This window comes from Anomaloglossus baeobatrachus, chromosome 1 (genome assembly GCF_048569485.1).
Source record: "Anomaloglossus baeobatrachus isolate aAnoBae1 chromosome 1, aAnoBae1.hap1, whole genome shotgun sequence".
Lineage (NCBI taxonomy): Eukaryota > Metazoa > Chordata > Amphibia > Anura > Aromobatidae > Anomaloglossus > Anomaloglossus baeobatrachus.
The window spans coordinates 40,817,806-40,889,894 of record NC_134353.1 but is presented as its reverse complement, the minus strand read 5'-3'; the positions used below and the strand labels follow the sequence as shown (position 1 = coordinate 40,889,894).

At 47.6% G+C, this 72,089-nt stretch overlaps 2 protein-coding genes across 4 annotated transcripts in view; both read right to left on the bottom strand.

Moving 5' to 3' along the window:
• LOC142304284 (pantothenate kinase 2, mitochondrial-like) overlaps window positions 1-4,059 on the bottom strand; it is an 11,860-nt gene extending 7,801 nt beyond the window's left edge. Inside the window, exons 1-2 of one of the 2 annotated variants that reach the window (XM_075346520.1) lie at window positions 3,838-4,059; window positions 849-1,201 (exon numbers count right to left, since the gene is read on the bottom strand). In XM_075346520.1, coding sequence (XP_075202635.1) covers window positions 849-1,201; window positions 3,838-4,009 — 525 coding nt within the window. In that variant the 5' untranslated portion in view covers window positions 4,010-4,059. The remainder of the gene's footprint in view (window positions 1-848; window positions 1,202-3,837) is intronic. The other variant, XM_075346529.1, reaches the window with a different exon arrangement.
• A 12,111-nt stretch (window positions 4,060-16,170) lies between these two features.
• LOC142304273 (uncharacterized) lies at window positions 16,171-70,933 on the bottom strand. Of its 2 annotated transcripts, XM_075346499.1 has the most exons (12): window positions 70,820-70,933; window positions 63,836-63,963; window positions 50,651-50,828; window positions 47,726-48,117; window positions 38,845-38,946; window positions 38,638-38,742; window positions 36,960-37,052; window positions 27,830-27,934; window positions 27,644-27,748; window positions 27,458-27,562; window positions 22,469-22,573; window positions 16,171-18,044 (listed from the first exon to the last, which is right to left on the bottom strand). In XM_075346499.1, the coding sequence occupies exons 2-12, from the start codon at window positions 63,953-63,955 to the stop codon at window positions 17,346-17,348; spliced, it is 2,109 nt and encodes a 702-aa protein (XP_075202614.1). In that variant the 5' UTR covers window positions 63,956-63,963; window positions 70,820-70,933; the 3' UTR covers window positions 16,171-17,345. The 2 variants fall into 2 exon arrangements, with proteins under 2 accessions (XP_075202614.1, XP_075202622.1); XM_075346507.1 differs by lacking the exon at window positions 27,458-27,562 and having other exon boundaries at window positions 70,820-70,932.
• Between the last annotated feature and the right edge of the window lie 1,156 nt (window positions 70,934-72,089).

Sequence of the window (72,089 nt, the reverse complement as noted above, 5' to 3'; positions counted from 1 at the left end):
ATTCTTGTACATAGGGGGCAGTAGTATAGTAGTTATTCTCTTGTACATAGGGGCAGTATTATAGTAGTTATATTCTTGTACATAGGGGCAGTATTATAGTAGTTATATTCTTGTACATAGGGGCAGTATTATAGTAGTTATATTCTTGTACATAGGAGCAGTATTATAGTAATTATATTCTTGTACATAGGGGCAGTATTATAGTAGTTATATTCTTGTACATAGGGGCAGTATTATAGTAGTTATATTCTTGTACATAGGGGGCAGTATTATAGTAGTTATATTCTTGTACATAGGGGGCAGTATTATAGTAGTTATATTCTTGTACATAGGGGGCAGTATTATAGTAGTTATATTCTTGTACATAGGGGGCAGTATTATAGTAGTTATATTCTTGTACATAGGGGGCAGTATTATAGTAGTTATATTCTTGTACATAGGGGGCAGTATTATAGTAGTTATATTCTTGTACATAGGGGGCAGTATTATAGCAGTTATTCTCTTGTACATAGGAGCAGTATTATAGCAGTTATATTCTTGTACATAGGGGGTAGTATTATAGCAGTTATTCTCTTGTACATAGGAGCAGTATTATAGTAGTTATATTCTTGTACATAGGGGGTAGTATTATAGCAGTTATTCTCTTGTACATAGGGGCAGTATTATAGTAGTTATATTCTTGTACATAGGGGGTAGTATTATAGTAGTTATATTCTTGTACATAGGAGCAGTATTATAGCAGTTATATTCTTGTACATAGGAGGTAGTTGTGTCCACTACAGCAGGTATTGTGTATGGTCAGGTAGTATACTTCACTTGACAGTCTTCCTTATCCGTGTATCACTTACGGTCAGGAACTCCTCTTCGAACTTGTACGCTCCTCCACCAGTGGCGCACAAGGACGTGTGCAGGCTGGAGAACTGCTTATCTCGCGCCATCAGGATGAAGACAGACATGTCATGGGTGGGAAATCGGATGAAATGTAGGTTTCCCTTCCGACCGCACAAGGTCAGATCTTTCAGCTCCAGGTGGACGTCCCGTAGGCCCGTTTGCCCATAAGCCACGTTGGACATGAGATACTTCCGGATGCTCTTGAGGTTTTCCACTTCTTCCTGCTCCTCTTCAGTTGTGATATCTCTGGGTTCAAAATAGACAAGTTTCACCAGCGTCCCACCAATATCCAAGCCAAACCAAGGGAAGGCTAGGACAAAAGACACACACGTTATATAGTCCCTGAGGGGACGAAGGACTGGAGCAGCCGATGTCATCCTCCAAATCACACCCCTCATGCATCTATGACCCCGCCCCCTCATACAACCCTCCCTGCATCTATGACCCCGCCCCCTCATACACCCCTCCCTGCATCTATGACCCCGCCCCCTCATACACCCCTCCCTGCATCTATGACCCTGCCCCCTCATACACCCCTGCCTGCATCTATGACCCCGCCCCCTCACTATACACCCCTCCCTGCATCTATGACCCCGCCCCCTCACTATACACCCCTGCCAGCATCTATGACCCCGCCCCCTCACTATACACCCCTCCCTGCATCTATGACCCCGCCCCCTCATACACCCCTCCCTGCATCTATGACCCCGCCCCCTCATACACCCCTCCCTGCATCTATGACCCCGCCCCCTCATACACCCCTGCCTGCATCTATGACCCCGCCCCCTCATACACCCTTGCCTGCATCTATGACCCCGCCCCCTCATACACCCCTGCCTGCATCTATGACCCCGCCCCCTCATACACCCCTGCCTGCATCTATGACCCCGCCCCCTCATACACCCCTGCCTGCATCTATGACCCCGCCCCCTCATACACCCCTGCCTGCATCTATGACCCCGCCCCCTCATACACCCCTCCCTGCATCTATGACCCCGCCCCCTCACTATACACACCTCCCTGAATCTATGACCCCGCCCCCTCATACACCCCTGCCTGCATCTATGACCCCGCCCCCTCATACACCCCTGCCTGCATCTATGACCCCGCCCCCTCATACACCCCTGCCTGCATCTATGACCCCGCCCCCTCATTATACACCACTGCCTGCATCTATGACCCCGCCCCCTCATTATACACCACTGCCTGCATCTATGACCCCGCCCCCTCATTATACACCACTGCCTGCATCTATGACCCCGCCCCCTCATTATACACCCCTGCCTGTATCTATGACCCCACCCCCTCATTATACACCCCTCCCTGCGTCTATGACCCCACCCCCTCATTATACACCCCTCCCTGCATCTATGACCCCGCCCTCTCATTATACACCCCTCCCTGCATCTATGACCCCGCCCCCTCATTATACACCCCTGCCAGCATCTATGACCCCGCCCCCTCATTATACACCCCTGCCAGCATCTATGACCCCGCCCCCTCATTATACACCCCTGCCAGCATCTATGACCCCGCCCCCTCATTATACACCCCTGCCAGCATCTATCACCCCGCCCCCTCATTATACACACCTGCCAGCATCTATGACCCCGCCCCCTCATTATACACACCTGCCTGCATCTATGACCCCGACCCCTCATACACCCCTCCCTGCATCTATGACCCCGCCCCCTCATTATACACCCCTCCCTGCATCTATGACCCCGCCCCCTCATTATACACACCTCCTTGCATCTATGACCCCACCCCCTCATACACACCTCCCTGAATCTATGACCCCGCCTCCTCATTATACACACCTCCCTGAATCTATGACCCCACCCCCTTATTATACAGCCCTCCCTGCATCTATGACCCCACCCCCTCATTATATACATTTCCCTGTATTTATGACCCCACCCCCTCATACACACCTCCCTGAATCTATGACCCCGCCCCCTCATACACCCCTCCATGCATCTATGACTCCACCCCCTTATTATTCACACCTTGTATTTATGACCCCACCCCTCATTTACCCCTTCCTCCATCTATGCCCCCGCCCCCTTATACACACTCCCTGCATCTATGACTTCACCCCTCATAATAAAAAGTGAACTTTTTACTATATACTACAAGGGAATCCATATCCCGCTTAACAGCACCCCTTGATACGTCTGGTTGTGTGCACACTATTTATTATTATCCACCCCTCATTATACACTCCTCTCTGCATCTATGACCCCACCCCCTCATACACTCCGCCTTGTATATGACCCCACCTACTCATTATACACCCCTCCTTGTATTTTTGATCCCGCCTCATTATACACACCACTCTTTTACTGACCCCACCCCCTCATTATACACCCCTCCCAGTATCTGACCCCACCCCCTCATTATACACACCTTCCTGTCTATGACCCCACCCCCTCATTATACACCCCTCCCAGTATCTCTGACCCCACCCCCTCATTATACACCCCTCCCAGTATCTCTGACCCAACCCCCTCATTATACACCCCTCCCAGTATCTCTGACCCCCCTATCATTATGCACGCCTCTCATTATCTATGACCCCACCCCCTCATATACGCCTCTATATGACCCCGCCCCCTCATACACACCTCCCTATATCTGGCTCAGGCTCTTTTCATGATATCCACCCAATCCACAGTAAACATGCCCGCATCTCAAAATTACCACGCCCCTTTCCCGGCAGTAAGGCCACGCCTCGTTGCACAGTCAGGTCTTCTGGTTTCAGGAGTATCTCAGCCACGCCCTTTTCATATAACCACGCCCCGTTGTTATAGTCACGCCCCTTCGTAAATAACCCCTTCCTGTCTGGCCGCTCCCTCCCGTACATGGCGGACTCGCTGGCCTCCTGATATTCCTGATGCCGCCGGTGTCCCTCCCGAACCTTTCCTTCCTCCAGCCGTCACTTACGCGGCCTGTTTTTCCGCATGGAGTCGAGGCGCGGGCGAGGCCGGGGCATCGAATTCAGCCTTTCCCGGGAAGCTCCGGCGGACGCTGAGGGAGCCTCGGCTGAGCTGATTCTACGTCGGAAAACCGAGTCTTGTCCTCCCGACTGATCGTCCTCGGGACCGTTCTGCGCCATCACTGCCCGCCGCCGCCGGCTCCCAGCAGCAGCCCGTCACTGACAGAAGGCGCATGCGTACCGAGTTCTGCCAGGCGTGTTAGCCAATCAGCGCTGAGAGGACGAATTACGGACATACAGCGCAGCCAATCGTCGTGCACAGTGCTCTGGTGGTGGGCGGGGCTTTTGGTTGAGTGACAGCTGGACGGTCTCCATGGTAACGGCAGAGGATGTCAGTCAGGAGCCTCTGGAGGGGCTATTTTTGGAAGCAGAAGAAGCTGAGAATTCACTGTACATCCTCATTGTTACTGGGGAGAAGCGAATATCCCCCGTCATGTCTGCGGCCGGCCCTGCTCGTGTACTGGACCGTGCACAGCCCACGACAGGCGACCGCAGCGATAATCAGGGCAAACATGGGCAAATAACGCCTCAGAAATGATAGAATGATGGCGTCCGGGGAGAAACATGGAGGGGAAAATGGGCGGATGGGAGAGACGTATGTAGAGGACAGAGTACAGGTCAGAGGCGTATGAAGGGGACAGAGTACAGGTCACAAGTGTACGGAGGGGACAGAGTACAGGTCAGAGGTATACAGAGAGGACAGAGTACAGGTCAGAGGTATACGGAGAGGACAGAGTACAGGTCACAAGTGTACGGAGAGGACAGAGTACAGGTCAGAGGTATACGGAGAGGACAGAGTACAGGTCAGAGGTATACGGAGAGGACAGAGTACAGGTCAGAGGTATACGGAGAGGACAGAGTACAGGTCAGAGGCGTATGAAGGGGACAGAGTACAGGTCAGAGGTATACAGAGAGGACAGAGTACAGGTCAGAGGTATACGGAGAGGACAGAGTACAGGTCAGAGGTATACGGAGAGGACAGAGTACAGGTCAGAGGTATACGGAGAGGACAGAGTACAGGTCACAAGTGTACGGAGGGGACAGAGTACAGGTCAGAGGTATACGGAGAGGACAGAGTACAGGTCAGAGGTATACGGAGAGGACAGAGTACAGCTCAGAGGTATACGGAGAGGACAGAGTACAGGTCAGAGGTATACGGAGAGGACAGAGTACAGGTCAGAGGTATACGGAGAGGACAGAGTACAGGTCACAAGTGTACGGAGGGGACAGAGTACAGGTCAGAGGTATACGGAGAGGACAGAGTACAGGTCAGAGGTATACGGAGAGGACAGAGTACAGGTCAGAGGTATACGGAGAGGACAGAGTACAGGTCAGAGGTATACGGAGAGGACAGAGTACAGGTCAGAGACATACGGAGGGGACAGAGTACAGGTCAGAGGTATACGGAGAGGACAGAGTATAGGTCAGGGGTATACTGAGAGGACAGAGTACAGGTCAGAGGTATACGGAAAGGACAGAGTACAGGTCAGAGACATACGGAGGGGACAGAGTACAGGTCAGAGGTATACGGAGAGGACAGAGTACAGGTCAGAGGTATACGGAGAGGACAGAGTACAGGTCAGAGGTATACGGAGAGGACAGAGTAAAGGTCAGAGGCGTATGAAGGGGACAGAGTACAGGTCACAAGTGTACGGAGGGGACAGAGTACAGGTCAGAGGTATACAGAGAGGACAGAGTACAGGTCAGAGGTATACAGAGAGGACAGAGTACAGGTCAGAGGTATACAGAGAGGACAGAGTACAGGTCAGAGGTATACGGAGAGGACAGAGTACAGGTCAGAGGTATACGGAGAGGACAGAGTACAGGTCAGAGGTATACGGAGAGGACAGAGTACAGGTCAGAGGTATACGGAGAGGACAGAGTACAGGTCAGAGGTATACGGAGAGGACAGAGTACAGGTCAGAGGTATACGGAGAGGACAGAGTACAGGTCAGAGGTATACGGAGAGGACAGAGTACAGGTCAGAGGCGTATGAAGGGGACAGAGTACAGGTCAGAGGTATACAGAGAGGACAGAGTACAGGTCAGAGGTATACGGAGAGGACAGAGTACAGGTCAGAGGTATACGGAGAGGACAGAGTACAGGTCAGAGGTATACGGAGAGGACAGAGTACAGGTCAGAGGTATACGGAGGGGACAGAGTACAGGTCAGAGGTATACAGAGAGGACAGAGTACAGGTCAGAGGTATACGGAGAGGACAGAGTACAGGTCAGAGGTATACAGAGAGGACAGAGTACAGGTCAGAGGTATACGGAGAGGACAGAGTACAGGTCAGAGGTATACGGAGAGGACAGAGTACAGGTCAGAGGTATACGGAGAGGACAGAGTACAGGTCAGAGGTATACGGAGAGGACAGAGTACAGGTCAGAGGTATACGGAGAGGACAGAGTACAGGTCAGAGGCGTATGAAGGGGACAGAGTACAGGTCAGAGGTATACAGAGAGGACAGAGTACAGGTCAGAGGTATACGGAGAGGACAGAGTACAGGTCAGAGGTATACGGAGAGGACAGAGTACAGGTCAGAGGTATACGGAGAGGACAGAGTACAGGTCAGAGGTATACGGAGAGGACAGAGTACAGGTCAGAGGTATACGGAGAGGACAGAGTACAGGTCAGAGGTATACGGAGAGGACAGTACAGGTCAGAGGTATACGGAGAGGACAGAGTACAGGTCAGAGGTATACGGAGAGGACAGAGTACAGGTCAGAGGTATACGGAGAGGACAGAGTACAGGTCAGAGACATACGGAGAGGACAGAGTACAGGTCAGAGGTATACGGAGAGGACAGAGTACAGGTCAGAGGTATACGGAGAGGACAGAGTATAGGTCAGAGGTATACGGAGAGGACAGAGTACAGGTCAGAGGTATACGGAAAGGACAGAGTACAGGTCAGAGACATACGGAGGGGACAGAGTACAGGTCAGAGGTATACGGAGAGGACAGAGTACAGGTCAGAGGTATACGGAGAGGACAGAGTACAGGTCAGAGGTATACGGAGAGGACAGAGTACAGATCAGAGGTATACGGAGAGGACAGAGTACAGGTCACAAGTGTACGGAGGGGACAGAGTACAGGTCAGAGGTATACGGAGAGGACAGAGTACAGGTCAGAGGCGTATGAAGGGGACAGAGTACAGGTCACAAGTGTACGGAGGGGACAGAGTACAGGTCAGAGGTATACAGAGAGGACAGAGTACAGGTCAGAGGTATACGGAGAGGACAGAGTACAGGTCAGAGGTATACAGAGAGGACAGAGTACAGGTCAGAGGTATACGGAGAGGACAGAGTACAGGTCAGAGGTATACGGAGAGGACAGAGTACAGGTCACAAGTGTACGGAGGGGACAGAGTACATGTCAGAGGTATACGGAGAGGACAGAGTACAGGTCAGAGGTATACGGAGAGGACAGAGTACAGGTCAGAGGCGTATGAAGGGGACAGAGTACAGGTCAGAGGTATACAGAGAGGACAGAGTACAGGTCAGAGGTATACGGAGAGGACAGAGTACAGGTCAGAGGTATACGGAGAGGACAGAGTACAGGTCAGAGGTATACGGAGAGGACAGAGTACAGGTCAGAGGTATACGGAGAGGACAGAGTACAGGTCAGAGGTATACGGAGAGGACAGAGTACAGGTCAGAGGTATACGGAGAGGACAGAGTACAGGTCAGAGGTATACGGAGAGGACAGAGTACAGGTCAGAGGTATACGGAGAGGACAGAGTATAGGTCAGAGGTATACGGAGAGGACAGAGTACAGGTCAGAGGTATACGGAAAGGACAGAGTACAGGTCAGAGACATACGGAGGGGACAGAGTACAGGTCAGAGGTATACGGAGAGGACAGAGTACAGGTCAGAGGTATACGGAGAGGACAGAGTACAGGTCAGAGGTATACGGAGAGGACAGAGTACAGATCAGAGGTATACGGAGAGGACAGAGTACAGGTCAGAGGTATACGGAGAGGACAGAGTACAGGTCAGGGGTATATGGAGAGGACAGAGTACAGGTCAGAGGTATACGGAAAGGACAGAGTACAGGTCAGAGACATACGGAGGGGACAGAGTACAGGTCAGAGGTATACGGAGAGGACAGAGTACAGGTCAGAGACATACGGAGGGTACAGAGTATAGGTCAGAGGTATACGGAGAGGACAGAGTATAGGTCAGAGGTGTACGGAGAGGACAGAGTACAGGTCAGAGGTATACGGAGAGGACAGAGTACAGGTCAGAGGCGTATGAAGGGGACAGAGTACAGGTCACAAGTGTACGGAGGGGACAGAGTACAGGTCAGAGGTATACGGAGAGGACAGAGTATAGGTCAGAGGTATACGGAGAGGACAGAGTACAGGTCAGAGGTATACAGAGAGGACAGAGTATAGGTCAGAGGTATACAGAGAGGACAGAGTACAGGTCAGAGGTATACGGAGAGGACAGAGTACGGGTCAGAGGCGTACGGAAGGACAGAGTACGGGTCAGAGGCGTACGAAGGGACAGAGTACGGGTCAGAGGGGACAGAGTACAAGTCAGAGGCGTACGGAGGGGACAGAGTACAGGTCAGAGGCGTACGGAAGGACAGAGTACGGGTCAGAGGCGTACGAAGGGACAGAGTACGGGTCAGAGGCGTACGGAGGGGACACAGTACAGGTCAGAGACATATGGAGGGGACAGAGTACAGGTCAGAGACGTACGGAGGGGCAGAGTACAGGTCAGAGACGTACGGAGGGGACAAAGTACAGGTCAGAGATGTACTGAGGGGACAAAGTGCGGGTCAGAGATGTATGGAGGGGACAGAGTACAGGTCAGAGATGTACTGAGGGCACAAAGTGCAGGTCAGAGACATACGGAGGGGAGAGAGTACGGGTCAGAAACGCAGAGTATGGGTCAGAGACATTCAGAAGGGACAGTACAGGTCAGAGACATACTGAGGGGACAAAGTGCGGGTCAGAGACATACGGAGGAGACAGAGTACAGATCAGAGACGTACAGAGAGGACAGAGATGTACAGAGCGGACAGAGTACAAGGCAGAGGCATAAGGAAGGGACAAAGAATGGGTCAGATACATACAGAAGCGACAGAGTACATGTCAGACATACAGAGGGTTAGAGATATACGGAGGGGGCAGTACGGGTCAGAGGTGTACGGAGGGGACAGAGTACAAGGCAGAGGCATAAGGAAGGGACAAAGAATGGGTCAGATACATACAGAAGCGACAGAGTACATGTCAGACATACAGAGGGTTAGAGATATACGGAGGGGGCAGTACGGGTCAGAGGTGTACGGAGGGGACAGAGTACAGGTGAGAGACGTATGGAGGGAACACAGTATGGGTCAAAGACATATGGAGGGGACAAAGTACGGGTCAGAGATGTACAGATGAGGGGACAGTACGGCACAGGCGAATGGAAGGACAGAGTACGGGTCAGAGGCGTATGGAGGGGACAGAGTGTGGATCAGAGGTGTATGGAGGGGACAGAGTATGGGTCAGAGACGTACGGAGGGGACAGAGTACGGGTCAGAGGCGTACGCAGGGGTCAGAGGCGTACGGAGGAAACAGAGTACGGGTCAGAGGCGTATGGAGGGGACAGAGTACAGGTCACAGACGTACGGAGGGGACAGAGTGCACGTTAAAGACATACGGAGGGGACAGAGTACGGGTCAGAGATGTACGGAAGGGACAGAGCAGAGGGTACAGTGTACAGGTCAGAGGCGTAAAGAGGGGACAAAGTACGGGTCAGAGACAACAGAGTACCAGTCAGAGGCATACGGAGGCGACACAGTATGGTTCAGAGGCGTACGGAGAGGATAGAGTACAGGTTAGAGGTGTACGGAGACGACATAGTACAGGTTAGAGACATACGGAGGGGACAGAGTATGATACAGAGACGTACAGAGGGGGCAGAGTACGGGTCAGAGGTGGCAAAGTATGGGTCAGAGATGTACGGAGGGGATAGAGTACAGGTTAGAGACGTACGGAGGTGACAGACATGTTGCAAACAACTCTTCAGGACAACTCAAGCAGATGTGCTGTCTGAGTAAGAAGAATCGCTCTCAGCTGCCTTGTGTGTTACAGGAGATCACCTTCACTTACCTGTTCACTTCACTAATCATTTCCTTAGCAAACTCATGTGTTATCCATCAACTCTACTGCTCCAAGCAATCTTTAATGGACTTCATCTCTGCTATCACTGGTTCTGTTCACATTTTTTGTCTCTGAAAGCAAAGTAACTGTGGCGCCCTGGACAAGCCAGGGGCCACAGAGCACAACACCCACACACCCCACACTCCCGGTCAGGCACACCAAAGTCAGACACAAAACCCTTGTTGCCTTCCTCCAGGGGCTGATGTCCACACCAGGGGGTGGAGCCAGGCGGTTGGCCCCGCCCACCGAGGAGTTCACAGTCCTGGAGGCGGGAAAACCAGGCAGATTAGTTGTGGAGTTTGAAGTAGAAGGAGGAAAGTGGCAGTTAAGCAGCCTGAAGTTGGTCCGGGTGTGTGGCCCGGGCGGTACAGCAAGGTTGGCAGACGGTGGTGACCGTCTGCAGGAGTGGCCTATCGGAGTCTACCGTAAGGACCGTGGACGGGCGGTGGCCCGGCGGTACCGGACCGGTACGCAAGGAGAAGCCAGCACCATCTGGCAGGGGCTTACGGACCCCGGCAAGGCTAGGAGTCGCCGTGAATTTGCCTAATTCGTTAGTGAAGGGAACCTCCTGGGTTTCCCAACAGCCAAGTCCCGACAGAAGGCAACAGTCCAACCAAGAGAGGGAGACACCGCCACCGCCAAGGCAACCGTTTCTCAGGGCCAGAGCCTGCGGGCAAAAGGGGTTCCTCCAGCCCATATCCAAGCTGGGGAGCGGGTTACCGGTGGGAACCCATTGGAACCATCTACCGTACATAGGTGCAGGGAAAGGCAGTCATCACCAACCTGCCGGGAGAAACAACACCGCAGCCGCCTGTGGGACACGTCCATCCAGCCGCTTGTTTTACCGAGAACTGTTTCCTCATCATTGGCTGAGTGAGTACCACCGTGCCGTGCGGCACAGCGCTGCCCCCGCGACCCTGCACCTCACCAGGCCCCGTAACCCGCCTGCCATCCATCCCTACCCCCATCACCGGGCCCCGGGACAACCAAGCCCCTACCCACGGAGGGGAGAACTAACAACAAAGCTGCTCCCTGTCACCGCTCCCGGGATCCCCGTCTAGAGCAGCGATGGTGTCACCAACTTCACCACAACTGTGGGTGGCGTCACGGACAATAATCAAAACCCCCACAATCAAAATCCCCTTTTCACTCACGGGCGAGGAGCGCCGCTCGAGTCCCCGGGATCCGGCCCACCGCTCAAGCCACCACCGAGCAGCAGCAGCAGCCGGACCCGAGCAGTGGGAGAGCGCAGCGTCCCCTCGTCCGCCCGCGACATAACTACTTACTAATCATGTGTCACCTCATCTCTGCGAGGAAGTTACCAGATTGCCTATAATTTCCTGTGTGGAATCATATCTCTGCAAGCAAGTTACCAGATTGCCTATACACAAAAAAATGTCCTGTGTGTAACCATATTTCTGCAAGCAAGTTACCAGATTGCCTATACACACAAAAAATCCTCTGTTTAACCATATCTCTGCAAGCAAGTTACCAGATTGCAAATAAATAAAAAAAAATGCCTGTGTGTAACCATATCTCTGCAAGCAAGTTACCAGATTGCCTATACACAAATAAAATGTCCTGTGTGTAACCATATCTCTGCAAGCAAGTTACCAGATTGCAAATAAAAAAAAATGCCTGTGTGTAACCATATCTCTGCAAGCAAGTTACCAGATTGCCTATACACAAAAAAATGTCCTGTGTGTAACCATATCTCTGCAAGCAAGTTACCAGATTGCAAATAAAAAAAATGCCTGTGTGTTACCATATCTCTGCAAGCAAGTTACCAGATTGCCTATACACAAAAAATGTCCTGTGTGTAACCATATCTCTGCAAGCAAGTTACTTCACTGCCCATACAAATGGAATTTCTGTGTGTAACTGCATCTCTGCAAGTTACAAGATTGTTTATATATCAACTGTTCATGTAAGCAACTGAATCTCTGGAAGAAATTTACAAGCCTGTACATCTACTTTTCCCATGTGTATCCACATACGTGGCTATGCTTTATCTGGTGCTTCTTGCTTCACTTGCCCGTATGCTGTCCTGCATGCTGTCCTGGTCCTCGATGAGCCGCCTGTCATCTGACAAGACCCACTCATCTGCAGCGTCTCCTCTTGCCTCATGCTGTTTACCCTGACCAACGGCATAGAGAATCCACCTCACCAGATGAGCCCATAACACCCATTTTCCAGCGTCCATTACCCACATCATTTGTAAGAACTGTGTGTTCACTTGCCGCCTAATATATCGCAACCATTTACAGGGGCCATTGTCATGAGATAATCCATGCTACTTGCTGTATTTGACAGTGATTTTAATTATATGGCTGATTCACAGGTCTTCACAATTAGAGAGAAACTTGAGCCAAGACTCCTGAAGACGTCTAGGCTGTTCTGTGTTGAAATCACTTATTGTCCACCATCAGAAAATGGGGAAGTCTTATAAAATTGAGGAACTGGAGGACACCAACATCACAACGAGATCATTGACCTGTGCTGTATATTAACCTATGCTCGATCAAGGCTCAATCATGTTGTGTATATAGCACTGAAGAGTCTTCGGCCCTTCACGACATTCTTCTACAGCTCATCCACCCCATGATCTTTCTTTAAATGCATCATCATTCGTATGATTCCATGAAAAGGCTAGTAGACCATGTTGCAACTTCGAGCGCCAGATGTGTGAACCCTCTACATGAAGACTGGGTTGATGCGTATATTATGGTCCTGATGTAAGAACTGAAAAACAACTATCAAGCCAACGATCTCTCAGAATTTGCTTTCCCCACTTCGCAGCGTGCATTACTCTGGCCTTGTCCATTGGATGCCTAAAGTCTGAACTGAAAGGCCAACTGTCTGTTGTGTCTGAATGCAGTTTGGCCTAGAGAATACCAGAAGAGGGACAAAGACCTGAAACCACTTATTGTAGTCAGCCGAAGATAAACCCACACTCCCTGTACAGAGATAAAAACCTGCCCACGCTTAATGTAGAGATAAAAACCTGTCCAAGCTACATAGAGAAAAAGACTCATCCCCCATTCCTGTAAAAAATAAGACCCATTCCCACTTTCTGTACAGAGTCAAAGTCCTGCCCCCACTTCCTGTAGAAATGACCCGCACCCACTTCCTGTAGGATAAAGACCTGCACCCACTTCTTGTAGAGATAAAAACCTGCACCCACTTCCTGTAGAGATAAAGACCCACACCCACTTCCTGTAGAAATGACCCGCACCCACTTCCTGTAGAAATGACCTGCACCCACTTCCTGTAGAAATGACCCGCGCCCACTTCCTGTAGGATAAAGACCTGCGCCCACTTCCTGTAGAGATAAGGATCTGCACCCACTTCCTGTAGAGATAAAGACCTGCACCCACTTCCTGTAGAAATGACCCGCGCCCACTTCCTGTAGGATAAAGACCTGCGACCACTTCCTGTAGAGATAAAGACCCACACCCACTTCCTGTAGAGATAAAGACCTGCATCCACTCCCTGTAGAAATGACCCACACCCACTTCCTGTAGGATAAAGACCTGCGCCCACTTCCTGTAGAGATAAGGATCTGCACCCACTTCCTGTAGAGATAAAGACCAGCACCCACTTCCTGTAGAGATAAAAACCTGCACCCACTTCCTGTAGAGATGAAGATCTGCCCCCACTTCCTGTAGAAATGACCCACACCCACTTCCTGTAGTATAAAGACCTGCGCCCCACTTCCTGTAGAGATAAACATCCGCACCCATTTCCTGTACAGATAAATACCCGCACCCACTTCCTGTAGAGATAAGGATCTGCACCTACTTCCTGTAGAGATAAGGATCCGCACCCACTTCCTATAGAGATAAAACCTGCACCCACTTCCTGTAGAGATGAAGACCTACATACACTTCCTGTAGAGAAATAAAGACATGCCGCCACTTCCTGTAGTGATGAAGACCCACATCCACATCCTGTAGAGATGAAGACCCACATCCACTTCCTGTAGAGATTAAGACCCGCATCCACTTCCTGTAGTGAGATATAGACCTGCCCCACTTCCTGTAGAGAAATAAAGACCTTCCGCCACTTTCTGTAGAGATGAAGACCCGCATCCACTTCCTGCAATGAGATAAAGATCTGAAACTCCCTTCCTATAGAAAGACAAAGAACCACCCCCTGTTACTGTAGAAAAACAAAGACCCACACTCACTTCCTCTATTAAAATAAAAATCTACTCATTTCCTGTAAAGAGAAAAAGCCGCCCCCAGTTCCTGTAAAGAGATAGCTACCCACCTCAACTTCTTGAACAGATAAAGGCCCATCTCTAATTACTACCTGCCCATTTTTCCTGTAGAGATAAATACCCACCATCCTCACTTCCTGTTACGAGATAATGTTTTGCCCAAACTTCCTATAGAGATAAAGACCCACCCCACTTATTCTTTTAGAGATAAAAAAACCACCCCTACTTCTTGTACAGGGACAAAGACCCAGACCCACTTTTATAGAGAGAAAAAGACCAGAGCCAACTTCCTGTTAAGACAGGAAAGCCCACACTCATGTCCTCTAGTGAAATAAAGACCTGCCTACATTTCCTGTAGAGAGATAAAGACCCGCCCGTATTTTCTGGGGAGAATCAAAGAACCACCCTCACTTCCTATAGAGAGATAAAGACACATCCTCACTTCCTGTAGGGAGATAACAACCCACTACACATCTTCTTGTACAGATAAAACCCAAGCTTACTTCTTGTAGAGAAATAAAGACCCTCCCCCACATCCTGTGAAGAGATGAAACCCACCCCCTCTTGTTGTACAGAGAAAAAGACCTGCTACACTTCCTGGAAGTGAAATGAAGACCCACCTCCACTTATGGTAAAGAGAAAGACCCACGTCCACTTCCTGTAGTGAGAAAAAGACCTGCACCCACTTCTTGTAGAGAGACATAGACCCATCGCCTGTTTCTGTTAAAAGACAAATACCCACCCTCACTTCCTATAGCGAGGCAAAGACACGCTCCCATATCCTATGGAAAAACCAAGCCCCCCCCTCACTTCCTATACAGAGACAAATACCCATTCCCACTTCCTGTAGAGACAGACACCCCCATTTCTTCTAGACAACGAGCCACTCTCACTTCCTGTAGAGAGACAAAAGACTTGCCCACACTCCCTGTAGAGAGATAAAGACTCACCCCACTTCCTGTAGAGAGACAAAGACCAACCCCACTTCCTGTAGAGACAAAGACCCACCCCACTTCCTGTAGAGCAACAAAGACCCACCCCACTTCCTGTAGAGAGACAAAGACCAACCCTACTTCCTGTAGAGAGACAAAGACCCAACCAACTTCCTGTAGAGAGACAAAGACCCACCCCACTTCCTGTAGAGAGATAAAGACTCACCCCACTTCCTGTAGAGAGACAAAGACCAACGCCACTTCCTGTAGAGACAAAGACCCACCCCACTTCCTGTAGAGAGACAAAGACCAACCCCACTTCCTGGAGAGAGACAAAGACCAACCCCACTTCCTGTAGAGACAACGACCCACCCCACTTCCTGTAGAGCAACAAAGACCCACCCCACTTCCTGTAGAGAGACAAAGACCAACCCCACTTCCTGTAGAGAGACAAAGACCGACCCCACTTCCTGTAGAGAGACAAAGACCCACCCCAACTTCCTATAGAGAGGCAAAGACCCACCCCCACTTCCTGTAGAGAGACAAGGACCCACCCCACATCCTGTAGAGAGACAAAGACCAATCCCACTTCCTGTAGAGAGACAAAGACCAACCCCACTTCCTGTAGACATCATACAAAGACCCTCCCCTACTTCCTATACAGAGGCAAAGACTTGCCCTCAAATCCTGTAGAGATAAAGACCCGCCCCCACTTCCTGTAATCCGTCTTCATGTCTCTTCTGCTAGAGACAGATTACTTATAACACTCAGTGGACTGCAACTTGAGCAGAAGGTAGACACCTAGTGGTCAGCATTTCTAGATGATTTTGATTTTTCACACTGAAAACATTATTTTGAGTAAATAAAGTACTCTTATTAGTCATTGCTGGGTCACCAGAGGGGAAAAGTGTAATCAAACTACAAAGGCATATTGATTTTGTTTTATTTAAAAATTATACAAAATCACAAAAATAAAAGTTTTAGAACATGGCTACATATTAAAGATTGAAAACTATCTAAAGAAGTAATATATCTAAAGTGCATGGCTAGGTGTGCTGCTGATTCTTAGATTTGCAAACCTAGGTGTGCTGCAGAGTCGTAGATTAGCAAGGCTAGGTGTGCTGCAGAGTCGTAGATTAGCAAGGCTAGGTGTGCTGCAGAAGTCGTAGATTAGCAATGCTAGGTGTGCTGCAGAGTTGTAGATTAGCCAGGCTTGGTGTGCTGCAGAGTCGTAGATTAGCGAGGCTAGGTGTGCTGCAGAGTCGTAGATTAGCGAGGCTAGGTGTGCTGCAGAGTCGTAGATTAGCGAGGCTAGGTGTGCTGCAGAGTCGTAGATTAGCGAAGCTAGGTGTGCTGCAGAGTCGTAGATTAGCGAGGCTAGGTGTGCTGCAGAGTCGTAGATTAGCGAGGCTAGGTGTGCTGCAGAGTCGTAGATTAGCGAGGCTAGGTGTGCTGCAGAGTCGTAGATTAGCGAGGCTAGGTGTGCTGCAGAGTCGTAGATTAGCGAGGCTAGGTGTGCTGCAGAGTCGTAGATTAGCAAGGCTAGGTGTGCTGCAGAGTCGTAGATTTGCGAAGCTAGGTGTGCTGCAGAGTCGTAGATTAGCGAGGCTAGGTGTGCTGCAGAGTCGTAGATTATCAAGGCTAGGTGTGCTGCAGAGTCATAGATTAGCAAGGCTAGGTATGCTGCAGAGTCGTAGATTAGCTTTTCTTGATCTGGGAAAATATTTAGTACATCTCTCTCGTCCGGTATTAAATACCCTGGCACAAGCAGCGTGGCTTGTTGGCAACCATCTTGACAAGTAGCACATGGTGTATAGTCTCCTCTTTAGTGCGGTGAGAAGCCTTTTGCGTATATCAGATATTAAGAATCTTTTCAGCAAATAAGTGCAGGTTGGGGAAGGATCAGGCATTTTGGATTTTAGCTGTTCTGGCTAAGGAGCCTTTTCTGGTTGGATTTTAGCAAACATATTCTTTTGAAATCACAGCAGAAAATCTAAAAACTTGCTTCTACCATTATAGTGGCTTTATCCCCTTTGATTCTAGAGCTGAGCATCTCCAGGAACATTTCCAGACATACATAAGTGCAAACGATGTTAGCAGTTCTTTGGTTCTTTAGGTTTAGTGGCTCTTTACGTGTAACAAATCTAGTTATGTCGACTTTTCCATAGAAGGTATACAGAAAGGCAAAGAGAGAGAACGGTGACGGTAATAAGGGCCGATCTTTCATAATCCATTCCTCGACTACAAGTTTCCTCTGTGATCCAATCATCCGTCTTGTTGGGATTTGGACTTTTTCTTCGTCGGTTCCTCAAGCCGTCGTCGTTGCTGTCCATGAGCTCTGCATCAGGACCCTCGTTGAATTCAAGCCTATAGTGACTCACACCTCTACTTCCAAAGCTATTCTCTTCCGGCTGCTTCGATGAAGATTGATCGAGTTGCTCGTTACCCCCAGGGCTGAACCTATAGGGTTTACTAGTGTTTGACCTGTCAAACGTGAAGTCGTTCTCCTCCGGACTTTTGGTTGCTACTGGCATAGGTCGGTTATTCGGAGCGCTCCCAGCAGGAACGTTCCTCGGGGTGGCAGACGTAGGAGAAGACCGATGGCGAACGTTCCTTGGGGTGGCGGACGTAGTAGAAGACCGATGGCTACTATTACACGATTCATTTCCCTCCGTACAGTCACTTATTTGTAATTTATAACCGGACGTTGCCGATAACGCTCCATCTTCATCTGTGTCATCTCCAAACCCTCGTGTAGAGTCTAGTACTCCAGGTTTGCTAAAATACACTTCTTCATCATCATCATTGTTTAGAAGTGGTCTACAAGATGAACTGGGACGAACCTAGAAAAAAAAAAACCACAAAACAATTCAAACCATTAAAAACAAAAAAGACAAAATGGAATTAAACATCTATCACCATTTGTAAATAAAGGAAAACGTCACTATGGAAGGACACAACAAAATCCGACACTTGGGGAAATTAAAAAGAAATAAAGAAAAAACAAAGAACATAAGAATGAGGCAAGTCCTTCAACTTATTCATTTAAAAACACGGTGTGTGGTCCCCCCCCCCCCCCAAATTTTGCTACCCAGCCATGATAAAGCACAACAGCTGGGCTCTGGTATTCTCAGGCTGGGAAGACCCATGCTTATTGGATCACCTCCCAGCCTAAAAATAGCAACCTGCAGCTGCCCGGAATTGTCGTATCCATTAGACGCAACAGTCCCAGAACTTTACCCAGCTCTTCCGATTGCCCTGGTGTGGTGGCAATCGGGGTAATATATGGGGTTAATAACAGCCCACAGCTGCCGTGACGGGATCCTTCTCCCATATCACACAATCAACAGAGCGAAAAATGTATGAACAATCCAAAGAGAAAGGAAATCAAATGGTCCATACCATAATTCACAAAACAGAAGGTAAAATTGTCCAGTAAAATGTCCCGGGGATCAGTCACAATTCTCCAGCAGTCCTTCTCCAGGCAAATAGGGTTTTCTTCACAGTCTCTCTGGCATGCTGGCCACAACCTTAGCTTTTTCCTCCCAGAAGATCAATCTTCTTCCTTCTCTCCTCAAGTTCTCAAACAGACTGCCTCACCCCCCCAGGTAAGCAATGAGGTTTGGTGGATTCCGAGCCCCCCTCCACCCAGACCTAAGGACGAACACTGCAGGGATGATTAGCCAGCAGACATTACAATGTACACTCAAGGAATACAAATAATGGACTGTGAACCAAGCCTAAAATACGACCCTACACAACATGATACACAGTACATCATATCCCACCATCACAACCTCTCCCTCCTTCTGAATAAATGAGTATGCCATGAGGTCTACACAGAACTCTGGCCATCTCACTTAAGTCCATGTTGATCAGCTGTGGATAGTCTATGGTTCTCCTTGCCGGGACAGTCCATCAGCATTCTGGTGTTGGCTTCCACGCTTGTATTGGATGGAGAAGCTGTAGATAGTCCCTTGTACAGCAGTAGGGTTGGAAGGGCAAGCTTCCCTTCATATCCTCCTTCACTCAAACTGTATTTTCTGCACCCACATATCGGCATTGTAGATCTCCCACATCATTTCCTTGGAGAATATCTGCAGGCAGGCTTCATCACCCCAACCACACATTGCTTGACCCCAAAGCCAAAGTCCATATCTACAGTCGCCTTGGGATATTCCTCCTTTGTTCTCCAGCCAATTCAATAACAATCCCTGGTCCATGATGTATCGCCTGTGGCCGAACCACCCGGGGATTAGCTATTGTGAGAAATGCCCCGGAGTCACAAAATTCAATGACTCTCTGTCCATCCAGCACAACCTCCTGTAAGTGCTTACTTTGATGGTAAGAGGAACTCGGGGCTGTGGCTCGCACCCCATAAACCCCTAGTGGCCGACCATGAGTGTCTGAATCATTCGGCAAGTCAACTTGAAGGAGTGAGTCTGCTTCCCCCATTGTGTTCAGCTGTAGAGAATGAACAGGTCAATTTGGTGTAAGGTCATTCCTCAACCGACCAGCAGGGCAAGTGTTTTGCAAATGCCCAGGCTGCCCACATCGATAACATCTCCTCTGCGTCGTACTCCTTCCAATGTGTATTCTGGAGAAGGCAGTAGGAGAACCTGGTGACAAAGGCCAGAGGCCATACACTCCAACAGGGGCATCTATGGTGCCGGGGTTAGTGGTACACTCCGGTGGAGGTGGTGGTAACTCTTCCTCAGGCGGGATGGATGCACAAAATGCACCGGACGAGATGCAGGTGCGTGGGGGTCCCTCCGAATCCTTGCAGGACAACTGGATTGCAGGTGCCAAGGTTGCCCGCACCCATAACATCTCCTCTCTGTGGTTCCCACAGGGTGTGGTGGGAGCTGTTGAGGCCCAGAATTGTGAGACGTGGATGTCATCAGCCTGCAGCTGGGTGGAGGGGCAGATATAACTGGAGAGGGCCGAGATGCAGGAGGATCAGGCTGTGGCTTATTGTCTAGAAGCCCCCTCCATTGTGGTCCGATAGTAAGGGCCTCATCAGCCAGGGCTGCAGCTCCATCCAAGGTGCGTGGCGTGCGCTCTCTGACCCACTCCCGTATTTCTGAGGGACACTTGTAAAGAAATTGTTCTATAAGAAATGCCTGTATAATGTCTTCCACAGTGAAGGCGTCTTCCGCTTCCAGCCATCTCCGACATGCCTGGGACATCTTATGGGCATACATCCTAAACGATCCCCCCGTGGTGCATGGGAGGTCTCGGAACTGTGCCCTATGTGTGTCTGGGGTGATAGCATGGTATTCCAGGATAGTCCGTTTTACAATGTTGTAATCCCGGTTCTGTTGTGAGTCAATGGTGCGATAAGCCTCAGCCAGGCTTCCGTACAGGAGTCCCACTAACAAACGCATCCAGCCAGAGTGGGGAACCTCCATCACCGCACACTGCTGCTCAAAGTCCTTGAAGAACCCTTCCACATCTCCGGAAGCCTCATCAAATGGCTTGAAGTCCGCCCGGGTGATCCGTACAGGCTCCTGGATCGCTGGGCTTACACTCCAACTCACATTACCCCCTCTGTCGGACTCCATTGCTTCTTGTCTCCTCTGGGCTCGACGAGCAGCCTCCTCCTTATAGTCCTGAGATACATCTGGGCCCAGAACCGCCATCTCTTCTTCAAACTACACCAACCACTGGCTTTTTGGGGCAGGGATCTCCATCCTCAGCGTTTGTCCATTAGACATCTGGGAGGAGTGGGTCTGGCTCGCACCCACCAGTAGATCAATAAAGTCTTCTTTACTCAGTCCCTAGAAGCTCAGGCCCAGATCTCTGGCTCTCTCCTGTAGACTGGATGCGGTCCAGATTCTGTACTCACTCTGTGGGTTGATCTCCATTGGGCTGCGGTCTGTTACAATCCCACCAGTTGTGACGGGGTCCTTCTCCCATATCACACAATCAACAGAGCGAGAGATGGATGAACAATCCAAAGAGCATTTATTCCAAGGAAATCAAATGGTCCATAACATAATCCAGAAAACAAAGGGTGAAATTGTCCAATAATGGCATAAATGTCCCGGGGATCATTCACAATCCTCCAGCAGTCCTTTTCCAGGTAAATGTTTTTTTCACAGTCTCTCTGTCATGCTGGCCACAACCTCAGCTTTTCCATCCCAGAGAATCAATCTTCTTCCTTCTCTCTTGAAGTTATCAAACAGACTGCCTCATCCCCCCTGGTAAGCAAAGAGGTTAGGTGGATTCCAGGTCCCCCCTCCCCACAGACCTAGGGACAAACACTACAGGGGGTGATTACCTACATACCATACAATGTACACACAAGCAATACAAATAATGGACAGTGAACCAAACCTAAAATACAACCCTATACAACATCATACACAGTACACCATATCCCACCATCACAGCTGCCACTAAGCTCTAGGGTCTATGAGACCCACCCATTACTAATCGGTAAGTGAAAGTAAATAAACACAAAGAAAAAAATCATTTATTTGAAATAAAATACAAAAAAAACACATTCTCTTTCACCAATTTATTAACCCCCAAAACACCCCTGCAGGTCCGACGTAATCCACACGAGGTCCCAAGAAAATTCCAGCTCTGCTACATATCTGAAATCACAGTGCACAATCATGGTACATGACCGAACGCTGAGAGGTTCAGGCAGAGAATGAATGAGCGGTGACGTCACTCAGGTTATTTGAAATCACAGCGGGAGGTTCCCATGGTCCTCCACCTGTGACCATAGGTAACCTGACCTCAGGTGACCTCAGTAAACTCAGGTTCACAGACTTGCATCTCCTATCAGAAAAATAAAAAAATTATTTTGGCAAGAGATGCAGATTTGGTGCTGAAATTTTTACACCATATTCCTGCACCATATCTACGCCTCCTGGCACAAAAAAACAAACAAAATAAATAATCGCATCACTACCGTATCATACTGCCTGCGGTTTTGATGTGTTTTTTTTTTTTTTTTTTTTGCCAGGAGGCGTAGATTGGGTACATAAATATGGTATAACAATTTCATCACCAAATTTGCATCTCTTGGTCCAAAAATGCAAAAAAAAAAACCCAAAAAAGTTTTTTTCTACTAAGAGGTGCACATTTGGTGCTGAAATGTCTGTATCAGATCTCAACACCAAATTTGCACCTCCTGACAGAAAAAAAACCATATTTTGCATCTATTACTATTATAATTAGATGTAGTTATATTATTATATTGTATTGACAAAAATAAAATAATAAAGTTCACATGTGCAGAAGACAAACTCACCGGCTGACGTGCGGACGGTGCATCGTGCCGTTCTCTGGAAGCCACCTCCTCCCTGACCGAGCGAGCGGGTGCAGGGGACAATGGCCGCTCTGGACGCTTTGCTGCCTGTGTGAAGGAAATATCACAATGTAACTCTCCAATAACATATAATATATGTCTGCAGATTCCTGTTTTCAAGGTATTGATGCCTGAAAGAAGATAGCCTCTCCCTAGACTGAAACAGCTGATAACAGAGAGCAATAAATTGCATTTAACTGCACAGCAAAAGCAGGCCGTAATAATGACACATACAGTCATAGACGAAAGTGTTTGCACCCTTGAAAGTTTTCTAGGAAATGACTGATTTCACATAAAATCCCCGATATGGTCCGGACAAAATTGCTGTCCCCCTCAGCTTAATATTTTGGTTGCACGCCCTTTACCCTTTGGAATAAATATCTGCAATCAAAGGCTTCCTATAACCGTCCACAAGCTTCTTCCTCCTCTCACCTGGAAATTTGGACTCTTCTTTATAAACGTCTCCAGGTCTCTCATATGTGAAGGCGTCTTCTCTTCTCTCCACAGGTGTCAATGGGATTTAGATCCAGACTCATTGCTGCCACTTCATAACTCTCCAGCGCTTTATTTCCATCTATTTCTGGGGGCTTCTTGAATTCTGTTTGGTGTCATTGTCCTGCTGGAAGACCCAGGACCTAGGATGCAAACTACACTAGGCACTACATTGCCAGCCAAAATCTTCATATTTCATGATTCCTTGCACACAATCAAGGTCCCAGTGCCACAGGCAGCAAAACAACCTCAAGACATCTCTAACCTCCACCATGTGTGACTGTAGGTGCTGTGTTCTTTTCTTTGTAGGACTCATCTGTTTTCGGTAAACAGTAGAATTATGCGCTTTACCAAAAAGCTCTATCTTGGTCTTATCTGTCCACCAGATGCTTTCCCAGAAGGATTTTGGTTACTCACGTACTTTTTGGCAAACTGCAGTCTAGCTTTTTATGTCTCAGTGTCAGCAGTGGGGTCCTCCTGGTTCTCCTCCATAGCATTTCATTTCATTCAGATGTGGACGGATAGCTCACGCTGACACTGATGATCCTTGAGTCTGCAGAACGGCTTGAATTTCTTTGGAACCTGATTGAAAAAGCTTGTCCACCATCCGGACTATCTTGCGTTGCGACCTTTCATCAATTTTTCTCTGCCATGAACGTCCAGGGAGAGTAACTACAGTGCCATGGGTTGTCAGCTTTGTGATCATGGTAAAAGGAACATCAAGATCTCTGGAGATGAACTTGTTACCTTTGTTTGTTGATATTTTACAACAATTTCGGTTCTCAAGTCCTCAGACAGTTCTCTTCTCCTCTTTCTGTTTTCCATGCTTAGTGTGGCACATACAGACACACAATGCAAACATTGAGCCAACTTCTCCCCTTTATATCTGGTTTTAGGTGTGATTTTCATATTGCCCACACCTGTTACTTACAACAGGAAAGTTTGAACGAGCATCGCATGTTTCAAATAAAGTTGTTTACTCACAATTTTGGAAAGATGCCAATAATTTTGTCCGGTCAATTCAATTTTTGAAGTTTTGTGTGAAATTATGTCCAATTTGCCTTTTTTCTTCTATATTTTTTGTGTTCTTCCAATACACACAAAAAAATAAACAGGTGTATGTATATAAAGGTATATAATTGCAATGTTTTTGGGCGGAGAAATACATTATTTCCTGGAGCAGTTACAAGGGTGCCAACACTTTTGGCCATGACTGTAGGTGTCAGTAAGTATAATGACAAAGAGGGATATGGTCCAAGTAGATATTCTCACATGTCCACATTCTCTACCTAAAGAACATAAGGATGTGTTCTCCCCTCCTTTTCACCCCATCGTAGCAGTGGTGGACTATTTATTAGAACGTTTGGCAGCATGGATGGAAAAAGTCATTAAACCCCTTGTTACAGTTACCCCTAGCCATATATATATGTGATACTGAACATCTTTTATGCCTTATGGATTCAGTAAATTGGACACCAGATTCTGGAATGTCCTATGTTTGTAAGTGCTCACCTGCCCTGTCTAATGTATATATGTCATGGAGGGAGGGGCTGTATTTGTAATTTGAGTTAAACCCTATCTGTCAATATATTAGGTGGTTGTCACAAAGGGCTAGTAAGACGTAGTACAGCGTATTCCCCACTAGGTGGCAGCAGAGTAGTGAAGGAGAGACAAAGTCACACTGTAACAGAAAGGCAGCTGAAGTACAGCAGAGTAACTTCAGCAGGCAGTTCACAGGCGAACCACCAGGGGGCAATAGAGTAGTCAAACAGTCAGGGTCTAGCCAGGAAAGTCAAGTCACTGCAAAGGAAGAATCAAAATCAAGTAAGAAAACAGAACAGAGTCAGAAGCCGGGAGATCAGGTATACAGAGGTGTAATGCTGCCACCAGGGGGAGCCAGAGGTCTGCAGCAGAAGACACTACACAGAGCAATGAGAACCAGGAAGTAAATCCACAGCGTTCTCATACACTACCTCACAGCACAGCTGAGAAGCAGAGCTGCGGGGCATACGAGGAATGGTCAGGCAGGCTGGGTCAAACACCGTACAGGCAGAAGCAGGACCGGAGGAACGAGCAGAAGCGGAGTCAAAGTCAGGCCAAGGTCAGTACCGGAGGAAGCAACCGAGTGGGGAAATAGGAGAGGGGACAGAGGACAGGAGGGACGACCAGGGGATGGAACACAGACAAGGGCACGGGGGCACAGGAACAGACAGATCAGGATATCACTCACAGGACCAGCAATCACAGGCAAAGCAGTGCTAAGCTTATAGCCGACGCTGGTTCACTAGAAGTGTCAGCTTTTAAGGCATCCAGGGTCCGGAAGTGAGGCCCGAGAGAAGGCTCCGCCCCCTAGCCATGTGGACGGGGAGGCGTACCATGACAAGAGGGATACACAAACAACAGACATGAGAGGGAACTCAGGGACTGGGACAGACAGGCAAATAGGGGAGAGTACAGGTCAGGGCACGACAACAAGGAGTCAGATAAACCAGGAAATCTCACCAGAGCCAGTCACAGACTGCAGAGCAAAACAATAACCAGCACAGGAATGCAGGTTCATAGACCAGATATAGTGTCTCCTGAAACCAGAATGAGGCTGATGGGAGTTAACCCCTGACATGACCATGCCGGGTCAGTGAAATTCTGGAGCGGAGATTACCGGTCCTGGATCATGCCAGTGGTATGGTCGGTATATAGACGATCTATTATTTATTATTCAACATCACTTTTTACTCTTCTTTTCTAAAAAAAATAATTACATGAATGTACATTTTATATCAGAAAGTAAGGGGACGTCCACCCCCTATGCCCCTATGCTGATATAGTCACGGTCATTAAGGAAACCTTTACCGATGCTGTATCAGGATGATGCATTTACTAAAATTCTGGAGGATGGGGTTTGTTACGTTGCCTAGAAATCTACATGCCTGTCTAACATACTCTCTCCTAGTTTATTTTCCAATGTGGATTTGGTTAAAAAGAATTGGATATGACTTAAAGGATGTTTTAGGTGAGTTACGCTACAGCATGGGCAGTATAAATATACAGTATATGCAAGACAAAAGATTTTACATCTTTTGTTACAACACCCATTAAAACATTTACCAGTTGCAATACTACACGTGTGGTTTACCTTGCTGCATGTAAATCTTGCAAAACTACAATATGTCAGATTTTACTGCTCGTAAAATGAAAGTTCACATTTCAAAACATGTTAATGGCGCCAAATGCTGCCATGGGTGTGACTTTCTATTGTTCCTGCTGTCAGTATTCAGTGTACTAGGTATCTCCTCTGCTGGGTTTTTATCCTTTTCCCTTTAGGACCCTGCAGACCTCATCTTCCCTTCAGCTGCTAGTCATCTATATTTCCCCTTTTGCTTAAATGCTCTCATTTTCCCTGGACTGGTGCTGGTGATATTATTCAGTTCATTAAAGCTCTGGATGCAAGCAGGTGGCTTGCACTCATCTGTGGTATTGTTGCTGAAACTTTGCTGAACTTTTAACAAAGTCATTTGTGGATAAGTAGTTCATGCATTTTCCCCCGTGTGTTCTCCTTTAGTGTTTAGTGGGCCCAGCATTAGGGATATCTAGGGTCAGGTATCCTGCCCGACGTATAAGTGCGCATCCTGTCTAGGCTGGTGAGGGACCCCAGGGACCAGCAGTAGCTTTGGTCAGGGGTCACCATCTCCCTCTTCTCTAGGTGCAGGGTTTCCCTTCCCTTTCGCCATTCACTTGGTACTGCCCAGTACCTAGTGTGACAAATGCTATCCAGATTTACAGAATAAAATTAGATTCTATCAGGGCTTTTGACATTTTCTGACTGTTTATAATGGTGATGTGTCTGATTTAGAGATATGTGGCATAGAAGGAGGACACCGGCTCGTGGGGAATATTAGATTTTGTATATGGGCAGGCACCATCGGATCTGAATGATAAAACTAATATACTTTACTATTATTGAGATTATCTATCTGATTACAGTATTAGGGCATTATGTTAATATAGTTATATTTATTATTATTTTGATAATATTGCTTCTTATTTACCTCTTTTTTTTGTATTACTTCTATCCCACCCTATTGATGTGTCACGCTGGTGACTAGAATGTGACTAGACAGGGACCCCTAAGCTGGCCCTTAGACTAGGTAGCATCCTGAGATGATCCTCACTCAGAGGTACACTTGATGGTAGTGAGGTCTGAGCCACCAGCGTGTCCCTATCTCCTGTCCATGGCCCTGATGTAACACCCTCCACACCCACCACTCAAGGGCCGGGCCGAGTAGGAAAAGTAGTCACATAGCCCTTCCGACAAACACCACAGATGTTTTCATAGTCTTTTTCCATTGCGGTTGCTGGATGTCTTTCTTTCTTCAGTGAGCATAGATGTATCTGCCAGTATACATCAGTATTGTTACCGACATGTGCAGAACATAAACTCACCGGCTGAGGTGCGGACCGTGTGTTGTGCTTTACTGTGGAAACCACCCCCTCCCTGACTGAGCTAGCGGGTGGAGGGGCTGCTGGCCGCTCTGGTCGGTTTGCCGTCTATTTGTAAAAAATAATTAACTGAATTTGTGTTAAAGATAAAAAAATACTGTAACCATCACCTGCAGAAGAGAAACTCACCGGCTGCGGTGCGGAACGTGCGTTGTGCTTTACTGTGGAAACCACCTCGTCCCTGACTGAGCTAGCGGGTGGAGGGGCTGCTGGCCGCTCTGGTCGGTTTGCCGCCTATTTATAAAAAATAATTAACTGAATTTGTGTTCAAGATAAAAAAATACTGTAACCATCACCTGCAGAAGACAAACTCACCGGCTGCGGTGCGGAACGTGCGTTGTGCTTTACTGTGGAAACCACCTCCTCCCTGACCGAGCGATCGGGTGGAGGGGCCGCTGGCCGCTCTGGTCGGTTTGCTACCTGTTTAAAAAGAATAATTAAAAACTTAGATACTTTCAACTCAGTAATTATTTTTTGAACTGCGCATTTATCAAGAAAAAATACCGCAACCATCATGTGCAGAAGACAAACTCACCGGCTGTGCGGAGTGTGCGGTTCTCTGGAACCATCTTTATGCAGATGACACACAGCTATACACCTCACCCCGCTGTACTACAGAGCACCAGTGACTGTCTGTCCGCAGTTTCCAACATTATGTCTGCTCTCTATCTGAAACTCAACCTTTCCAAAACTTCTTCTCCTGCCTCCGTCTCCTAACCTCCATATACCACACATCTCGCTCTCTGTGTGCGGCACCATGACAACGCCTAGGCCGCAGCCTCGCTGACTGTGGGTTATGCTTGTCACCGATCTCTCCTTCACCTCCTATATGCAATCTCTCACCTGAAGAACATCTCTAGAATCCAAACCTTTCTTACCATGGAAACTACAAAAACCCTCACCGTGGCCCTGATCCACTCCCGCCTTGACTACTGTAACTCTCTATAAATTGGTCTCCCCCTAACTAGAGACTCACCCTTACAGTCCAGGGTCTCCTATCTGGCTAACCGCTACTCGGATGCTTCCACGCTGTGCCAGTCATTGCACTGGCTGCCCATATATCACAGGATCCAATTCAAACTGCTTGTTCTCACCCACAAAGCTCTCCACAGTGCGGCCCCCCTACATCTCCACCCTCCTCTCTGTCTATCACCACAAAGTTCTCCACAGTGCGGCCCCCCTACATCTCCACCCTCCTCTCTGTCTATCACCACAAAGCTCTCCACAGTGCGGCCCCCCTACATCTCCACCCTCATCTCTGTCTATCACCACAAAGCTCTCCACAGTGCAGCACCCCCTACATCTCCACTCTCCTCTCTGTCTATCACCACAAAGCTCTCCACAGTGCGGCCCCCCCTACATCTCCACCCTCCTCTCTGTCTATCACCACAAAGCTCTCCACAGTGCGGCCCCCCTACATCTCCACCCTCCTCTCTATCACCACAAAGCTCTCCACAGTGTGGCCCCCCTACATCTCCACCCTCCTCTCTGTCTATCACCACAAAGCTCTCCACAGTGCGGCCCCCCTACATCTCCACCCTCCTCTCTATCACCACAAAGCTCTCCACAGTGCGGCACCTCCTACATCTCCACCCTCCTCTCTGCCTATCACCACAAAGCTCTCCACAGTGCAGCACCCCCTACATCTCCACTCTCCTCTCTGTCTATCACCACAAAGCTCTCCACAGTGCAGCATCCCCCTACATCTCCACCCTCCTCTCTGTCTATCACCACAAAGCTCTCCACAGTGCGGCCCCCCTACATCTCCACCCTCCTCTCTGTCTATCACCACAAAGCTCTCCACAGTGCAGCCCCCCCCACATCTCCATCCTCCTCTCTGTCTATCACCACAAAGCTCTCCACAGTGCGGCACCCCCCTACATCTCCACCCTCCTCTCTGTCTATCACCACAAAGCTCTCCACAGTGCGGCCCCCCCTACATCTCCACCCTCATCTCTATTACCACAAAGCTCTCCACAGTGCGGCACCCCCTACATCTCCACCCTCCTCTCTGTCTATCACCACAAAGCTCTCCACAGTGCAGCACCCCCCTACATCTCCACTTTCCTCTCTATCACCACAAAGCTCTCCACAGTGCGGCACCCCCTACATCTCCACCCTCCTCTCTGTCTATCACCACAAAGCTCTCCACAGTGCGGCACCCCCTACATCTCCACCCTCCTCTCTGTCTATCACCACAAAGCTCTCCACAGTGCGGCCCCCCCTACTTCTCCACCCTCCTCTCTGTCTATCACCACAAAGCTCTCCACAGTGCGGCCCCCCTACATCTCCACCCTCCTCTCTGTCTATCACCACAAATCTCTCCACAGTGCAGCACCCCCTACATCTCCACCCTCCTCTCTATCACCACAAAGCTCTCCACAGTGCGGCACCCCCCTACATCTCCACCCTCCTCTTTGTCTGTCACCACAAAGCTCTCCATAGTGCGGCACCCCCTACATCTCCACTCTCCTCTCTATCACCACAAAGCTCTCCACAGTGCGGCCCCCCTACATCTCCACCCTCCTCTCTGTCTATCACCACAAAGCTCTCCACAGTGCAGCACCCCCTACATCTCCACCCTCCTCTCTGTCTATCACCACAAAGCTCTCCACAGGGCGGCACCCCCCTACATCTCCACCCTCCTCTCTGTCTATCACCACAAAGCTCTCCACAGTGCAGCACCCCCTACATCTCCACTCTCCTCTCTGTCTATCACCACAAAGCTCTCCACAGTGCGGCCCCCCCTACATCTCCACCCTCATCTTTGTCTATCACCACAAAGCTCTCCACAGTGCGGCCCCCCCTACATCTCCACCCTCATCTCTGTCTATCACCACAAAGCTCTCCACAGTGCAGCACCCCCTACATCTCCACTCTCCTCTCTGTCTATCACCACAAAGCTCTCCACAGTGCGGCCCCCCCTACATCTCCACCCTCCTCTCTGTCTATCACCACAAAGCTCTCCACAGTGCGGCCCCCCCTACATCTCCACCCTCCTCTCTATCACCACAAAGCTCTCCACAGTGTGGCCCCCCTACATCTCCACCCTCCTCTCTGTCTATCACCACAAAGCTCTCCACAGTGCGGCCCCCCTACATCTCCACCCTCCTCTCTATCACCACAAAGCTCTCCACAGTGCGGCACCTCCTACATCTCCACCCTCCTCTTTGCCTATCACCACAAAGCTCTCCACAGTGCGGCCCCCCCTACATCTCCACCCTCATCTTTGTCTATCACCACAAAGCTCTCCACAGTGCAGCACCCCCTACATCTCCACCCTCCTCTCTATCACCACAAAGCTCTCCACAGTGCGGCACACCCCTACATCTCCACCCTCCTCTCTATCACCACAAAGCTCTCCACAGTGCGGCACCCCCTACATCTCCACCCTCCTCTCCATCACCACAAAGCTCTCCACAGTGCGGCCCCCCTACATCTCCACCCTCCTCTCTATCACCACAAAGCTCTCCACAGTGCGGCATCCCCCTACATCTCCACCCTCCTCTCTATCACCACAAAGCTCTCCACAGTGCGGCACCCCCCTACATCTCCACCCTCCTCTCTATCACCACAAAGCTCTCCACACTGCAGCACCCCCTACATCTCCACCCTCCTCTCTATCACCACAAAGCTCTCCACAGTGCAGCACCCCCTACATCTCCACCCTCCTCTCTATCACCACAAAGCTCTCCACAGTGCTGCACCCCCTACATCTCCACCCTCCTCTCTATCACCACAAAGCTCTCCACAGTGCTGCACCCCCTACATCTCCACCCTCCTCTCTATCACCGCAAAGCTCTCCACAGTGCGGCACCCCCTACATATCCACCCTCCTCTCTGTCTATCACCCCAAAGCTCTCCACAGTGCGGAACCCCCTACATCTCCACCCTCCTCTCTATCACCACAAAGCTCTCCACAGTGCGGCACCCCCCTACATCTCCACCCTCCTCTCTATCACCACAAAGCTCTCCACAGTGCGGCCCCCCTACATCTCCACCCTCATCTCTGTCTATCACCACAAAGCTCTCCACAGTGCAGCACCCCCTACATCTCCACTCTCCTCTCTGTCTATCACCACAAAGCTCTCCACAGTGCGGCCCCCCCTACATCTCCACCCTCCTCTCTGTCTATCACCACAAAGCTCTCCACAGTGCGGCCCCCCTACATCTCCACCCTCCTCTCTATCACCACAAAGCTCTCCACAGTGTGGCCCCCCTACATCTCCACCCTCCTCTCTGTCTATCACCACAAAGCTCTCCACAGTGCGGCCCCCCTACATCTCCACCCTCCTCTCTATCACCACAAAGCTCTCCACAGTGCAGCACCTCCTACATCTCCACCCTCCTCTCTGCCTATCACCACAAAGCTCTCCACAGTGCGGCCCCCCCTACATCTCCACCCTCATCTTTGTCTATCACCACAAAGCTCTCCACAGTGCGGCACCCCCCTACATCTCCACCCTCCTCTCTATCACCACAAAGCTCTCCACAGTGCGGCCCCCCCTACATCTCCACCCTCCTCTCTATCACCACAAAGCTCTCCACAGTGCAGCACCCCCTACATCTCCACCCTCCTCTCTATCACCACAAAGCTCTCCACAGTGTGGCCCCCCTACATCTCCACCCTCCTCTCTGTCTATCACCACAAAGCTCTCCACAGTGCAGCACCCCCATCTCCACCCTCCTCTCTATCACCACAAAGCTCTCCACAGTGCAGCACCCCCTACATCTCCACCCTCCTCTCTATCACCACAAAGCTCTCCACAGTGCTGCACCCCCTACATCTCCACCCTCCTCTCTATCACCACAAAGCTCTCCACAGTGTGGCCCCCCTACATCTCCACCCTCCTCTCTGTCTATCACCGCAAAGCTCTCCACAGTGCGGCACCCCCTACATATCCACCCTCCTCTCTGTCTATCACCCCAAAGCTCTCCACAGTGCGGAACCCCCTACATCTCCACCCTCCTCTCTGTCTATCACCACAAAGCTCTCCACAGTGCGGCCCCCCATACATCTCCACCCTCCTCTCTGTCTATCACCACAAAGCTCTCCACAGTGCGGCACCCCCCTACATCTCCACCCTCCTCTCTGTCTATCACCACAAAGCTCTCCACAGTGCAGCACCCCCTACATCTCCACCCTCCTCTCTATCACCACAAAGCTCTCCACGTTGCAGCACCCCCTACATCTCCACCCTCCTCTGTATATATCACCACAAAGCTCTCCACAGTGCGGCCCCCCCTACATCTCCACCCTCCTCTGAATATATCACCACAAAGCTCTCCACAGTGCAGCACCCCCTACATCTCCACCCTCCTCTGTATATATCACCACAAAGCTCTCCACAGTGCGGCACCCCCTACATCTCCTCCCTCCTCTCTGTCTATCACCACAAAGCTCTCCACAGTGCAGCACCCTCTACATCTCCACCCTCCTCTCTGTCTATCACCACAAAGCTCTCCACAGTGCGGCACCCCCCTACATCTCCACCCTCCTCTCCATCACCACAAAGCTCTCCACAGTGCAGCACCCTCTACATCTCCACCCTCCTCTCTGTCTATCACCACAAAGCTCTCCACAGTGCGGCACCCCCCTACATCTCCACCCTCCTCTCCATCACCACAAAGCTCTCCACAGTGCGGCCCCCCCTACATCGCCACCCTCCTCTCTATCACCACAAAGCTCTCCACAGTGCGGCCCCCCTACATCTCCACCCTCCTCTCTGTCTATCACCACAAAGCTCTCCACAGTGCGGCACCCCCTACATCTCCTCCCTCCTCTCTGTCTATCACCACAAAGCTCTCCACAGTGCGGCACCCCCTACATCTCCTCCCTCCTCTCTGTCTATCACCACAAAGCTCTCCACAGTGCGGCACCCTCTACATCTCCACCCTCCTCTCTGTCTATCACCACAAAGCTCTCCACAGTGCAGCACCCCCCTACATCTCCACCCTCCTCTCTGTCTATCACCACAAAGCTCTCCACAGTGCGGCACCCTCTACATCTCCACCCTCCTCTCTGTCTATGACCACAAAGCTCTCCACAGTGCGGCACCCCCTACATCTCCACCCTCCTCTCTATCTATCACCACAAAGCTCTCCACAGTGCAGCACCCCCTACATCTCCACTCTCCTCTCTGTCTATCACCACAAAGCTCTCCACAGTGCGGCACCCCCTACATCTCCACCCTCCTCTCTGTCTATCACCACAAAGCTCTCCACAGTGCGGCACCCCCCTACATCTCCACCCTCCTCTCTGTCTATCACCACAAAGCTCTCCACAGTGCGGCACCCCCCTACATCTCCACCCTCCTCTCTGTCTATCACCACAAAGCTCTCCACAGTGCGGCACCCCCTACATCTCCACCCTCCTCTCTGTCTATCACCACAAAGCTCTCCACAGTGCGGCCCCCCCCTACATCTCCACCCTCCTCTCTGTCTATCACCACAAAGCTCTCCACAGTGCGGCACCCCCCTACATCTCCACCCTCCTCTCTGTCTATCACCACAAAGCTCTCCACAGTGCGGCACCCCCTACATCTCCACCCTCATCTCTGTCTATCACCACAAAGCTCTCCACAGTGCAGCACCCCCTACATCTCCACCCTCCTCTCTGTCTATCACCACAAAGCTCTCCACAGTGCGGCACCCCCCTACATCTCCACCCTCCTCTCTGTCTATCACCACAAAGCTCTCCACAGTGCGGCACCCCCCTACATCTCCACCCTCCTCTCTGTCTATCACCACAACGCTCTCCACAGTGCGGCACCCCCCTACATCTCCACCCTCCTCTCTGTCTATCACCACAAAGCTCTCCACAGTGCGGCCCCCCTACATCCCCACCCTCCTCTCTATCACCACAAAGCTCTCCACAGTGCGGCACCCCCTACATCTCCACCCTCCTCTCTGTCTATCACCACAAAGCTCTCCACAGTGCGGCCCCCCTACATCTCCACCCTCCTCTCTATCACCACAAAGCTCTCCACAGTGCAGCACCCCCTACATCTCCACCCTCCTCTCTGTCTATCACCACAAAGCTCTCCACAGTGCAGCACCCCCTACATCTCCACCCTCCTCTCTGTCTATCACCACAAAGCTCTCCACAGTGCAGCACCCCCTACATCTCCACCCTCATCTCTGTCTATCACCCCACCCGTTCTCTACGCTCTGCAAATAACTTTCCACTAACATACACATTAATCCGAACCTCCCACTCCGGGATCTAAGACTTCTCCCGAGCTGCACCAAGCCTCTGGAATGCTCTACCCCAAGAAACTAGGACGATCCACAGCTTGACCTGCTTCAGACGCGCCCTGAAAACACATAGTTTTAGGGTGGCTTTTCACCGTCCCTAAATCGAAGTCAATTTATATATACTATCCCCTCCTTTATTTCTCAGAACATAATTCTCCCTTAAACTTCACCGCACCCAAATCATCGCAAAGATTGGCTGGTGACGGCTTATGCAGCTTTTTATCTATCCCCCATTTTTCGGAGATGGTTGGACCGTGGTTGTAAATAAGCACCTGTACCTTGTCACCGCCGCCTCACCCCATTGTAGATTGTAAGCTCTTACGAGCAGAGTGGTCTTCATTTTTGCATTTTCTATAACTGTTACTTATGAGTGTTTGTATATGAACCTCTGAATTGTAAAGCGCTACGGAATACGTTGGCGCTATAGACATACAGATTATTATTATTTATTATTGTTCTCCCTGACTGAGCGAGCGGGTGGAGAGGACGCTGGCCGCTCTGGTCGGTTTGCTGCCTATTTTAAAATAATAATTAAACTTAGATAATTACAGCTCAGTAATTACTTATTGAACTATGCATTTGTGGTCAAGAACAAAATACACTGTGTGCAGAATTATTAGGCAAATGAGTATTTTGGTCACATGATACTTTTCATACATGTCGTCCTACTCCAAGCTGTATAGGCTGAGAGCCAACTACCAATTAAGTAAATCCGGTGATGTGCCTCTCTGTAATGAGGAGGGGTGCGGTGTAATGACATCAACACCCTATATAAGGTGTGCTTAATTTTTAGGGAACTTCCTTTCCTTTGGCAAAATGGGTCAGAAGAGAGATTTGACGGGCTCTGAAAAGTCCAGAATTGTGAGATGTCTTGCAGAGGGACGCAGCAGTCTTGAAATTGCCAAACTTTTGAAGCGTGATCACCGGACAATCAAGTGTTTCATGGCAAATAGCCAACAGGGTCACAAGAAGCGTGTTGGGCAAAAAAGGCACAAAATAACTGCCCATGAATTGAGGAAAATCAAGCGTGAAGCTGCCAAGATGCCATTTGCCACCAGTTTGGCCATATTTCAGAGCTGCATCGTTACTAGAGTATCAAAAAGCACAAGGTGTGCCATACTCAGGGACATGGCCAAGGTAAGGAAGGCTGAAAAACCACCACCTCTGAACAAGAAACATAAGATAAAACGTCAAGACTGGGCCAAGAAATATCTTAAGACTGATTTTTCAAAGGTTTATGGACTGATGAAATGAGAGTGACTCTTGATGGGCAGATGGATGGGCCAGAGGCTGGATCAGTAAAGGGCAGAGAGCTCCACTCCGACTCAGACGCCAGCGAGGTGGAGGTGGGCACCGGTATGGGCTGGGATCATCAAAGAGGAACTTGTGGGACCTTTTCGGGTTGAGGATGGAGTGAAGCTCAACTCCCAGACCTACCGCCAGATTCTGGAAGACAACTTCTTCAAGCAGTGGTACAGGAAGAAGTCGCTATCGTTCAAGAAAAACATGATTTTCATGCAGGACAATGCTCCATCACATGCATCCAACTACTCCACAGTGTGGCTGGCCAGTAAAGGGCTAAAAGATGAAAAAATAATGACATGGCCCCCTTGTTCACCTGATCTGAACCCCATAGAGAACCTGTGGTGCCTCATAAAATGTGAGATCTACAGGGAGGGAAAACAGTCCACCTTTGGGAACAGTGTCTGGAGGCTGTGGTGGCTGCTGCACACAATGTTGATCGTAAACAGATCAAGTAATGACAGAATCTATGGATGGTCGGCTGCTGAGTGACATCGGAAAGAAAGGGGGCTATATTGGTCACTAATTCTTTTGGGTTTTGTTTTTGCATGTCAGAAATGTTTATTTCTAAATTTTGTGCAGTTATATTGGTTTACCTGGTGAAAATAAACAAGTGAGATGGGAATAGATTTGGTTTTTATTATGTTGCCTAATAATTCTGCACAGTAATAGTCACCTGCACAAACAGATATCCTCCTAAGAAGCCAAATCTAAAAAGAAAACCCACTCCAACTGCCAAAAATATTAAGCTTTGATATTTATGAGTCTTTTGGGTGATTGAGAACATAGTTGTTGATCAATAATAAAAAAATCCTCTAAAATACAACTTGCCTAATAATTCTGCACACGGTCTACTGTAACCATCATGTGCAGAAGACAAACTCACCGGCTGATGTGCGGATCGTGCATCCTGCTGTTCTCTCTCCCTGACCGGGCGAGCGGGAGGAGGGGACGCTGGCCGATCTGGTTGGTTTTCTGCCTAATAATAGTAGTATAAAACATAAAATGTACATCATTACACCTCTTCTATTACTTTCTTCGCTGTGCGTTTTAGCTCAGCTATAACCATTGACTCCAGCCTCGCTGCATTGGAACTAAGCAAAGAAACCTGTGGCACATTAAGCAGCAAGACAGGGTCAACCACAATGCAATGAAAGGTGTTGAACCCATACCACTCCAAGAATCATAGAAACAAAGGAGGACAAAGGAGTTTGAAAGGTGAAAAAGGTTAAAAGGTAATTTTTATTGAGGCAAATGTTAAAAAGATAGAATTTTACATTTCCATGTGACACAACAATAATACAATTATAAATAGGAAATAGATCCAGTAAAAAGAGGTAGTACAGTGGGTGAACAAGCAAAAGTGACCTGATGTACGCCCTATATCAGGTGACCTAGAAGTAATCGCCGGATAAACGGCTGACAATGAAGGTCAGGAGTAATACCTTGGGCGCCTGGTGCACAAAGCCTGCGGGTGGAAGCGATGGGTAGGCAAGCGGTGATAACCGGATATGCGTCCTGTACCTGGAGGCCTGGGAGTAATCGCCGGGTGAACAGCTAACAGAAGGTCAGCGGTAATACCTGGGACGCCGGTGCACAAAGCCTACAGATGTAAGCGCTCCGCGTGGAGGACCCGACGTACGTTTCGCAAAGGATTATGGTCGCTTATTCATGGGTAAGTAACCTCCAGGTACAGGACGCATATCCGGTTATCACCGCTTGCCTACCCATCGCTTCCACCCGCAGGCTTTGTGCACCAGGCACCCAAGGTATTACTCCTGACCTTCATTGTCAGCCATTTATCCGGCGATTACTTCTAGGTCACCTGATATAGGGCGTACATCAGGTCACTTTTGCTTGTTCACCCACTGTACTACCTCTTTTTACTGGATCTATTTCCTATTTATAATTATATTATTGTTGTGTCACATGGAAATGTAAAATTCTATCTTTTTAACATTTGCCTCAATAAAAATTACTTTTTAACCTTTTTCACCTTTAAAACTCCTTTGTCCTCCTTTGTTCCTCGCTGCATTGGAGTCTGGGGTGGTCTGAGGTTCACCTCCTTTCTCATCAAAGGTTCCTCTCTCCTTTCTCTCTCCTCCATGCTTTACACTGCATTGATTCTCCTTTACCGATTCCTTCCATAGCCCAATGTGGTAGACGGAATTTATTTTAAAAATGATAGAAAGAAGAAAATAACTAATATCGAGAAAGTGGAGATGGTCAATAATGGAGGAGAATGAATGGGGTCTTCAGAGATCGTTGAAGAGAAGGCACCATGGACAGTAGGAGGAAGAACGTCGATACTGACTGGTAATCAGAAATGTGGGTATGGATTGTGGCTACTACAGATGTGTCCCCACTTTTCGGACAAAGCTAACTCAATAAACTACAGTAGATTAGTAAAACCTTCAACTGGCCGCAATACTCCAAACAACCACTGGGTGGCCATGTATAGACACTTAGAGCATGAACACTTCCCGACATAATATAAAAAAAAAAATGTTTTTTTAAAGAAAAACACAAAAACATAAGGTTTGGAAAGTAAAGTTCAAACTCACCCCCAGATACGCCGACCGTGCATCGTGGTGTGCTCCGGAAACGGCCGTCTCTCTTATGGAGCGAGCGGGTGGAGGGGACACCGACTGCTCTTGATAATTTGCCGCCTATATAAAAAGGAACAAATTGAAGTATACAACTTACAGGAGGCAAATAAGGATTGTCCAATGTGAGGAAGCCATAAACCCACAAACAGGACAATGTCAGACCTGTGATGGAAATGCGTCTCCCTCATCCAGAGCAGGACGACCTCTCCCATCGTCAGCCCCATGGTCAGCGCTTGTCGGACTATCACTGACAGCCTCCGGGACCTGATCACAAAGAAAGAACCGAATATTAAATAGATACATCAGGAAGTATAAAACATAAACCAAAAGAGGTTACAGGGGTGGGGGTCCGCCTGTCAGTACTCTGACCATACGTTGCACACTGCAGAGGTTACAGGGGTGGGGGTCCGCCTGTCAGTACTCTGACCATACGTTGCACACTGCAGAGGTTACAGGGGTGGGGGTCCGCCTGTCAGTACTCTGACCATACGTTGCACACTGCAGAGGTTACAGGGGTGGAGGGTCCGCCTGTCAGTGCTCTGACCATACGTTGCACACTGCAGAGGTTACAGGGGTGGGGGTCCGCCTGTCAGTGCTAAGACCATACACCGCACACTGTAGAGGTTACAGGGGTGGGGGTCCGCCTGTCAGTACTCTGACCATACGTTGCACACTGCAGAGGTTACAGGGGTGGTGGGTCCGCCTGTCAGTGCTCAGACCATACGCTGCACACTGCAGAGGTTACAGGGGTGGTGGTCCGCCTGTCAGTACTCTGACCATACGTTGCACACTGCAGAGGTTACAGGGGTGGTGGGTCCGCCTGTCAGTGCTCAGAGCATACGCCGCACACTGCAGAGGTTACAGGGGTGGTGGTCCGCCTGTCAGTGCTCAGACCATACACTGCACACTGTGAGGTTACAGCGGTGGGGGGTCCGCCTGTCAGTGCTAAGACCATACACCGCACACTGTAGAGGTTACAGGGGTGGAGGGTCCGCCTGTTAGAACTCAGATCATACGCCGCACACTGCAGAGGTTACAGCGGTGGGGGGTCCGCCTGTCAGTGCTAAGACCATACACCGCACACTGTAGAGGTTACAGGGGTGGAGGGTCCGCCTGTCAGAACTCAGATCATACGCCGCACACTGCATCACATTGCTCTACATGGCTGTTGTCTCAGATGAAACCGCTTCTAAAGATGATGCAAAAGAAAGCCACAAATAGTTTTCTGAAGACAAACAGACTAAGGACAGGGATTACTGGAACTATCCGGTGGCCTGATTCAGTTTCAGGAGGTGTCTAGCCTGTGTGATGGCAACCAGGTGAGTGGTACAAAGACAAGTGTGTCCTGCCTACAGTCAGGCATGGTGGTGGAAGGTCATGGTTTGGGACTGAATGAGAGATGCCGACTGTGGGAAGCTACAGATCGTTGAGGGAACCATGAATGCCAACATGTCCTGTGACATACTGAAGCAGACCATGATCCCCTCCCTTCATATTCCAACACGATAACGACCCCAAAAACCTCCAAGATGACCACTACCTTACTACAGAAACTACGAGGAAAGGTGCTGGACCGGCCGAGTGTCTCCAGACCTAAACCCTATGGAGCATCTGTGGGGCCTCCTCAAAAGGAAGGAGGAGAAGCGCAAGGTCTCTAACATCCACCAGCTCCATGATGTCTTCAAGGAGGGGGGGATGAAGATCCAGCGGCTCCTGTGAAGCTTTAGTGACCTCCAAGTGCAAGAGAGTTAGGCCCTGTGCGCACTTGCCGGTTTTTCCCGCAGATTTCCTGCGGTTTTGCTGCATGTTTCGCTGCATGTTATGTTCATAACGTCTCTGCAGTGATTCACCAGCAAAACCTATGGGAAAAAAAAATGCTGTGCGCACTATGCGGGTTTAGACAGCTGCATGTTTTGCTGCGGGATTCCCGCAGCAAAAACAATTGCATGTCACTTATTTTCCGCACGTCCCTGCGGGATTTCACTCCGTTGACTGCAATGTAATCATGAAATCCCGCAGGGAATAACGCAGGCAGCAAATTCTGTGCAGTTCATTGCGTTTTCCTGCGTTATTCCCTGCGGTATTTCGCGGTTTACCTCCGGTAATGTTCATCGCTGCCAGCGGTTTGCAGGGAAGTGATGTCATTACAGGAAGAGGAAGCGGAGCAGAGAGTAATCACACAGAGATCACAGACACAGACATAGAACACACAAACATCGCACTCACACACAGACATATAGAATACACATACAAATCAAACGGACATATAGAAAAAAAAACACGTGGACTCCCATGTATTTTTACCGTCCAACCGAGGTAAGCACACAGCGGCGGCCCGGTATTCTCAGGATGGGGAGGGCGAGGGCCAGGGTTAATGCCCCCTCCTCCGCAGCCGAGAATATCAGCCGCAGCTGCCCCGGGACTGTCGCATCCATTATATGGCAGTCCCGGAGTGTCCCCGGCTCTTCCTGTTGCCGTGATGCGGTGGCAATCAGGGTAATATAAGGAGTTAATGGCGGCGGATCGCTGCCACTAAGTCCAGACTTGATCATGGCAGCGTCTATGTGACAGCTGACATGACCAACCCGTAAGTAAAGTGAAAAAAAACACACACCAAAAATCCTTTATTTTAAATAAAACACAAAAAAGCCCCTGGTTCACCCTTTTAATTAACCCCCCCGAAACACACAGCTCCGGCGTAATCCACGTCCTCCAATGCTTGTATCCAGCAACGACTGACACTGCTGAATGCAGCCTCGCAACGAGACAGCAGAGGTAATTACAGGGCATTTCCCACGGCCGGTAATGTGAACAACCCTCTATCTATTCTTCTATCCCTCTATCTATCTATCTATCTATCTATCCCTCTATCTATCTATCTATCTATCTATCCCTCTATCTATCCCTCTATCTATCTATCCCTCTATCTATCCCTCTATCTATCTATCCCTCTATCTATCTATCTATCTATCTATCCCTCTATCTATCTATCTATCCCTCTATCTATCTATCTATCTATCTATCTATCTATCTATCCCTCTATCTATCTATCTATCCCTCTATCTATCTATCTATCTATCCCTCTATCTATCTATCTATCCCTCTATCTATCTATCTATCTATCCCTCTATCTATCTATCTATCTATCTATCCCTCTATCTATCCCTCTATCTATCTATCCCTCTATCTATCCCTCTATCTATCTATCCCTCTATCTATCTATCTATCTATCTATCCCTCTATCTATCTATCTATCCCTCTATCTATCTATCTATCTATCCCTCTATCTATCTATCCCTCTATCTATCTATTCTTCTATCCCTCTATCTATCTATCCCTCTATCTATCTATCCCTCTATCTATCTATCTATCTATCCCTCTATCTATCTATCTATCTATCTATCTATCTATCTATCCCTCTATCTATCTATCTATCTATCCCTCTATCTATCTATCTATTCTTCTATCCCTCTATCTATCTATCTATCTATCTATCCCTCTATCTATCTATCTATCCCTCTATCTATCTATCTATCTATCCCTCTATCTATCTATCTATCCCTCTATCTATCTATCTATCTATCCCTCTATCTATCTATCTATCTATCCCTCTATCTATCTATCTATCTATCTATCCCTCTATCTATCTATCTATCCCTCTATCTATCTATCTATCCCTCTATCTATCTATCTATCCCTCTATCTATCTATCCCTCTATCTATTCTTCTATCCCTCTATCTATCTATCTATCTATCTATCTATCTATCTATCCCTCTATCTATCTATCTATCCCTCTATCTATCTATCCCTCTATCTATCTATCCCTCTATCTATCTATCTATCTATCCCTCTATCTATCTATCTATCCCTCTATCTATCTATCCCTCTATCTATCTATTCTTCTATCCCTCTATCTATCTATCTATCTATCCCTCTATCTATCTATCTATCCCTCTATCTATCTATCCCTCTATCTATCTATCCCTCTATCTATCTATCTATCCCTCTATCTATCTATCTATCTATCTATCCCTCTATCTATCTATCTATCCCTCTATCTATCTATTCTTCTATCCCTCTATCTATCTATCTATCTATCTATCCCTCTATCTATCTATCCCTCTATCTATCTATCTATCTATCCCTCTATCTATCTATCTATCCCTCTATCTATCTATCTATCTATCCCTCTATCTATCTATCTATCCCTCTATCTATCTATCTATCCCTCTATCTATCTATTCTTCTATCCCTCTATCTATCTATCTATCTATCTATCCCTCTATCTATCCCTCTATCTATCTATCTATCCCTCTATCTATCCCTCTATCTATCTATCTATCCCTCTATCTATCTATCTATCCCTCTATCTATCTATCTATCTATCTATCCCTCTATCTATCTATCCCTCTATCTATCTATCTATCTATCCCTCTATCTATCTATCCCTCTATCTATCTATCTATCTATCCCTCTATCTATCTATCTATCCCTCTATCTATCTATCTATCTATCTATCTATCTATCCCTCTATCTATCTATCTATCCCTCTATCTATCTATCTATCTATATATCCCTCTATCTATCTATCTATCTATCTATCCCTCTATCTATCTATCTATCTATCTATCTATCTATCCCTCTATCTATCTATCTATCTATCTATCCCTCTATCTATCTATCCCTCTATCTATCTATCCCTCTATCTATCTATCTATCTATCTATCTATCTATCCCTCTATCTATCTATCTATCCCTCTATCTATCTATCTATCTCTCTATCCCTCTATCTATCTATCTATCTCTCTATCCCTCTATCTATCTATCTATCCCTCTATCTATCTATCTATCTATCTATCTCTCTATCCCTCTATCCCTCTATCTATCTATCTATCCCTCTATCTATCTATCTATCCCTCTATCTATCTATCTATCTATCCCTCTATCTATCTATCTATCCCTCTATCTATCTATCTATCCCTCTATCTATCTATCTATCTCTCTATCTATCTATCTATCTATCCCTCTATCTATCTATCTATCTATCTATCCCTCTATCTATCTATCTATCTATCCCTCTATCCCTCTATCTATCTATCCCTCTATCCCTCTATCTATCTATCCCTCTATCCCTCTATCTATCTATCCCTCTATCTATCCCTCTATCAAATCAAATCAAATCAAATCAAATCAAATCAAATAAGCTTTATTGGCAGGACCAAATACAAATTAGTTTTGCCAAAGCAAGTGTACATTAGGGGCTGGGGCTGTGGGGATGGTGGGTGGGGACTGTAGGAAGGATGGATGGGGCACGTCCAGGGTGGGGACTGTGGGGGCACTTCTAGGGTGGGGGTTATGGAAGTCCATGGCTTATGATGGGGCATATCCACAGTGGGGACTGTGGTAACGGTGGATGGGGCATATCCAGGGTGGGGATTGGGGGGGCCACATCTGGGATGGGGGGCTATGGAAGTCCATGGCTTATCATAGTTCTCTTTCTGGAAGTCTATGGCATTCGCTCACATACCGCGCTGCTATCTCCACTGCGCTCTCTTCTTCCCCCAGCAGGATATATATTTTCTCTTCCTCCTTCATGGAGCTGAAATCCGGGAAGAGATGGGAGAGTCTCCTGAAGTGAGTGTCCCTCACTGCTGAGTACTTGGTGCAGTGTAGCAGGAGGTGGGTTTCATCCTCCAGGGTCTCCAGGTCACAGTGTTGGCACAGTCTGTCCTCCCTTGGCTTGTAGCTCTGCTTGTGTCGGCCGGATTCGATGGCTAGACTGTGGGCACTGAGTCTATATCGGCTCAGGGTCCTGCGTTCTCTGGGGTCCGGGATTTTCTCCAGATACGGGGCCAGTCTGTAGTCTCTCTGTAGTCTCTGGTACGTTGTCAGTTTCTGTGAGGTGTTGATGTCGGTCCTCCAGTCACTGACATACCTCTCCTGGCCCTCGTCTACCATCTTCCTGATTCTGGTTCTTGTCAGGCTGCTGTGATTGGTTATTTTGTCCAGTTGGGTTTGGGAGAGCTGTGCCAGGGGTCCTGGTTCATCTGGCCCACGTATATATATCAGAGCTTTGTGGTGATGGGAGTTTGGATTGCTACTCTGTAGGTAAGCCTGAAATGATAGTGACCTCTTCAGAGCTGCTAGGTGTAGAGGGAATCTGCCCAGCTCGGCTCCACAGGCGCTGTTGGAGGTGCTTCGATGGACCTGGAGAAGGGGCTTACAGAATTCCAGGTGAAATATTTCTGTTGGGCTGGAATCCCACCTTGACCAATCTGGGTAAGTGTGAGGGCCCCAGACTTCGCTGCCATACAGGAGGATTGGGGCAATGATGGAATCGAAGATTTTTAGCCAGACCCTCACTGGTGGCTTCAGATGATAGAGTTTCCTTCGGATGGCATAAAAGGTTTTGCAGGCCTTGTTTTTCAGGGTCTCTATGGCTTGTTTGAAGCTCCCTGACTGGTGAATTTCCAGGCCCAAGTAGGTGTATTTGTCTGTTCCTGTTAGAGTGCAGCCGTTTACGACAAATGAAGGATGCTGGTCAAATCTTCTTTTTCTCTTCTGGAACACCATGATGTTGGTTTTCTTTAGATTGATCGGTAGTGCCCATGTGGAGCTGAATTTCTCCAAAATTTGTAGGTTGTCTTGGAGACCTTTCTCGGTTGGTGACACCAGCAGTAGGTCATCTGCATAGAGCAAGAATTTCACCTGGGCGTCATGGAGTGTGAGACCTGGAGCAGGTGAAGATTCCAGAGCAGCAGCCGCTCATTGATGTAAATATTGAAAAGCGTTGGACTTAGGCTGCAGCCCTGTCTGACTCCTCGGCTCTGCTGGAAATAGGACGTTCTTCTACCGTTCACACTCACGCTGCAGAGGTTCTCGGTGTAGGAGCTTTTGATGACATCGTAGGTCTTTCCTCCTATTCCGCTTTCCAGCATTTTTAAGAACAAGCCCGGGTGCCACACTGAGTCAAAGGCCTTTTTAAAGTCTACAAAGCAGGCGTATATCTTCCCATGCTTTGTATTGTGGACGTGGCTCTGAATGAGACTGTGCAGGGTGTAGATGTGGTCCGTGGTGCGGTGGTTTGGCATGAACCCTGCTTGGCTTTTGCTCAAGACATTGTGCTCGGTAAGGAAACTGATGATCCTTTTGTTTAGGATGCTGTTGAACAGTTTTCCCAAGTTACTGCTGACACATATGCCTCTGTAGTTGGCAGGGTCATACCTGTCCCCACTCTTGTGGATCGGTGTAATGAGTCCTTGGTTCCAGGTACGAGGGAAGTAGCCAGCACTCAGCACAATGTTGAACAGTTTAACCATTGCAGCTTGAATTTCTGGTGGGCTGTACTTCAACATCTCTGGGGGGATTCCATCCAGATCTATCTATCTATCTATCTATCTATCCCTCTATCTATCTCTCTATCCCTCTATCTATCATCTATCTATCTATCTATCTATCCCTCTATCTATCTATCTATCTATCTATCTATCCCTCTATCTATCTATCCCTCTATCTATCTATCATCTATCTATCTATCTCTCTATCTATCTATCATCTATCTATCTATCTATCTATCCCTCTATCTATCTATCTATCTATCTATCCCTCTATCTATCTATCTATCTATCTATCCCTCTATCTATCTATCTGTCTATCTATCCCTCTATCTATCTATCATCTATCTATCTATCTATCTATCCCTCTATCTATCTATTTATCTATCCCTCTATCCCTCTATCTATCTATCTATCCCTCTATCTATCTATCTATCTATCTATCTATCTATCCCTCTATCTATCTATCTATCTATCTATCCCTCTATCCCTCTATCTATCTATCTATCTATCTATCTATCCCTCTATCTATCTATCTATCTATCTATCCCTCTATCTATCCCTCTATCTATCTATCTCTCTATCTATCTATCCCTCTATCTATCTATCCATCTATCTATCTATCCCTCTATCTATCTATCCCTCTATCTATCTATCTATCTATCCCTCTATCTATCCCTCTATCTATCTATCTATCTATCCCTCTATCTATCCCTCTATCTCTCTATCTATCTATCCCTCTATGTATTCTTCTATCTATCTATCTATCTATCTATCTATCTATCCCTCTATCTATCCCTCTATCTATCCCTCTATCTATCTATCTATCTCTCTATCTATCTATCCCTCTATGTATTCTTCTATCTATCTATCTCTCTATCTATCTATCTATCTATCCCTCTATCTATCTATCTATCTATCTCTCTATCTATCTATCCCTCTATGTATTCTTCTATCTATCTATCTATCTATCTATCTATCTATCCCTCTGTCTATCTATCTATCTATCTATCTATCCCTCTGTCTATCTATCTATCTATCTATCTATCCCTCTATCTATCCTTCTATCTGTCTATTTATCTGTCTGCTATCTATCTCAGAAGGAAATTACTATTTTTTTTTTTTCAATGTGCTTTATTGCATTGAATGCATTAAAGCACATGTACCAACCCGCACGCGGCAAAACCGCGGCAATACTGCGAACAATACCGCGGTAAAACCGCAGCAAACCGCATGCGGTTTTCGGGTGCGTTTTGCCGCGTTTTTTTTTTACCGCGGGTGCGGTAATCTTTCAGACCCTGCGGAATTTTCTTAAGAAAATTCTGTTTTCTAGTACGCACAGGGCCTTAAGGACCGGCTAGAAAATAATGGCGGCCGCACAAAATATTCACACCAAGGGCACAATTTGGCCATTTTCAATTAGGGGGTGTACTCACTTTATTTGCTAGCAGGTTAGACTTTAATGGCTGTGTGTTGAGTTATTTAGAGGGCACCACATTTACCCTGTTATACAAGCTGCACACTGACACTGTACATTGTATCACAGGGTCAGATCTGCAGTGTCGTCCCATGAAAAGATATAATAAAATATTTACAAAAATGTGAGGGGTGTACTCACTTTTGTGATATATTGTAAGAACAATATCCGACAAGACCTGTTATACTAACATTATACAATCTACAGACAATGGGGTGTGGAGGAACATACCTTCTGAAAAGCCCAAATATTACGTTCAGAGGGTGCGGCCTGATATGGAGATGTTTCCGGGACTGGGCTTATGGGCGTCTTCTCTTCTATTGTTCCTCTATCCGACTGTACAGGTTCGGAAACATTTTGGGTAACCGTGGCTCTTGAGGGAGGCGGTGGGTCACATGCGAGTGGAGGAAGGCTTCTAAACTCATGGTTATGTCCGGATGCTGAATTTGCTCTCATCTCCTGCTCAGGTTGCATCGGTTTTGGTGATGGACCTGGCTGTGTGTCCTGGGATGATGGAGGCATCGGTCCTGGGAGGCTGGAGGTGCATTGTGGATTTTCCCGTGGTCGTTGTTGGTTGTGATTATTCAAGGATGAAGGAAGCGATTGAGGAGAAGATCGCAGAGCTACAAAAAGAAGAAAAGGTGTCTCATTACCAAAGTGCCACACAAGAAACATCTCATGATGGGTAAAACCAGTGAGCTGTCTCAGGACCTTCACTAATTTATTGGTGCAAAATATACTGATGGCATCAGTTAAAAGAAAATTTCTAAACTATTGAAGGTTCCAGTGATTGTTCATTTGGTCCGAAGGTGGTGAGACAGAAGCCTTGGACATTTCCGCACGCGGCAACAGTAAATGAGATTATCTGTTTATGAGAAGATTTTTTTTAATCTTTTGCATTTTTTAGCTACGTCGGAGGTAATTTGAATTATGATTTTGTTTATACAGTGCGTCCACCCATATCCTGTCCACCGCCATTAACTTGAGAACGGCGGCAGCTATAGGCATAGAAGTGGTGTCTAGGTATAGTAAAGTATCCATGCGCTACGCAATTAAACCACCTATAGCCCCACCTGGTGGAAAACAAAAGAGTTAGCATTTTTATCTCGAAAACGGAACGAGATAGAGGAAAAAAGTGAATTACAAAGTTGTAGGGCATCATCAATTCAATACGAATCGACACCTTGCATACAGAAATGCTATGATTAGAATGTGTGAAACGGGGAATTACCCTTTTATGCAAATAAGTGTGCAACGTCATACCTGACGAAATACTGTAGACTGCTAATAGTACATACTGTACAGTTAATAGGATTGTTCAAAGGGTTGCCCAACAGACCTATATCACGCTGTTCTCTTCAGCGCGACTCATCCGTGTTTAACCCCTTCAGCCCCCGGGCACTTTCCGTTTTTGCGTTTTTGTTTTTTGCTCCTTTTCTTCCGAGAGCCGTAACTTTTTTATTATTCCGTCAATCTTGCCATATGAGGGCTTGTTTTTTGCGGGACGAGTTGTACTTTTAAATAAAACCATAGGTTTTACCATATATTGTACTGGAAAACAGCAAAAAAATTCCAAGTGTGGAAAAACTGCAAAAAAAGTGTGATCGCACAATAGTTTTTGGGATGTTTTATTCACCGTGTTCACTATATGGTAAAACTGATGTATCTATGTGATGCCTCAGGTCGGTGCGAGTTTGTAGACACCAAACATGTATAGGTTTACTTGTATCTAAGGGGTTAACAAAAATTCACAAGTTTGTCCAATAAAAGTGGCGCACGTTTTGCGCCATATTCCGAAACACGTAGCGTTCTCATTTTTCGGGATCTATGGCTCAGTGACGGCTTATTTTTTGCGTCTCGAGCTAACATTTTTAATGGTACAATTTTTGCGCAGATGCTACGTTTTGATCGCCTGTTATTGCATTTTGCGTAAAACATGCAGCGACCAAAAAAACTTAATTTTGGCGTTTGGAATTTTTTTGCCACTATGCCGTTTACCAATCAGATTAATTGATTTTATATATTTTATATTATTTTTTTATATTATATTTTGATAGATTGGGCATTTGTGAACGTGGCAATACCAAATATGCGTATATATATTTATTTTTTAACCCTTTAATTTTCAATGGGGTGAAAGGGGGGTGATTTGAACTTTTAGGTTTTTTATTTTATTTTTTAAAACTATTTTTTTACTTTTTTTTATTTTACTAGTCCCCCTAGGGGGCTATAGCGATCAGCAATCCGATCGCTCTTATCTATCTGCTGTTCACAGCTATACCGCTGTAAACAGCAGATTCAGTCATTTCCGGTTTCCCTCTGCTCCGTGCCGAGGAAAAACGAAAGTGAAACTTCGTAGCTGCAGGCGTCATCACATGACCCTGTGCTACGATGGCAACCACCGAACGTCACGTGATCACTCACGTGACTTCCGGTGGGGGAGGCGGTAAGTAAAAAACATGGCCGCGCGCATATAGATCTCGCTGCCAGACTTTGGCAGCGAGATTTAAGGGGTTAAATGTTGCGAGTGGAAGCGATTCCACTCGCAACATGCAGGCACACATGTCAGCTGTTGAAAACAGCTGATATGTGTGCCGACCGCCGCCACCTGCCCGCGGCAGGGGGCGGGGCTTAACGGGACACGATCCTTGACGGATAGATCCGTCCAAGGTCGTGAAGGGGTTAAACACTGGAGAGAACAGCGTGACAGATGTCTGTTGGGCAACCCTTTGAACAAACCCATTTAGTATACAGTATTTGCTATTAGCAGTCTACAGTATTTTGTCAGGTATGTAGTTGCACACTTATTTGCATAATAGGGTAATTCCCCGTTTTACACTTTCTAATCATAGTATTTCTGTATTCAAGGTCTGGATTCCTATTGAATTGATGATGCCCTACATCTTTGTAATTCACTTTTTTTGTCTATCTCGTTCCGTTTTTTAGATAAAAATGCTACCTCTGTTGTTTTCCACCAGGTGGCGCTATAGGTGGTTTCATTGTGTAGCGCATGGCTACTTTACTATACCTAGACACCACTTCTATGCCTATAGCTGCCGCCGTTGTCAAATTAATGGCGGTGGACAGGATATGGGTGGACACACTGTATGGGACTGTATTGATGCAGCCTTCATATTTCCTGACAGTTTTACTTACATCTGGGACTATAAGAAGAATACACCTTCCGAAACTCTTCAGCCAGTTCCACATATCTGCGGTCTTCTAGGGCGTTTATGAAATGGTTCACCCAGTTGTCATGTCTCCTCAGATCCATATAGAAATCCAGGGTCGTGCTCATATTGCCCTGATTTCTCACATAAGTATGCAGTCTCTCCTGTAAAATATACATATACCATCCATTAACAATGACCATATTTACTGTACAGTATTTTATAAGTATGACCCCATGACAAAACTTCCAGCTTCTGTACTCAGGCAGCTTGGTGGTGTCATAATGAACAACCAATATGTTTTTTTTTTATTCATTTACCCTCTAATAATTATATCTTGAATTTTATTACTTACTAAAAGGCCAATTGTCCCTGAGTTTACAGCAGCATGCAGGGGCAAGAAGGGTTGTCATGGGAATAAATGAAGTTAAGCATTTTTTTTAATGGTTGCTTTACTGTGATAGGCAATCTGCAAATATCTTTATTTAAATATTATATTGTCTGAAGAATGAAAAATCCTTCCAAAGTGACACACAAGGTGGATTACAGGACGTGGGGTGGGTCTTTGTCTCTCTACAGGAAGTGGGGTGAGTCTCATAGTAAGAGTAAGTGGAAGTTGATCTTTACCTCTCATGTAAAGGCAGGTCAATGTCTTTTAACAGGAAGGATGGGTCTTCCTCTCTCTACAAGATGTAAGGGCTGGTATATGCCTCTTTTCAGGAAGTGGTGGGTCTTTGATTCTTTATAGGAAGTGGGGTGGGTCTTTGCCTCTTTACAGGAAGTGGGGTGGGTCTTTGCCTCTTTACAGGAAGTGGGGTGGGTCTTTGCCTCTTTACAGGAAGTGGGGTGGGTCTTTGCCTCTTTACAGGAAGTGGGGTGGGTCTTTGCCTCTTTACAGAAAGTGGGGTGGGTCTTTGCCTCTTTACAGAAAGTGGGGTGGGTCTTTGCCTCTTTACAGGAAGTGGGGTGGGTCTTTGCCTCTTTACAGGAAGTGGGGTGGGTCTTTGCCTCTTTACAGGAAGTGGGGTGGGTCTTTGATTCTTTACAGGAAGTGGGGTGGATCTTTGATTCTTTACAGGAAGTGAGGTGGGTCTTTGCCTCTTTACAGGAAGTGAGGTGGGTCTTTGATTCTTTACAGGAAGTGGGGTGGGTCTTTGCCTCCTTACAGGAAGTGGGGTGGGTCTTTGCCTCTTTACAGGAAGTGGGGTTGGTCTTTGCCTCTTTACAAGAAGTGGGGTGGATCTTTGCCTCTTTACAGGAAGTGGGGTGAATCTTTGCCTCTTTACAGGAAGTGGTGTGGATATTTGCCTCTTTACAGGAAGTGGGGTGGGTCTTTGCCTCTTTACAGGAAGTGGGGTGGGTCTTTGATTCTTTACAGGAAGTGGGGTGGGTCTTTGATTCTTTACAGGAAGTGAGGTGGGTCTTTGATTCTTTACAGGAAGTGGGGTGGGTCTTTGCCTCCTTACAGGAAGTGGGGTGGGTCTTTGCCTCTTTACAGGAAGTGGGGTGGGTCTTTGCCTCTTTACAGGAAGTGGGGTGGATCTTTGCCTCTTTACAGGAAGTGGGGTGAATCTTTGCCTCTTTACAGGAAGTGGGGTGGGTCTTTGCCTCTATACAGGACGTGGGGTGGATCTTTGCCTCTTTACAGGAAGTGGGGTGGGTCTTTGCCTCTTTACAGGAAGTGGGGTAGATCTTTGCTTCTTTACAGAAAGTGGGGTGGGTCTTTGCCTTTTTACAGGAAGTGGGGTTGGTCTTTGCCTTTTTACAGGAAGTGGGGTTGGTCTTTGCCTCTTTACAGAAAGTGGGGTGGGTCTTTGCCTCTTTACAGAAAGTGGGGTGGGTCTTTGCCTCTTTACAGGAAGTGGGGTGAGTCTTTGCCTCTTTACAGGAAGTGGGGTGAGTCTATGTTTCTTTATAGGAAGTGGGGGTGGGTCTTTGCCTCTTTCCAGGAAGTGGGGTGGGTCTTTGCCTCTTTACAGGAAGTGGGGTAGATCTTTGCTTCTTTACAGAAAGTGGGGTGGGTCTTTGCCTTTTTACAGGAAGTGGGGTTGGTCTTTGCCTTTTTACAGGAAGTGGGGTTGGTCTTTGCCTCTTTACAGAAAGTGGGGTTGGTCTTTGCCTCTTTACAGAAAGTGGGGTTGGTCTTTGCCTCTTTACAGAAAGTGGGGTGGGTCTTTGCCTCTTTACAGAAAGTGGGGTGAGTCTTTGCCTCTTTACAGGAAGTGGGGTGAGTCTATGTTTCTTTATAGGAAGTGGGGGTGGGTCTTTGCCTCTTTCCAGGAAGTGGGGTGGGTCTTTGCCTCTTTACAGAAAGTGGGGTGGGTCTTTGCCTCTTTACAGAAAGTGGGGTGGGTCTTTGCCTCTTTACAGAAAGTGGGGTGGGTCTTTGCCTCTTTACAGAAAGTGGGGTGGGTCTTTGCCTCTTTACAGAAAGTGGGGTGGGTCTTTGCCTCTTTACAGAAAGTGGGGTGGGTCTTTGCCTCTTTACAGAAAGTGGGGTGGGTCTTTGCCTCTTTACAGAAAGTGGGGTGGGTCTTTGCCTCTTTACAGAAAGTGGGGTGGGTCTTTGCCTCTTTACAGAAAGTGGGGTGGGTCTTTGCCTCTTTACAGAAAGTGGGGTGGGTCTTTGCCTCTTTACAGAAAGTGGGGTGGGTCTTTGCCTCTTTACAGAAAGTGGGGTGGGTCTTTGCCTCTTTACAGAAAGTGGGGTGGGTCTTTGCCTCTTTACAGAAAGTGGGGTGGGTCTTTGCCTCTTTACAGAAAGTGGGGTGGGTCTTTGCCTCTTTACAGAAAGTGGGGTGAGTCTTTGCCTCTTTACAGAAAGTGGGGTGGGTCTTTGCCTCTTTACAGAAAGTGGGGTGGGTCTTTGCCTCTTTACAGAAAGTGCTGTGGGTCTTTGCCTCTTTACAGAAAGTGGGGTGGGTCTTTGCCTCTTTACAGAAAGTGGGGTGGGTCTTTGCCTCTTTACAGGAAGTGGGGACAGGTCTTTGTTTCTTTACAAGAAGTGGGGGTGGGTTTTTGCCTCTTTACAGGAAGTGGGGTGAGTCTTTGCCTCTTTACAGGAAGTGGGGTGAGTCTATGTTTCTTTATAGGAAGTGGGGGTTGGTCTTTGCCTCTTTCCAGGAAGTGGGATGGGTCTTTGCCTCTTTACAGAAAGTGGGATGGGTCTTTGCCTCTTTACAGAAAGTGGGGTGGGTCTTTGCCTCTTTACAGAAAGTGGGGTGGATCTTTGCCTCTTTACAGAAAGTGGGGTGGGTCTTTGCCTCTTTACAGAAAGTGGGGTGGGTCTTTGCCTCTTTACAGAAAGTGGGGTGGGTCTTTGCCTCTTTACAGAAAGTGGGGTGGGTCTTTGCCTCTTTACAGAAAGTGGAGTGGGTCTTTGACTCTTTACAGAAAGTGGGGTGGGTCTTTGCCTCTTTACAGAAAAGTGGGGTGGGTCTTTGCCTCTTTACAGAAAGTGGGGTGGGTCTTTGCCTCTTTACAGAAAGTGGGGTGGGTCTTTGCCTCTTTACAGAAAGTGGGGTGGGTCTTTGCCTCTTTACAGAAAGTGGGGTGGGTCTTTGCCTCTTTACAGAACGTGGGGTGGGTCTTTGCCTCTTTACAGAAAGTGGGGTGGGTCTCATAGTAAGAGTAAGTGGAAGTTGATCTTTACCTCTCATGTAAAGGCAGGTCAATGTCTTTTAACAGGAAGGATGGGTCTTCCTCTCTCTACAAGATGTAAGGGCTGGTATATGCCTCTTTTCAGGAAGTGGTGGGTCTTTGATTCTTTATAGGAAGTGGGGTGGGTCTTTGCCTCTTTACAGAAAGTGGGGTGGGTCTTTGCCTCTTTACAGGAAGTGGGGACAGGTCTTTGCCTCTTTACAGGAAGTGGGGTGAGTCTATGTTTCTTTATAGGAAGTGGGGGTGGGTCTTTGCCTCTTTCCAGGAAGTGGGGTGGGTCTTTGCCTCTTTACAGAAAGTGGGGTGGGTCTTTGCCTCTTTACAGAAAGTGGGGTGGGTCTTTGCCTCTTTACAGAAAGTGGGGTGGGTCTTTGCCTCTTTACAGAAAGTGGGGTGGGTCTTTGCCTCTTTACAGAAAGTGGGGTGGGTCTTTGCCTCTTTACAGAAAGTGGGGTGGGTCTTTGCCTCTTTACAGAAAGTGGGGTGGGTCTTTGCCTCTTTACAGAAAGTGGGGTGGGTCTTTGCCTCTTTACAGAAAGTGGGGTGGGTCTTTGCCTCTTTACAGAAAGTGGGGTGGGTCTTTGCCTCTTTACAGAAAGTGGGGTGGGTCTTTGCCTCTTTACAGAAAGTGGGGTGGGTCTTTGCCTCTTTACAGAAAGTGGGGTGGGTCTTTGCCTCTTTACAGAAAGTGGGGTGGGTCTTTGCCTCTTTACAGGAAGTGGGGTGGGTCTTTGCCTCTTTACAGAAAGTGGGGTGGGTCTTTGCCTCTTTACAGAAAGTGGGGTGGGTCTTTGCCTCTTTACAGAAAGTGGGGTGGGTCTTTGCCTCTTTACAGAAAGTGGGGTGGGTCTTTGCCTCTTTACAGAAAGTGGGGTGGGCCTTTGCCTCTTTACAGAAAGTGGGGTGGGTCTTTGCCTCTTTACAGAAAGTGGGGTGGGTCTTTGCCTCTTTACAGAAAGTGGGGTGGGTCTTTGCCTCTTTACAGAAAGTGGGGTGGGTCTTTGTTTCTTTACAGGAAGTGGGGACAGGTTTTTGTTTCTTTACAAGAAGTGGGGTGGGTCTTTGCCTCTTTACAGGAAGTGGGGTGGGTCTTTGCCTCTTTACAGGAATTGGGGTGGGTCTTTGCCTCTTTACAGGAAGTGGGGTGGATCTTTGCCTCTTTACAGGAAGTGGGGTGGATCTTTGCCTCTTTACAGGAAGTGGGGTGGATCTTTGCCTCTTTACAGGAAGTGGGGTGGATCTTTGCCTCTTTACAGGAAGTGGGGTGGATCTTTGCCTCTTTACAGGAAGTGGGGTGGATCTTTGCCTCTTTACAGGAAGTGGGGTGGATCTTTGCCTCTTTACAGGAAGTGGGGTGGATCTTTGCCTCTTTACAGGAAGTGGAGTGGATCTTTGCCTCTCTACAGGAAGTGGGGTGGATCTTTGCCTCTTTACAGGAAGTGGGGTGGATCTTTGCCTCTTTACAGGAAGTGGGGTGGATCTTTGCCTCTTTACAGGAAGTGGGGTGGATCTTTGTCTCTTTACAGGAAGTGGGGTGGGTCTTTGCCTCTTTACAGAAAGTGGTGTGGGTGTTTGCCTCTTTACAGGAAGTGGGGTGGGTCTTTGCCTCTTTCCAGGAAGTGGGGTGGGTCTTTGCCTCTTTACAGAAAGTGGGGTGAATCTTTGCCTCTTTACAGGAAGTGGGGTGGGTCTTTGCCTCTTTACAGAAAGTGGGGTGGGTCTTTGCCTCTTTACAGAAAGTGGGGTGGGTCTTTGCCTCTTTACAGGAAGTGGGGTGGATCTTTGTCTCTTTACAGGAAGTGGGGTGGGTCTTTGCCTCTTTACAGAAAGTGGTGTGGGTGTTTGCCTCTTTACAGGAAGTGGGGTGGGTCTTTGCCTCTTTCCAGGAAGTGGGGTGGGTCTTTGCCTCTTTACAGAAAGTGGGGTAGGTCTTTGCCTCTTTACAGGAAGTGGGGTGGGTCTTTGCCTCTTTACAGAAAGTGGGGTGGGTCTTTGCCTCTTTACAGAAAGTGGGGTGGGTCTTTGCCTCTTTACAGAAAGTGGGGTGGGTCTTTGCCTCTTTACAGAAAGTGGGGTGGGTCTTTGCCTCTTTACAGAAAGTGGGGTGGGTCTTTGCCTCTTTACAGAAAGTGGGGTGGGTCTTTGCCTCTTTACAGAAAGTGGGGTGGGTCTTTGCCTCTTTACAGAAAGTGGGGTGGGCCTTTGCCTCTTTACAGAAAGTGGGGTGGGTCTTTGCCTCTTTACAGAAAGTGGGGTGGGTCTTTGCCTCTTTACAGAAAGTGGGGTGGGTCTTTGCCTCTTTACAGAAAGTGGGGTGGGTCTTTGTTTCTTTACAGGAAGTGGGGACAGGTTTTTGTTTCTTTACAAGAAGTGGGGTGGGTCTTTGCCTCTTTACAGGAAGTGGGGTGGGTCTTTGCCTCTTTACAGGAAGTGGGGTGGGTCTTTGCCTCTTTACAGGAAGTGGGATGGGTCTTTGCCTCTTTACAGAAAGTGGGGTGGATCTTTGCCTCTTTACAGAAAGTGGGGTGGGTCTTTGCCTCTTTACAGAAAGTGGGGTGGGTCTTTGCCTCTTTACAGAAAGTGGGGTGGGTCTTTGCCTCTTTACAGAAAGTGGGGTGGGTCTTTGCCTCTTTACAGAAAGTGGAGTGGGTCTTTGACTCTTTACAGAAAGTGGGGTGGGTCTTTGCCTCTTTACAGAAAGTGGGGTGGGTCTTTGCCTCTTTACAGAAAGTGGGGTGGGTCTTTGCCTCTTTACAGAAAGTGGGGTGGGTCTTTGCCTCTTTACAGAAAGTGGGGTGGGTCTTTGCCTCTTTACAGAAAGTGGGGTGGGTCTTTGCCTCTTTACAGAAAGTGGGGTGGGTCTTTGCCTCTTTACAGAAAGTGGGGTGGGTCTTTGCCTCTTTACAGAAAGTGGGGTGGGTCTTTGCCTCTTTACAGAAAGTGGGGTGGGTCTTTGCCTCTTTACAGAAAGTGGGGTGGGTCTTTGCCTCTTTACAGAAAGTGGGGTGGGTCTTTGCCTCTTTACAGAAAGTGGAGTGGGTCTTTGCCTCTTTACAGAAAGTGGAGTGGGTCTTTGACTCTTTACAGAAAGTGGGGTGGGTCTTTGCCTCTTTACAGAAAGTGGGGTGGGTCTTTGCCTCTTTACAGAAAGTGGGGTGGGTCTTTGCCTCTTTACAGAAAGTGGGGTGGGTCTTTGCCTCTTTACAGAAAGTGGGGTGGGTCTTTGCCTCTTTACAGAACGTGGGGTGGGTCTTTGCCTCTTTACAGAAAGTGGGGTGGGTCTCATAGTAAGAGTAAGTGGAAGTTGATCTTTACCTCTCATGTAAAGGCAGGTCAATGTCTTTTAACAGGAAGGATGGGTCTTCCTCTCTCTACAAGATGTAAGGGCTGGTATATGCCTCTTTTCAGGAAGTGGTGGGTCTTTGATTCTTTATAGGAAGTGGGGTGGGTCTTTGCCTCTTTACAGAAAGTGGGGTGGGTCTTTGCCTCTTTACAGAAAGTGGGGTGGGTCTTTGCCTCTTTACAGGAAGTGGGGACAGGTCTTTGCCTCTTTACAGGAAGTGGGGTGAGTCTATGTTTCTTTATAGGAAGTGGGGGTGGGTCTTTGCCTCTTTCCAGGAAGTGGGGTGGGTCTTTGCCTCTTTACAGAAAGTGGGGTGGGTCTTTGCCTCTTTACAGAAAGTGGGGTGGGTCTTTGCCTCTTTACAGAAAGTGGGGTGGGTCTTTGCCTCTTTACAGAAAGTGGGGTGGGTCTTTGCCTCTTTACAGAAAGTGGGGTGGGTCTTTGCCTCTTTACAGAAAGTGGGGTGGGTCTTTGCCTCTTTACAGAAAGTGGGGTGGGTCTTTGCCTCTTTACAGAAAGTGGGGTGGGTCTTTGCCTCTTTACAGAAAGTGGGGTGGGTCTTTGCCTCTTTACAGAAAGTGGGGTGGGTCTTTGCCTCTTTACAGAAAGTGGGGTGGGTCTTTGCCTCTTTACAGAAAGTGGGGTGGGTCTTTGCCTCTTTACAGAAAGTGGGGTGGGTCTTTGCCTCTTTACAGAAAGTGGGGTGGGTCTTTGCCTCTTTACAGAAAGTGGGGTGGGTCTTTGCCTCTTTACAGAAAGTGGGGTGGGTCTTTGCCTCTTTACAGAAAGTGGGGTGGGTCTTTGCCTCTTTACAGAAAGTGGGGTGGGTCTTTGCCTCTTTACAGAAAGTGGGGTGGGTCTTTGCCTCTTTACAGAAAGTGGGGTGGGTCTTTGCCTCTTTACAGAAAGTGGGGTGGGTCTTTGCCTCTTTACAGAAAGTGGGGTGGGTCTTTGCCTCTTTACAGAAAGTGGGGTGGGTCTTTGCCTCTTTACAGAAAGTGGGGTGGGTCTTTGCCTCTTTACAGGAAGTGGGGTGGGTCTTTGCCTCTTTACAGAAAATGGGGTGGGTCTTTGCCTCTTTACAGAAAGTGGGGTGGGTCTTTGCCTATTTACAGAAAGTGGGGTGGGTCTTTGCCTCTTTACAGAAAGTGGGGTGGGTCTTTGCCTCTTTACAGAACGTGGGGTGGGTCTTTGCCTCTTTACAGAACGTGGGGTGGGTCTTTGCCTCTTTACAGAACGTGGGGTGGGTCTTTGCCTCTTTACAGAAAGTGGGGTGGGTCTTTGTTTCTTTACAGGAAGTGGGGACAGGTCTTTGCCTCTTTACAGGAAGTGGGGTGAGTCTATGTTTCTTTATAGGAAGTGGGGGTGGGTCTTTGCCTCTTTCCAGGAAGTGGGGTGGGTCTTTGCCTCTTTACAGAAAGTGGGGTGGGTCTTTGCCTCTTTACAGAAAGTGGGGTGGGTCTTTGCCTCTTTAAAGAAAGTGGGGTGGGTCTTTGCCTCTTTACAGAAAGTGGGGTGGGTCTTTGCCTCTTTACAGAAAGTGGGGTGGGTCTTTGTTTCTTTACAAGAAGTGGGGGTGGGATTTTGCCTCTTTACAGGAAGTGGGGTGAGTCTTTGCCTCTTTACAGGAAGTGGGGTGAGTCTATGTTTTTTTATAGGAAGTGGGGGTGGGTCTTTGCCTCTTTCCAGGAAGTGGGATGGGCCTTTGCCTCTTTACAGAAAGTGGGATGGGCCTTTGCCTCTTTACAGAAAGTGGGGTGGGTCTTTGCCTCTTTACAGAAAGTGGGGTGGGTCTTTGCCTCTTTACAGAAAGTGGGGTGGGTCTTTGCCTCTTTACAGAAAGTGGGGTGGGTCTTTGCCTCTTTACAGAAAGTGGGGTGGGTCTTTGCCTCTTTACAGGAAGTGGGGACAGGTTTTTGTTTCTTTACAAGAAGTGGGGTGGGTCTTTGCCTCTTTACAGGAAGTGGGGTGGGTCTTTGCCTCTTTACAGGAAGTGGGGTGGGTCTTGGCCTCTTTACAGGAAGTGGGGTGGGTCTTTGCCTCTTTACAGGAAGTGGGGTGGGTCTTTGCCTCTTTACAGGAAGTGGGGTGGATCTTTGCCTCTTTACAGGAAGTGGGGTGGATCTTTGCCTCTTTATAGGAAGTGGGGTGGATCTTTGCCTCTTTACAGGAAGTGGGGTGGATCTTTGCCTCTTTACAGGAAGTGGGGTGGATCTTTGCCTCTTTACAGGAAGTGGAGTGGATCTTTGCCTCTCTACAGGAAGTGGGGTGGATCTTTGCCTCTTTACAGGAAGTGGGGTGGATCTTTGCCTCTTTACAGGAAGTGGGGTGGATCTTTGCCTCTTTACAGGAAGTGGGGTGGATCTTTGTCTCTTTACAGGAAGTGGGGTGGGTCTTTGCCTCTTTACAGAAAGTGGTGTGGGTGTTTGCCTCTTTACAGGAAGTGGGGTGGGTCTTTGCCTCTTTCCAGGAAGTGGGGTGGGTCTTTGCCTCTTTACAGAAAGTGGGGTGAATCTTTGCCTCTTTACAGGAAGTGGGGTGGGTCTTTGCCTCTTTACAGAAAGTGGGGTGGGTCTTTGCCTCTTTACAGAAAGTGGGGTGGGTCTTTGCCTCTTTACAGGAAGTGGGGTGGATCTTTGTCTCTTTACAGGAAGTGGGGTGGGTCTTTGCCTCTTTACAGAAAGTGGTGTGGGTGTTTGCCTCTTTACAGGAAGTGGGGTGGGTCTTTGCCTCTTTCCAGGAAGTGGGGTGGGTCTTTGCCTCTTTACAGAAAGTGGGGTAGGTCTTTGCCTCTTTACAGAAAGTGGGGTGGGTCTTTGCCTCTTTACAGAAAGTGGGGTGGGTCTTTGCCTCTTTACAGAAAGTGGGGTGGGTCTTTGCCTCTTTACAGAAAGTGGGGTGGGTCTTTGCCTCTTTACAGAAAGTGGGGTGGGTCTTTGCCTCTTTACAGAAAGTGGGGTGGGTCTTTGCCTCTTTACAGAAAGTGGTGTGGGTGTTTGCCTCTTTACAGGAAGTGGGGTGGGTCTTTGCCTCTTTCCAGGAAGTGGGGTGGGTCTTTGCCTCTTTACAGAAAGTGGGGTGGATCTTTGCCTCTTTACAGGAAGTGGGGTGGATCTTTGCCTCTTTACAGGAACTGCGGTGGGTCTGTTTCTTTACAGGAAGTGGGGACAGGTCTTTGTTTCTTTACAAGAAGTGGGGTGAATCTTTGCCTCTTTACAGGAAGTGGGGTGGGTCTTTACCTCTTTACAGGAAGTGGGGTGGGTCTTTGCCTCTTTACAGGAAGTGGGGTGGGTCTTTGCCTCTTTACAGGAAGTGGGGTGGGTCTTTGCCTCTTTACAGGAAGTGGGTGGGTCTTTGCTTCTTTACAGGAAGTGGGTGGGTCTTTGCCTCTTTAAAGGAAGTGGGGTGGGTCTTTGCCTCTTTACAGGAAGTGGGGTGGGTCTTTGCCTCTTTACAGGAAGTGGGGTGGATCTTTGCCTCTTTACAGGAAGTGGGGTGGGTCTTTGCCTCTTTACAGAAAGTGGGGTGGGTCTTTGCCTCTTTACAGAAAGTGGGGTGGGTCTTTGCCTCTTTACAGAAAGTGGGGTGGGTCTTTGCCTCTTTACAGAAAGTGGGGTGGATCTTTGCCTCTTTACAGGAAGTGGGGTGGATCTTTGCCTCTTTATAGGAAGTGGGGTGGGTCTTTGCCTCTTTACAGAAAGTGGGGTGGATCTTTGCCTCTTTACAGGAAGTGTGGTGGGTCTTTGTTTCTTTACAGGAAGTGGGGACAGGTCTTTGTTTCTTTACAAGAAGTGGGGTGGATCTTTGCCTCTTTACAAGAAGTGGGGAGGATCTTTGCCTCTTTACAGGAAGTGGGGTGGGTCTTTGCCTCTTTCCAGGAAGTGGGGTGGGTCTTTGCCTCTTTACAGAAAGTGGGGTGGGTCTTTGCCTCTTTACAGAAAGTGGGGTGGATCTTTGCCTCTTTACAGGAAGTGGGGTGGGTCTTTGTTTCTTTACAGGAAGTGGGGACAGGTCTTTGTTTCTTTATAGGAAGTGGGGTGGATCTTAGCCTCTTTACAGGAACTGCGGTGGGTCTTTGCCTCTTTACAGGAACTGCGGTGGGTCTTTGCCTCTTTATAGGAAGTGGGGTGGGTCTTTGCCTCTTTACAGAAAGTGGGGTGGGTCTTTGCCTCTTTACAGAAAGTGGGGTGGATTTTTGCCTCTTTACAGAAAGTGGGGTGGATCTTTGCCTCTTTACAGAAAGTGGGGTGGATCTTTGTCTCTTTACAGGAAGTGGGGTGGATCTTTGTCTCTTTACAAGAAGTGGGGTGGATCTTTGTCTCTTTACAGGAAGTGGGGTGGATCTTTGTCTCTTTACAAGAAGTGGGGTGGGTCTTTGCCTCTTTACAGGAAGTGGGGTGGGTCTTTGCCTCTTTACAGGAAGTGGGGTGGGTCTTTGCCTCTTTACAGGAAGTGGGGTGGGCCTTTGCCTCTTTCCAGGAAGTGGGGTGGGTCTTTGCCTCTTTCCAGGAAGTGGGGTGGGTCTTTGCCTCTTTACAGGAAGTGGGATGGGCCTTTGCCTCTTTACAGGAAGTGGGATGGGTCTTTGCCTCTTTACAGGAAGTGGGGTGGGTCTTTACCTCTTTACAGGAAGTGGGGCGAGTCTTTGCCTCTTTACAGGAAGTGGGGTGGATCTTTGCCTCTTTACAAGAAGTGGGGTGGATCTTTGCCTCTTTACAGGAAGTGGGGTGGGTCTTTGCCTCTTTACAGGAAGTGGGGTGGATCTTTGCCTCTTTACAGGAAGTGGGATGGGCCTTTGCCTCTTTACAGGAAGTGGGATGGGTCTTTGCCTCTTTACAGGAAGTGGGGTGGGTCTTTACCTCTTTACAGGAAGTGGGGCGAGTCTTTGCCTCTTTACAGGAAGTGGGGTGGATCTTTGCCTCTTTACAGGAAGTGGGGTGGATCTTTGCCTCTTTACAGGAAGTGGGGTGGGTCTTTGTTTCTTTACAGGAAGTGGGGACAGGTCTTTGTTTCTTTACAAGAAGTGGGGTGGATCTTTGCCTCTTTACAAGAAGTGGGGTGGATTTTTGCCTCTTTACAGGAAGTGGGGTGGGTCTTTGCCTCTTTACAGGAAGTGGGGTGGATCTTTGCCTCTTTACAGGAAGTGGGATGGGCCTTTGCCTCTTTACAGGAAGTGGGGTGGATCTTTGCCTCTTTACAGGAAGTGGGGTGGGTCTTTGCCTCTTTACAGAAAGTGGGGTGGGTCTTTGCCTCTTTACAGGAAGTGGGGTGGGTCTTTGCCTCTTTACAGGAAGTGGGATGGGCCTTTGCCTCTTTACAGGAAGTGGGGACAGGTCTTTGTCTCTTTCCAGGAAGTGGGGTGGATCTTTGCCTGTTTACAGAAAGTGGGGTGGATCTTTGCTTCTTTACAGGAAGTGGGGTGGGCCTTTGCCTCTTTACAGGAAGTGGGGTGGGTCTTTACCTCTTTACAGGAAGTGGGGCGAGTCTTTGCCTCTTTACAGGAAGTGGGGTGGATCTTTGCCTCTTTACAGGAAGTGGGGTGGATCTTTGCCTCTTTACAGGAAGTGGGGTGGGTCTTTGTTTCTTTACAGGAAGTGGGGACAGGTCTTTGTTTCTTTACAAGAAGTGGGGTGGATCTTTGCCTCTTTACAAGAAGTGGGGTGGATTTTTGCCTCTTTACAGGAAGTGGGGTGGGTCTTTGCCTCTTTACAGGAAGTGGGGTGGATCTTTGCCTCTTTACAGGAAGTGGGATGGGCCTTTGCCTCTTTACAGGAAGTGGGGTGGATCTTTGCCTCTTTACAGGAAGTGGGGTGGGTCTTTGCCTCTTTACAGAAAGTGGGGTGGGTCTTTGCCTCTTTACAGGAAGTGGGGTGGGTCTTTGCCTCTTTACAGGAAGTGGGATGGGCCTTTGCCTCTTTACAGGAAGTGGGGACAGGTCTTTGTCTCTTTCCAGGAAGTGGGGTGGATCTTTGCCTGTTTACAGAAAGTGGGGTGGATCTTTGCTTCTTTACAGGAAGTGGGGTGGGCCTTTGCCTCTTTACAGGAAGTGGGGTGGGTCTTTGCCTCTTTACAGGAAGTGGGGACAGGTCTTTGTCTCTTGAACCCACTATTAAGTGCAAGAATGAAAAGTGACCTGGATATTGGTAATGACACTGGAACAAGTCTCACCACAGTGGTCTCGGAGAGACAGGCTGACAGGGGAATGAGGAGCTCATCAAAATTTATGTGGTTCACAGATGACAAACGCGGTCGCAAATACTCCCAGAACTTGTCCTCTGCAAAACCCATTATTCACCCTGGAAGGGAAGAGAAGAAAGTGAGTGGGGTCAGAGAACAATTCTATCTATCAGTAATCCCAGGCCCCAAACATGAAACCATGCATCGATGTATCATCCATCATTCATCTCTATCTGTTCACCTCATCTGCCCCCAGACATATCACAGTGGTGTCCATCCATACATTTATCCCCCAAGCCACGTATGTAGCCGTACATTGTCATCTGTCCGCTCATCTATCAGCTACTCATCTGTTGTTTCCATCCTTTTCACTAAGCATCTATCCCCCATCGTTCCGTCCATCACTTCCACCCAATAATTATCTGTCCATACATTGATTTGTCCATTCATCCACCCACTCCTCTCATCTATTTACTGAGTGTTTATGTTCTTTTATCCATCTATCATTAATTTATTCATCCGTATCATACATCCAAACATATAGCTATTTATCTGTCCATCTATCTATCTCCCAAACACCTTTTATACATCTGTCGCCCCATCAATCCATCAGACCATCATCTATGCCTTTATCGAACCAATCATCCATTCATCTGTCCATCATCCATCCAAAGATCCATCTAATCTACATCCATCCATACATCCACCAACCGATTAAACCTTGATCCATCCATCCATTAATCTGTGTGTTATTCATCTACAGTTAGGTCCAGAAATATTTGGACAGTGACACAAGTTTTGTTATTTTAGCTGTTTACAAAAACATGTTCAGAAATACAATTATATATATATAATATGGGCTGAAAGTGCACACTCCCAGCTGCAATATGAGAGTTTTCACATCCAAATCGGAGAAAGGGTTTAGGAATCATAGCTCTGTAATGCATAGCCTCCTCTTTTTCAAGGGACCAAAAGTAATTGGACAAGGGACTCTAAGGGCTGCAATTAACTCTGAAGGCGTCTCCCTCGTTAACCTGTAATCAATGAAGTAGTTAAAAGGTCTGGGGTTGATTACAGGTGTGTGGTTTTGCATTTGGAAGCTGTTGCTGTGACCAGACAACATGCGGTCTAAGGAACTCTCAATTGAGGTGAAGCAGAACATCCTGAGGCTGAAAAAAAAGAAAAAATCCATCAGAGAGATAGCAGACATGCTTGGAGTAGCTTGGATGATCGCCGCATACTTTCTTTGGTGAAGAAGAACCCGTTCACAACATCAACTGAAGTCCAGAACACTCTCAGTGAAGTAGGTGTATCTGTCTCTAAGTCAACAGTAAAGAGAAGACTTCATGAAAGTAAATACAAAGGGTTCACATCTAGATGCAAACCATTCATCAATTCCAAAAATAGACAGGCCAGAGTTAAATTTGCTGAAAAACACCTCATGAAGCCAGCTCAGTTCTGGAAAAGTATTCTATGGACAGATGAGACAAAGATCAACCTGTACCAGAATGATGGGAAGAAAAAAGTTTGGAGAAGAAAGGGAACGGCACATGATCCAAGGCACACCACATCCTCTGTAAAACATGGTGGAGGCAACGTGATGGCATGGGCATGCATGGCTTTCAATGGCACTGGGTCACTTGTGTTTATTGATGACATAACAGCAGACAAGTGTAGCCGGATGAATTCTGAAGTGTACCGGGATATACTTTCAGCCCAGATTCAGCCAAATGCCGCAAAGTTGATCGGACGGCGCTTCATAGTACAGATGGACAATGACCCCAAGCATACAGCCAAAGCTACCCAGGAGTTCATGAGTGCAAAAAAGTGGAACATTCTGCAATGGCCAAGTCAATCACCAGATCTTAACCCAATTGAGCATGCATTTCACTTGCTCAAATCCAGACTTAAGACGGAAAGACCCACAAACAAGCAAGACCTGAAGGCTGCGGCTGTAAAGGCCTGGCAAAGCATTAAGAAGGAGGAAACCCAGCGTTTGGTGATGTCCATGGGTTCCAGACTTAAGGCAGTGATTGCCTCCAAAGGATTCGCAACAAAATATTGAAAATAAAAATATTTTGTTTGGGTTTGGTTTATTTGTCCAATTACTTTTGACCTCCTAAAATGTGGAGTGTTTGTAAAGAAATGTGACAATTCCTACAATTTCTATCAGATATTTTTGTTCAAACCTTCAAATTAAACGTTACAATCTGCACTTGAATTCTGTTGTAGAGGTTTCATTTCAAATCCAATGTGGTGGCATGCAGAGCCCAACTCGCGAAAATTGTGTCACTGTCCAAAGATTTCTGGACCTAACTGTATATAGCAAACCATCATCCATCCATCATCCATCCGACCATCTATTCATGTTGTGCCGCATACCAACATCTGTTCAACCATCATACATCTGTACATACAGTACATCTAACCCACAATCCACTTATTTGTCCATCATCCATTCAACCATTTATTCAACCATTTGTTCATCATCTACCCATACATCCAACCAACCATTTATCTGTCATCCATCCATACAACCAACCCACCATGCATTCATATGTCAATCATCCATCCAACCAAATCATCATCCATCTGATCATCTGCTAGCCAAAGAGATCCAACGAACCATTTGTTGATCTGTTAGTCACTCATTCAACCAAGTGACTATTCATTTGTCCATCATCCACCCACCCACACATCCAACCATCCATTCATCTGTTCATAGAGCAACCAGAAATCCAACTATTCATCATTCATGTAACCATCCATGTGTCCATCATCCATACATACATCCAACCAACCAACCCACTGACATCCATCAGATCACCTTCTAGCCATAAATCTAACTAACCATCCATTGATCTGTTAGTCACCCATCCAGACAAACGACTATTCATCTGTCCATCATCCATCTAACCAACTGACCATCCATCTGATCATCTTTTAGCCATAGATCCAACTAACCATACATTGATCGTGTAGTCACCCATTCAACCAAGCGACTATTCCTCTGTCCATCATCCATACACCCACACATCCAACCATCCATTCATCTGTTCATAAACAAACAAGAAATCCACCTATTCATCATTCATCCATACATTCAACCAACCATCCATTTGTCCATCATCCATCCATAGAACCAACTCACAATCCATTCATCTGTCAATCATCCATCCAACCAACCATTCATATGATCATCTGCTAGCCATAGATACATCTAACCATCCGTTGATCTGTTAGTCACTCATTCAACCAGACGACTATTCATCTGTCTATCATCCACCCACCCACCCACACATCCAACCATCCATTCATCTGTTCATAAACAAACCAGAAATCCAACTAGACATCATTCATCCAACCATCCCTTTGTCCATCATACATCCCCCAACCCACCATATATCCAACCAACTGACCATCCATCTGATCATTCTCTAGCTAGATCTAACTAACCATACATTGATCTGTTATTCACCCTTCCAACCAAGCGACTATTCATCTGTCCATCATCCATCCAACCACACATCTACTAACCATCCAGTCATTTGTTCATACACCAAGCCAAAATCCGACTATTCATTATTCATCCATACATTCAACCAACCTTCCATTTGGCCATCATCCATCTAAGTAGCTTCTCATCTGCACATCATCCATCCAAACCATACATCTGTTCATCTGTACATACAAACATCGTTGTTTCCCATGTCTGCTGTACCTTCCCCTCTTGTTGTATTAGTGCAGTGGTAGGACTAGCGATCCTCACCTGCCAGCTCACTAGCCAGGGCTATTACAGGGTCTCTCAAGGCTTCAGGTTCGTGCTCGGCGACAGGTTAGAGACTGGCTAGGAGAGCAGGGTACAGCTGCAGGTGAGTGCAGGAGGTGTCCCATCTGCCCCCTCACTAGCACCAGGACTCCCTATTGTTAAAGTTCCCCCGATGTACCTCTTAATTGTTGTGGTGAAACCCCTGTTTGTTGTGTGCCTTGCCGGACTTTCCCCAAGTCCACGCATGACAATAACTCTGTGTGCGTGCCATGAGATAGAGATTTGGTTTCCCCTGGTCTTCGCAAACACCGTCACATTCATCTTTCCATCATCCATCCATCTATACAATCATCCATCAGTCAATCCATCTACTTGTCCTTCCATGTATCAGTCCATTCATTCTTCTATCCATCCACTATCCATTTATTCATCTATTCATTCATTGAATCCATTGAATTCTATTCTAACCATGTAATATTGAGTCCATTCATCTATTTATCCGTTCACTCATCTGTCCGCCCATCATTCATTCATTCATTCATTCATTCATTCATTCAGCTGTCCATATACCTTGTTTTCATCCAATAAACTGTCCATCCATTATCCAGCAGTCTGTTCATCACTTCCACTCAACAATCCTATGTCTTCTCCTCTATTCCATTCTCCATTCATCCACTATGATTATTATCTGGGACATATTTTTTTTAAAGAATAAATTCTCTACTGCACCCATATCCTTTAATATCCTATCCTGTGGAGGTGCGACATCTGGGACCCCCACTGCTCAGCTGTTAGGAGGTCTCAAGGTGGCTGGGAACCCATGTTCTGTTCCAGCTCAGTTCCCATTAAAGAGAATAGCAGCTGAGCAGTGGGACTGGCGATCCTCCCCTGCCAGCTCACTAGCCAGGGTTATTACAGGGTCTCTCAGGGCTTCAGGTATCCTGCTCGGCGACAGGTGTGGAACCTGTATAGTCCACAAATTTGAGTGGATTCTGCTGCTCTCCATCACTAAGTTATTAAAATTTAAAGGCAGTCTCCTGAACTATAACATTAAAGGATACAGGGGCCTACAGGAGAATGTTGAAGCTCTGACACAGACTAGATCCAGTGATCGTAGTCCCAGAGAGCCCCTTTAAAGAATAAATTATCTAATGCACCCATATCCTTTAATATCCTATCCTTCTATATCATATTGGTGGTGGTGCTCCAGCTCAGCTCCCATTAAAGGGAATAGCAGCTGAGCTGCAGTACCAGAAAACGGCCACTATGTGGGGTATACAGACCTGTGATCTTCCGGGTCATCATCAGATCGGTGCTAGTCAAACTAAGAGATCTGGACACCCCCTCTAACTGCCATGGGTGGAATCGTTGTCCCTTATGACGTCTATATGCCTTAATAGGGTGAATAACACAAGGACTGTCGGCTTAAAAACTCCTTCCAGCTTTCTTAAGAAAAAAGAACATTTTGTACTACAGGGAAGTTTGGAGAAGTTGGAGAACTAGAAAATGAAGCTAAATGTAAGGTGATGCCATTAGGGTGGGATTACACTGGGTACATTGATGCGGATTCTTTACAGTAAGAGCAGTAAGAATGATTATCCTTCTAATATCAGGCATTTATTATCTATCTCCTCGGCGGTTGTTGTTCTTCTTCTGACCAACACGAGAGAATAATGGGTTAAAGTTGAAGGAATTCCTATAAAGGGTTTGTCCACTTTATTTACCAGATGTGTTGTGGATATGATCTTGTGTCACTAATATATATTTTCAGGGTCAGCTTACTCAGTGCACTGTGCATAGGCAGAAAGCCAATCAGTAGTATGGACAGGGTAATATAGGGCTCATGTATATACAGCACTAGAAGTCCTCTAAATACCAAGCTCTGTATAACTGCACCCACACCACTGATTGGCTTTCTGCCTATGCACAGTGTACACAAAAAGCTGCTAATAAGTGATGTAGATTGGGTTATACAGAGTTTAGTATTTAGAGGACTTCTAGCCCTGCATATACATGAGCCCTATATACCCTGTCTATACTACTGATTGGCTTTCTGCCTATGCACAGTGTACACAAAAAGCTGCCAATCAGTAGTATAGACAGGGTATATAGGGCTCATGTATATGCAGGGCTAGAAGTCCTCTAAATACTAAACTCTGTATAACCCAATCCACATCACTTATTAGCAGCTTTCTGTGTGCACTGTGCATAGGCAGAAAGCCAATCAGTAGTATAGACATGGCATATAGGGCTCATGTATATGCAGGACTAGCAGTCCTCTGAATACAGAGCTCTGTATAACCCTACCTACAAGACTGATTGGCAATTTTTGTGTACACTGTGCATAGGCAGAAAGCTATTCAGTAGCATCGATTGGGTAATACAGCTCTCATGTATATTCAGGACTAGCAGTCCTCTGAATACAGAGCTCTGTATAACTCTGCCCACACCACTGATTCACAGCTTTCTGTGTATACTGTGCATAGACAGAAAGCCATTCAGTAGCATGGATGGGTAATACAGTGCTCATGTATATGGAGGACTAGCAGTCCTCTGAATACAGAGCTTTCTATACCTCTGCTGTGCATAGGCAGAAAGCCATTCAGTAGCATGGATCGAGTAATACAGCACTTATGTATATGAAAAACTAGCAGTCCTCTGAATACAGAGCTTTCTATAACTCTGCTGTGCATAGGCAGAAAGCCATTCAGTACCATGGATGGGTAATGCAGTGCTCATGTATATGGAGGACTAGCAGTCCTCTGAATACAGAGCTTTCTATAACTCTGCTGTGCATAGTCAGAAAGCCATTCAGTAGCATAGATCGAGTAATACCGCGCTTATGTATATGGAGGACTAGCAGTCCTCTGAATACAGAGCTCTGTATAACTGCCCACACCACTGACTCTCTGTGTACACTGTGCATTGGCAGAAAGCCAATCAGTAGTATAGACAGTTTATTATAGGGCTCATGTATATGCAGTGCTACCTGGCAGCAGGTCAGTGATAATCTCCTACTGATAAAACTGGGATTTAATCCATTCTTTATTAGGAGCCTTGTAAGTGACCCATCTCTGGAATCAGGGGCCCAGCCCAGCCCAGCCCACAATCCTAAGGAAAGCCCCTATAACGGTCTCCGCTCCGCACACAGCGCATTACCGCCCTCCTGTCACCGACACCACAGACACAATGTGCACTGCTCCTACCTGAGGCTGCTGCCTGGCTGCGTCTCCTCCTTCTGTGTGTTGTGTCTCTGGTGTCTGACACTTCCTGGAGGCACAGGCCGCCCCCTGCTGACTCCTCCGCACGCCTGCGCTGTCTGGCATCTTCCCATTGGTTATCTCTCTTCCTGCCACAACTCACTGATCCCGTATATATACAATGCAGCAGAGCTGGAAATCACACGCTGCGGACAATCACAACATTGTAATATAGGGGGAAAGCAGAATAGTGAGTGCAGCTCTGGAGAATAATATAGGAGGTAACTCAGGATCAGTAATGTAATGTATGTACACAGTGACTGCACCAGCAGAATAGTGAGTGCAGCTCTGGAGAATAATATAGGAGGTAACTCAGGATCAGTAATGTAATGTATGTACACAGTGACTGCACCAACAGAATAGTGAGTGCAGCTCTGGAGTATAATACAGGAGGTAACTCAGGATCAGTAATGTATGTACACAGTGACTGCACCAGCAGAATAGTGAGTGCAGCTCTGGAGAATAATACAAGAGGTAACTCAGGATCAGTAATGTAATGTATGTACACAGTGACTGCACCAGCAGAATAGTGAGTGCAGCTCTGGAGAATAATACAAGAGGTAACTCAGGATCAGTAATGTAATGTATGTACACAGTGACTGCACCAGCAGAATAGTGAGTGCAGCTCTGGAGTATAATACAGGAGGTAACCCAGGATCAGTAATGTAATGTATGTACACAGTGACTGCACCAGCAGAATAGTGAGTGCAGCTCTGGAGTATAATACAGGAGGTAACTCAGGATCAGTAATGTAATGTATGTACACAGTGACTGCACCAGCAGAATAGTGAGTGCAGCTCTGGAGTATAATACAGGAGGTAACCCAGGATCAGTAATGTAATGTATGTACACAGTGACTGGACCAGCAGAATAGTGAGTGCAGCTCTGGAGTATAATACAGGAGGTAACTCAGGATCAGTAATGTAATGTATGTACACAGTGACTGCACCAGCAGAATAGTGAGTGCAGCTCTGGAGTATAATACAGGAGGTAACCCAGGATCAGTAATGTAATGTATGTACACAGTGACTGGACCAGCAGAATAGTGAGTGCAGCTCTGGAGTATAATACAGGAGGTAACTCAGGATCAGTAATGTAATGTATGTACACAGTGACTGCACCAGCAGAATAGTGAGTGCAGCTCTGGAGTATAATACAGGAGGTAACTCAGGATCAGTAATGTAATGTATGTACACAGTGACTGCACCAGCAGAAT

Bases quoted from the DNA above. Each gene is read 5' to 3' on its own strand.
- LOC142304273 (XM_075346499.1), bottom strand. From the start codon at position 63,955: ATGGGTTTTGCAGAGGACAAGTTCTGGGAGTATTTGCGACCGCGTTTG. The intron at 38,947-47,725 runs GTATGTTCCTCC...CTTTGTGATCAG, and splicing joins ATATTTGGGCTTTTCAGAAG to GTCCCGGAGGCTGTCAGTGA. The intron at 18,045-22,468 runs GTGAGTTTGTCT...TTTTTTTTCTAG, and splicing joins CACCGTCCGCACGTCAGCCG to GTTCGTCCCAGTTCATCTTG.